The sequence below is a fragment of the Buteo buteo genome, chromosome 22 (genome assembly GCF_964188355.1).
Source record: "Buteo buteo chromosome 22, bButBut1.hap1.1, whole genome shotgun sequence".
NCBI lineage: Eukaryota > Metazoa > Chordata > Aves > Accipitriformes > Accipitridae > Buteo > Buteo buteo.
The window spans coordinates 1,876,098-1,945,026 of NC_134192.1; the positions used below are offsets into that span (position 1 = coordinate 1,876,098).

General features: G+C 47.1%; 3 protein-coding genes and 1 long non-coding RNA gene across 14 annotated transcripts in view; all 4 read left to right on the forward strand.

The window, feature by feature from the left end:
* The first annotated feature begins 4,125 nt into the window (after positions 1-4,125).
* Positions 4,126-34,566, forward strand: MTMR8 (myotubularin related protein 8). 4 transcript variants are annotated; one of them, XR_012653993.1, is made up of 15 exons: positions 4,126-4,228; positions 5,807-5,929; positions 6,351-6,513; positions 8,868-9,025; positions 10,676-10,804; positions 11,787-11,921; positions 13,863-13,995; positions 15,750-15,859; positions 16,980-17,105; positions 18,768-18,817; positions 20,913-21,113; positions 21,535-21,663; positions 22,564-22,690; positions 24,557-24,947; positions 33,819-34,566. XR_012653993.1 is itself a non-coding variant. In XM_075054280.1 (14 exons), exons 1-14 carry the CDS (start codon positions 4,205-4,207, stop codon positions 24,839-24,841), a joined length of 1,893 nt encoding a protein of 630 aa, XP_074910381.1. In that variant the 5' UTR covers positions 4,126-4,204; the 3' UTR covers positions 24,842-33,811. The 4 variants fall into 4 exon arrangements, 3 of the variants coding, with proteins under 3 accessions (XP_074910381.1, XP_074910382.1, XP_074910383.1); XM_075054280.1 differs by lacking the exon at positions 33,819-34,566 and having other exon boundaries at positions 24,557-33,811; XM_075054281.1 differs by lacking the exons at positions 10,676-10,804; positions 11,787-11,921; positions 33,819-34,566 and having other exon boundaries at positions 24,557-33,811.
* A 1,803-nt stretch (positions 34,567-36,369) lies between these two features.
* Positions 36,370-41,399, forward strand: ASB12 (ankyrin repeat and SOCS box containing 12). 3 transcript variants are annotated; one of them, XM_075054283.1, is made up of 3 exons: positions 36,370-36,550; positions 38,502-39,348; positions 40,351-41,392. In XM_075054283.1, exons 1-3 carry the CDS (start codon positions 36,527-36,529, stop codon positions 40,482-40,484), a joined length of 1,005 nt encoding a protein of 334 aa, XP_074910384.1. In that variant the 5' UTR covers positions 36,370-36,526; the 3' UTR covers positions 40,485-41,392. The 3 variants fall into 3 exon arrangements, with proteins under 3 accessions (XP_074910384.1, XP_074910386.1, XP_074910387.1); XM_075054285.1 differs by having other exon boundaries at positions 36,406-36,597; positions 40,351-41,399; XM_075054286.1 differs by lacking the exon at positions 36,370-36,550 and adding an exon at positions 37,900-38,073 and having other exon boundaries at positions 40,351-41,399.
* A 2,352-nt stretch (positions 41,400-43,751) lies between these two features.
* Positions 43,752-54,284, forward strand: AMER1 (APC membrane recruitment protein 1). Of its 6 annotated transcripts, none has more exons than XR_012653940.1 (3): positions 43,752-43,882; positions 45,775-53,242; positions 53,673-54,284. XR_012653940.1 is itself a non-coding variant. In XM_075053826.1 (2 exons), exon 2 carries the CDS (start codon positions 45,845-45,847, stop codon positions 49,196-49,198), a length of 3,354 nt encoding a protein of 1,117 aa, XP_074909927.1. In that variant the 5' UTR covers positions 43,752-43,882; positions 45,775-45,844; the 3' UTR covers positions 49,199-54,284. The 6 variants fall into 6 exon arrangements, 3 of the variants coding, with proteins under 3 accessions (XP_074909927.1, XP_074909928.1, XP_074909929.1); XR_012653939.1 differs by having other exon boundaries at positions 45,775-49,530; positions 52,750-54,284; XR_012653938.1 differs by having other exon boundaries at positions 45,775-49,329; positions 49,424-54,284.
* Positions 54,285-64,910: 10,626 nt separating this feature from the next.
* Positions 64,911-68,929, forward strand: part of LOC142043125 (uncharacterized) — a 5,682-nt gene continuing 1,663 nt past the window's right edge. The window contains exons 1-2 of the long non-coding RNA XR_012653949.1: positions 64,911-65,169; positions 66,387-66,435. This is a non-coding gene — a long non-coding RNA (uncharacterized LOC142043125). The remainder of the gene's footprint in view (positions 65,170-66,386; positions 66,436-68,929) is intronic.

The window sequence follows — 68,929 nt, forward strand, 5'->3', positions numbered from 1 at the left end:
AGGGGATGTCAGCAGAAAAATGTGTAAGAAAATGGTATGGATTCTTTCCATGAGGTATTTTCCAGACCTTTAGGGGAAACTCATTAGTTGCATAATATTGGTTCTCTTAGCAGAGGCCATAATTACAAGGATGCTGTGACTCATCATAGAAGGACCGTGACACAACCTCATGGTATCTAAATTCATTTAAAAAAAATTCTACTGAAGGGCACTTTAGAATAAGGACAGTTCCAAGTAAAGTTTGCAGGAGCCTGTACCCTGTTCTGCTTTCATGCTTCTCAGCAGCCTCATATTCCCTGAATTAAGCTACTTCTAAATTTTTCTTCTGTGGGAAGATTCTCCTGAATCTATTTGTGACAGTGAAAATTCTAAAATATGGGCAAAATCTGTGCTCCCTAAGGCTGTTTCTTGAGACAGCTATTTCTTGAGTATCATTAAAGTGAGAAAAACAAACTCTGAAGGCCAAATTCATGCCTGGTGTCATACAACTGACCTAAGGTGCACCAGCAATGGACTTGGCCATGCACATACATTATGCTGTCTGCTTACAAAATGACAGAATCCAGCATCTGGGCAGGACTGTGTGCATAATGACTGGAATGGGTTATTGAATTGTATCTAAATCCACCATCTCAATGTATTTTTGGCACCATTCTCTTTATAACACTTGTAAACAAGGTTCCCTTTTCAACAGCCCCTTCGGCACTCATATACCAGGATCTTAGCAGTGTGGGTGTCTAGTAATGCCCCCTCCCATCCTTCACTCAGTAACAACGGCATGATAAATTTTTTTTTTCTGAAATGTTTCCCAGACAAAATGTAATTTTCATCTGCGTTACACAAGTTTTCACTGTTTTGTTGATGGACATTTATTGTGGTAGACTTTAGCTGCCTGTTAAACACTTCCTAAGTGGTGAGTGACTAATAAAAATGAGATTACAGGAATTGCTTGGCGTGGGACATGCCATGTGTACAGTTTAGCTTACTTTTCCCTGCAAACTGAAGATCTTCAAACTGGGCTCCAGATTGCAAAATAATTTTAGAAAGCCAGTCTTCTATCAGTAGAAAGCCTATCAGTAACCTGACCAATTCAATGTCTGGGGGTAGCACCACCAAAAGCAAGTCTGATGGTAGCCTCCATATGAATGGCAGAATCAATGTCAATGTAAGGAACTCAGAGCAAGATCAAAAGAATTACAGGTTCCTGTTGTAGAGCGGGATTTCTTTACTAAATGTGACTTAAAATGACAGAAAAAAATCTGTACTCTGAAGATGCTGTGAGCTGTACTTAGAAGTTCAGTCAAGGCAGTGACACTGTCTCGGTGGCCTTGTACAAGACACTCACTGCTCTGTGTCAGTTTTCTTCATCCATCAAATGGGGTTTTAGCACACTTGAGTGCCTCTCGTGATCCAGTGGAGGACATTCAAAAGCCTCTGTCCAAGAAAAATATTCAGTGAAGCCACTCTTCTAATGGGTGCAGGGCTGATCTCTTTGGATGTGCCTACAGAGCGCACCAGCGCCAGAAACAGCATACTAATGTTTGGTGGGGCTCTGCCTGGCTCCGTACACATCTGAAGTACCCTGGCAGTAAATGGTGCTGCTCTAAGCCGTATGGATGTATTTACAACCAACGCTGTAAAGGAGAGGCCTTCAGGAATGCATTTTGCTCAGCTAAGATGCTGCAGCCCTTCAAGTGAACATGCTGCATTGCAGTGACACATCCTTCTTGTTCCATGTCAACACAACAACTCTGTCGGAAGCAGGAGTTATTGATGACTCCACCTCATATGTTAAAAATACTTTCCCGGTACCTGGAAAATCCAGCTGTTTCTTGCACTGTTCTGCCTCCAGTTTACCACAGCAGCCATGTTATTTCTTACTATGGAGTGAATGCTCTGATGGAGCTAATGCAGTGGAGTTTGATTTCTTTAAAGCATTCCAGCTGGTTACAGCTCTGATTAATTGCATGAAACACAGCTCAACCTTGTCTTACCAAAGAGTCTGATCAAATTGACTTTTCTAAATATCATCTTTGAAAACAAGAAAGCAGAGCAACACAGAACAAAATAAGCTGGAGTATAGGTGAAATAGCCTCTTTTAAAATCCTATTTATCATGGATCTGGTTGGTTATAAGGTCCCTTTTATATGATTTCACACTGCTCCCCAAATACACACTCAGAATTTACTTGCTAAGCTCAACTCTGTGGCCTAGTTCTCTGTAAGTTGCTTTCTTTTGATAGCTCGCTTTGCTTTACCTCCTCAGGTTCAGTAAATGCAGATTTCTGGTAGAAGGTGTGGACACAGACCTGAAGGATCCACAAAGGAACAGTGAACCTGCTCCTGCGTCAGGTGAGAGGGAGCAAGTTCTGTGTTGGACAGCATCTCCCCTCTTTACAGTGTACCTATGATAAAGGTGGGTTAGAATTGCCTTTACTTTCAAATCTCTCACAAATTAAGCTGACTTAATATGTTTTTCCACTGTGAGCATTTGCCAGCCTCTGCAGCTCAGTTTTGCTCTGTATTTTGCCCATGGCTCCATCTATTACTTGAGAAAAGCTTCCTGGAAGAAGTTGGCACCCTTTATTCCTTGTGATTCCTGCTCAAAACTGGTATCTCTGTGGCATAGTAATTATTTTGGCAGTAAGCTGTGAGGGCGATAGTGTCTGGCTGAGAAATGTACCTATTACTCCATGTCTTCTACTCCTCATCCCAACATGCTTGTTTCTTCCCTCATTTTTTATTTCATGCCTTCTGTGTGTGAACTTTCCTTCGGGAAGAGGAGAAAGAAGTGTTGTTATTGTATGTGTTCATTGTGTAGCACTGTAGAGTTCCCTTCAATGATCCCCAGCCGGTTTATTATTAACATTGTAAACTACCATCATCCTTCCGCAAACCCCAGAGAAGCAACTGGGGGAAAAAAAAAGACTTTGGATTGATGTGCAGCACAAATGCTAACGAGTGCCACCTCCACTAATTGTGGTGGAGAAGGCTGCGTGCAGGTGCTGCTTGGCACCCAGCAATTACGCCACCTGCGTGTCTCATCTAGAAGTGGTGTGGTTTTATATAAGCAGTAGAAATTAATAGAGTTGCTTACTTGTAAGAGCATTCTATAACAGGTGTAAGGACTGCAATGCTGGTGGTCAGGATCTATGCAGCGTGCCATGGCTAAGGGTCTGTCCGACCCCATACAGCTTGGGTTTCCCACCAGCTGAAGGAATATTAAGAGTATCTCTGCTATCCCCTTTTTCCTTCTCCTGTTGTCTCTAATAAACAGTATTTTAAGCAACACCTTATGGAGTCCGAGTGCCTTTCTTGCTGGGATCCGTAACGAATGCTTGACCGGTGCATTACGCTAATATCACCCATTATGTAACAATTAAAAACTGTAAATTCTCAGGCTTGATACAAGGTCATCCTCCTGAAGTGAATTTCTCAGCAAATTAAGGGTTTAGATTGCAGTGAACACCTGGGGAAACTCTGCTGCCCTTGGGTTTAGCGAGAGATCATGAATATTCATTGCAGAGCCAGCAGCAGGCGAATAGTAATTACATCAGTTCTTCAGGATCAAGCCTGGGAATCCTCGAGAGACCGCATTATGCTTTGAAATTAAAATACATGGAAAAAAAACCCCCGAGTATTATTAGTTCTGTGAAGTGCCTGTAGTAGGTATTACCGTGGTCAAACGTGTCTCCAACGCCCTTTCACGAGTGGGTAATGCTATTAGCCTGCTACCCATTGAGGGCAACGCTGATGCCGGGACTGATGGCCTTACACCTTGAGGAATAAAAGTGTGGTTTTTCTCCTGAAATATCCCCCGAGAGCTTCGTACCCGCCCGTGCCGGGAGGGCAGGGCAGGGGACCTGGAGACACCCGGGAGGCGGCGGGGCCACAGCCGGACAGGGCGGCCTCTCTGGGCCCCTCGGGCCGAGGACTGCGGAGGACGGCGAGGCTCCACGACCGGCCCAAGGGGCTCCGGGCCACCGCGAGCAGCCGCGGTAGGAGCGCGGCGACCCGACAGACCCCGATCTCCGCTCCCCCGGGGACGCCCTGCCCTCACCCAAAATGGCGGCCGCGGCGCCTCTCCCGCAGAACTCTCGCGAGGTTTGCGGCGGGGCCGGGCGCTGCCCCGTGCAAATGGCGGCGAGGAGGCCGGGCCGCGCGGGCGGGCTGAGGTGAGGCCGGGGGAGGCGGGCGGTGCTGCCATGGAGCACATCACCACCCCGAAGGTAAGAGGCCGTGCCGCCCCGGGAGCCGGCCGCCGTCCCGTCGGGGTCCCCCCGCGGCGCCTGGGGGCGGCTAGGCCGGGCCGGGGCTCGGGGCTCCGCTCGCCGCCCTGCGCCGGGCCCTCCCTGCGGGACACCTGAGGTGAAGCCCCTGCGGGGACGGCGGGCCTCGGCTGGGGCTGTTGTCAGGGCCGTGCGTTTTCAGCGATTTTTCTTTTAAGTCGCGGTTAATTTGGGTAAGCGAGCTATTTTTGCTTTCTTTCAAGGCATGCGTATCCTTGAACGTCCCTCGCGCTTCTCAAACGGGTCGCGGATAAGTCTGGAAGGCTTAAAGCTACTTGACGTGGTGTTTAGGTATTTCTTACTGTATCGCCTTGTTGGAAAGGAAATTTTTAGTAAGGGTACTGATCAAAAGGTGTTTTGGGTGCGATTCGTGTAAGCATGTATATCAAAGTGCGGAGACCCCCTCCGGCCGAATAAGTGACTCAAAATGTGCTTTTTCAGTTGAATAAAGTGAAACAGGAGCTCTGGGAATGCTGTGCTCGTGACAGCTAAAAAAAAAGTCCAGCAGTTGGGTTTTTTTGTTTGTTTGTTTTTTAAATATACCGTGAAGGTTGCTGTGTTTTGTTTTGTTTTATTGTCTAGAATATTAGTTTGGGGATGCTCCTTACCCATATTGCCTAAGGTGCTTTGCTGGACCTGCTTGTCTCTAGTGGCCTAAAAAGGGCAATATTGGTTATAATAATTATATGTGTTGAAAAACATGACATAGTAGGAAGACACAGAGCTGAGACTTCTGCTCTTCAAGTTTCTTTGCTGACATTTTCCATGATGTATCTCAGACCAGTGACCCTGTACAGAAGCTTACGTATTCAATACCCAGAACTAATTTATCTTACACTGTTAAACTGTTTGTTTTCACTGTCCTTCCAATTCCCCCCCTCATTATTTTTGTTTAATGTCGAAAGAAAAATTTCGTCTATGTTCATTAAGAAGCAAGTACGCCAGGAGAAAATCAATCAAATAACGTAAAATACTTTAAAATTAATATTTTAATATGTCTGTGCTGATGGTTTTTAAAACTGTTTTTATTAATTAGCTTAGTGTGGTTTATGAAATGCGCTTATGTGCATAGGAAGTGTGTTACAACAGGTAGCTACTAATATTTTATACTGACTGAGCAGCTGGAAGTCAGACTGGAGAGGGCTGTTTCTTTCACAGCAACATTTTGATTATACTGAACATGGACAGTCTTTTCTTTCTTAGTGTTTTGTCCTATTATTTCTGCAACCTTGCGCAGTAATAAACTGTGATCATCTTGGCTACAAATCTAGTAATCCTGTTATTCACAGTGGTGCTAAACCTTGGCTGTTTGCTTAACCTTTTTGGCTTTAATTGCTGGAGAAATAATTTGAATTTATAGTGTGAAGCTGAGTTAGTGTTGCAGGGAAGACTAATTCTTACATTTTTCTGTCTTACTTCCTGAGCTGTATATTAGAAGTTAAATGATTGCAGTTCGACAAGTATGTATTTATTTCCTCAAAGTTAAATTCATTTTTTCATACTCTTTTTATATTGCAGGTTGAAAATGTGAAATTACTAGATCGTTATACAAATAGGAAGGCAGCAAATGGGACGTTATACCTGACAGCTACCCACCTTATCTATGTAGATGCTTCTGCTGAAGTCAGAAAAGAAACATGGGTATGTTGTGATACCTGGAGTCTGTTTAAATACAAGTATAAAAATTACTTTATATCTCATATCCAAAATGAACAGGTTTGTGAGTTCCAAAGTTGTAGTGGTCTTTTATAGCATTTTCTTACCAAATGCTTAACAGAAACATCTGTTTTGGAAGAAAATTAACATAATGGTAATGTGACTTGATCGAGGTCGCTCACTGAATTAGTATTAGTTCCAGGAACATAAAAAACTTGTCTAGTTTCCCATCTCAAACTCAATATACCAAGCCACCACAACTGATTTTACAGCTTTTAGAACTACAAAATTAGCACTGAAATTAGCCTTTTTTATTAATTCTAAAGTAAAATGGGAATGACAAAATATATCACATACGGGGGTGGAGCGAAAGCAAAGTGAACCAGGTTTATTTCCTGTTTTTCAGATTCTGCATCACCATATTGCAACTGTAGAAAAAATGCCTCTGACCACGGCTGGATATCCGCTCCTTATTCACTGCAAGAACTTCCATGTGGCTCACTTTGTTATTGGGCAGGAACGTGACTGTCATGAAGTGTATACCTCATTGCTTAAACTTTCACAACCAGGTATTTAGGACGGGAGTCTGTTTTGCAAATTATTGAAATGCTTTAGGCTGGAAGGCTTGTCTTAGCAATAGAGAAAGCTTTGCCTGCCAGAGTGTTGGTTTTGCAGTGTCAGTGCAGGAGGGGAAGGATGTGAAATCAGAATCGGTTTCCACCACCAGAGACGATCTGTGTGGGTTGGCTCAGTAAGTAGAGTGCTACCCTGTGGACCAAGGCATTTGCTTCCAAACTAAACACAGGTCTTCTGTGGCAGTGGGAATGAGGTGGTCTCCCATGAGGAACTTCTGAAGACCCATGCAAAGTTCATTTGCCTGACTGAGGCTGTATGCAGCATCTCAGGCTTTTTTCTTGTAGCACTCGTGCTGAGTGTCATATCCCACACCTGGCCATTGTCAGTTAGTCATTTCCGTGACTTAGCTGTTGTCCGTGTGTAGTTCTACCCTTTCCAGTTGATCCAGATGTTCACAGAATTCTGGAATCCCACAGATAAAGCTTTTGGGATCTTTCATTTGTTTTCCAGTAGCATGTTTAGGCTACACTGCAATGTTTGTCGTCTTTCAGTTGTCAAACCCTGTGCTTCACCCTGGCTGCCCTGACTTGGAGTCACTCTTAAAAGAGTGTAAGCAAAACATCCTCAAAAGCCTATGGTCTCTTGTGGCTTCAGCTTTTTAGTCCATCGTGGATGAATTCTCAGGCTACTTGTTGTGCTTGCAGGACAGCATTCCATCGAGTTTCCTACCTGGCTTCTGTCTATGGCAGCTTCTGTTTTTTGGGGTACTCCATCAGTGAACCAGTATTTGGAGTTCAGTGTTATTACAAGGATGCCATTTGTAATTGCATTTTCAAATTACGTCACTAGTCTAAGGGAAGGGAATTGATAGCACCAGTCTGCTCCGTGCTGGCCATCACATAGGACTTGAACAGAAATACTGTAGTAGAAATGTTTTTTGCTGAGTGTGGGGGTTTTCTTTTTGATTGATATTAAGGTTTGTGGCTATTCCCAGCATCTCCTTTGTGCTCTGAGCTTTGGAGTTTTCTTAGTTTTGAAGTTCTAATTCTAATGCTGCATCTGGCAAGTTTCTGGTGGTATGTTTAAAAGCTGTCACTGTTCTTTCAGTTTTGAAAATTAGAGACTTATGTAGAGTCTTGAAGCGTGGGAGCTGTCACTGCAGGGGATTACATCAGTTTCTTTTGTCTTGTGGTTATTTGTGTAATATGCTGCAGCTCTTTCTTTTGTTCTATTTATGGATTTTAACAGTTCTCTTTTGTTGTTTTAAAATTTCTGTATGTATGCTTCCTTCATGGTTTTTTTGGCAGAGCTTATAATTATTTATGATTTGCACATGTATGATTGACAGCTATGGGTTACCTGTCTGGTAACCTGGCTACTTTATCAGACTCTGACAGGTTTCACTCTGTCTCTGGAGCGCTTGCTGCCTTGGGAATCAGCTGAATGAGTTATTGGTTGGATTTGCATTTTATGAAGAGAGGGAAGGAAATTGGGATGGTAGAGATGGAGGGAGGAAGAAATTACCATTTGTCAGACACAGCCTGAAGCTTTTGTTGGGCTGACAGTAATATTCAAGACATCTATCAAGTTTTCCGTGCGACTCAGAACTCACTGTTGAACGATGAACTTCCAGGTGTGCAAGAGCTGTTTTATGAACTCTTCACAGAAAATATATCTTTTAATACATGTTTTCATTTATGGATTAATTCTTATGATATAAATCTTGTCTAACATGCCTATTGCAGTGAATTCAGTAAGAAATAATTTGTTTGGGAAAAAATTACTACTTTGAAGTTTTAATTAATTCTAACAAAACATTTTAGTGTGCCTTCCTGCATGTGGGAACTGAGTACTGGAAATTCCTGAGGATTTCGATAGGAATTGTTGGCACTTGGTGCTACGCTGAATGAAAACCGTAAATGTGAGGTTGAGAAATTTTAAGTATCTATACTCTTCTATGTAGTACTCAATTTTTTTTTTTTTTAAGGAGTGAGAATCAGTCTATAAATTTGCTTAGAGTAGTAAAGTACACAAAGTGATAAAAGAAAACTTCATGCTTCTGACCTTTGAGGAGGCAGAAGCATAGGGAAGATAGCTGTTATTAAAATATAGCCAACTGTGCAGTACAGTGGCATAGCCCTTTGGCTTCTTCAGTAAATGATTTCTAACTCTCCTGATCTTTCTTGACTGAATAATTTTTTTCAGTCCTTGAACTGGTTGTGGTACAGCTGCAGCTTGCTGGCTTGCACAGTGTGCTTATCCAAAAGATGGCTTTTAGGAAGAAATGTTGACGTCTCTGTATGTCTTTGTATCTCTAACTAGTTAATTTTTTCTTCCTTCTTCCCAGCGAAACCTGAAGAACTTTACGCTTTCTCTTATAATCCTAAAATGTCTAAAGAGAACCGGGAGACTGGATGGAAGCTGATTGATTTAAAAGTGGATTACCAGCGTATGGGAATTCCAAATGACTATTGGGAAATAACGGATGTTAATAAAGACTATGAGGTAATTCTTGCCCGAAGTAGCCATTTAATGCAGTATCTCTTCTTTGTTATTAATGTCATACAGCAGTCCTTCTACTGCTGCATAAGTGATGCCTCTGGGGAGGAATGAGCTCAGTTGGTTTTAATCGAAGCAGCATCGTCTTGATGTGAAGTTGCAGGTAATGATGCTAAGGAAGAACAGAACAGAGCTGTGGAGTCACCTTGGTTTGCTTTGATCCCCTTGGCAAAGTACCAGATACTTGTTTTTCTAGAGAAATGTCAAACCATCTGTTATGAAAAACCTGAAGTACCCTTAGCTGCTTTTGGTATTTCCAAACCCTGTCCCACCAGGCTGGTGACAGATGTGTGGAAGAGAAATAAATGGCAGAGATATGGCTTGGTGGGGAATGAGGCAGAGTAGACAAAGGACTAGGTAAGGAAGGAAAAAACAGTAATGGAAAACAGACTTTTTTTTTTCTTGCTTGGTTGCATCTTCTGCTAAATAAGCATTCTCAATCATTTCAGTCTGAACTGGCTGCTGCTGTTGTTTTCTTCTTTCTCCCCTGTAAGGCCAGGTTGGATCTAAACAACATTAAATGAAAGCATTTTTCAGCAAGCTTACTCAAACTCCTGCTTCATATTATTTCCCTTTTTATTTCTTCTGATGCTGTGTCCAGTCAGACCTTTCTGTCTAAAAGACAAAGCAACAACTTTTAGGACTGGCACCTTCCTTGTGGGAGAAAGAGCCAGATGTTTGCATTTCGGAAAGAGGCTCTGCTGAGAACAAGCGCCATGAGATGTTCCATTTCTGGGCAAGCACAGATCCCCAGTGCTGTTGTGCCTGTGAATAGCAACTCCAAGGAAGATACCAATATATTGTCTTGAGTCCCTTCCCCCCCTGCTCTCCGCTCCCTTCCCCCACTAGTTTTCTTTACTGTTATGCTTTGCATGGGAGAAATATAAGTCTGTGCTGTCAGAATCGACTGGTAATTTTAAATGACTGTTATCTTTGTATGCCTGAGTTGAGATGCAATGCGAGAGGTGCTTTTTCCATTAGCTGATTAGGGCATTTGAATGTGGGCATCTAAAATCATTAATCACTTTGCAGCTTTACTTGCTAGTATGTAACTCCTCAAGGGCCAGTGCTTTATAATTTCCTCAGGGTTTCCAGCTTCTGTTTTAACATTGTCAAGCCTAAAGTAAAGCCAGACTTGGAGAATAGCTTATCTGTGAAGTATGTGCTGAAAAGACTGTACATTTTTGAGGGGAAAAAGATAAAGCTGGTCTCTGAGGATGCTACCTGATTGCTGGAAGCTCATTTCAAGTTGAGTAAGATTGAGGGAACTCTTTAAATATAGTTGTTCTTAATTCCTGCTTTGTCACAAAAAGAGGAACTTTCATAAAATTTATGGACTTAAAGAACTTCCTTTTAATATGTTTTGTGTACTGTGCAGTCTGTTCTTTTAGGTTCAGTTGCAAAATTGATTGTTTTATTTTTGGACCTATTCCTGTGTTACTTTTGTAAATACATCTTAACGGCTCGATACACTCTGGCAAACAATCTGTTCCTGTTGTTTATAAATGCTAGATCATAAGCTAAAGATGATTTTTTCATGAATTTTTAATTGGTAAGTAGTAATGTGTGGATTTTTTTTTCTCTTTTCTCACGTAGATTTGCAACACATATCCTCCAGAAATAGTAGTGCCTAGAGCTGCTAGTAAGGCAGTGGTGATTGGAAGCTCAAGGTTCAGAAGCAGAGGGCGGATTCCGGTGCTTTCGTACTTGTATAAGGAAAACAATGTTAGTTGTCCATTGTCTGCTGTCTTTGTGCTGTCTGCTGTCTTGTGGGGAGTAAGGGTTCTACTTCTTGTCCAGTCCCCTTTTAGTGAAGGGAAAGAATGAGATTTAACTATTAGAGTTATATTAACTTCATGTCTGAGAACTGTGTTTCTCTTAATGGCTTTAATATTAGTTTGTTCTGAGTCACAGAATAAGCTAGTTAAAGACAAACACTTCGGATGCATCCAGAGCTGTGCCAAAAGCACAAATTTGGAAATTTTGCTTTCAGCAATGCCTTGTTATGTGGGGTATTTAATCTACTGTTTAGCTATATTGAATCATGTTTTAACAAGATACATGTTAACTCAGCTAGATTTTCTTAGTATTGAAGAGGAGGAACCACCCTGAAATAAATCCCCACTAGCTCAGAATAAGTGAAGGTTTCAGGTTTTTTTTCCACTGAAGACCAGAATGTAAATTTTTAACTTTGCTGTCTCAGCAGTGTTTTAGATGCAGATGTTAGGAAAATGCTGTCACAGTCAAATTGTTGTTTTCCTGAGGAAGCGTGCCTTGACCTGAGCAACTGTATGGAGTTGTGCTGGCAGCTATTGAAATTTCCCTAAAGCATACTCAGTGCAGTTGTGAGCATGGAACAGTAACAACTGATAAGCAAAGTTGTGGAAAAGAATGGTTTGGACAATAGAAACAAAGTAGAAAACATGAGAAATGCTAATACCTGGGATACCGATCATCAGGCAGAGCATAGTGGGTTTGAGAACATAGCAATGAAGTTTGCAGCAGTGCTCCTTAGCCCCTCTACTTTCTTAAGATTCCCAGACTTCTAGCTTTGAGAGATACTCCAGTAATATTTCTGTATGTCCATTTCAGTAGCAGTTTTTCAGGGAAACAATAGGACACTTAAAACCAACAAATTAGTGGTTTGGCGGGCAGTGCAGTAGAGATGATCTGAACACAGAAGAATATGAGCTGTTGTGTGTTGCAGGCTGCCATATGTCGTTGTAGCCAGCCTCTCTCTGGGTTCAGTGCACGCTGTCTGGAGGATGAACAAATGCTGCAGGCAATCAGAGAAGCCAACCCTGGGAGCCCCTTCATGTATGTTGTAGACACAAGGCCAAAGGTATCTTCCTGGAGTTTGTGGCTACTTTTAAAGGTTGCATCTGAATTAGTAATGCTGTTTCGAGTTCACTCTTTCACAACTCTGCTAATGCTTTCTTATGCTGCATTAGGTTAAATTGTGTCATTCCTGAATCAGGAATTCAGTATCAGGCTCCTGGTTCGGTGTCTTAGTGTGATGAATACTTTTGCATAATAGAACTGCAATGTTAAGAGCTGTTAAGAATGCTTGCGCTCCTGGAGTATTCTGGGTTGAGGTTTGTGTTAAGGATGACCTGAAGCAACTGGCAGTCTTGAAGCTGGCTGAGACAGTGAAGCATTTTCCTGAAGAGAGCTAGGTCCTTACTATGTTGAGTTGGAGAGAAGCCTTAGGATTCAGTTCCATGAGCCTGAAGTGCTTTTATCAGCAGACCTGGGAAGAAGTGTGGCTGTATGGAGTCTGATAACAATTTAGAAAAGCAATTACTCCCATTTTTTTGCTTTTGTAAAAATAACACTAATGTTCTCATGATGTGCAGCTTGGAGTTTAGTACAATTCAGCTCTTCTGGTCCATAGCCGCTATCTGGGCCTGGAACTTCGTTGCTGAGTGTAAGAGGATAATAAAGAAACATTCGGAAATTGAAATCTCTAATGACTGTCATCCTGAGGAATTGAATTTAGAAACCAATTCAAGATTGTCTTGTAAGCATGTTGATTGGGAGTGTTGGTATACGCAAATTAGAATACAAGGATTTTTATAGTATGCAATTATTTAAATACAAAGACTTAAAAGTGCTCTGATTATTTTAAAATTGGGCTTTCTGAGAACCTGCTTCACTGTTCAGATATTGCAGTTATTTTATAGAAACTACAGATTTAGTTAAACTATGGCAGGAGCAAGAAGGAAAAAAGTCTTTTGGGGAAAGAAAGGAATGTTTCACCTGTTGTTCCAAGATAGAAATGTCGTATTACAAAAAGACAAAATACTAGAGATAACCTATTCTGTAATTATATGTATGCTTGTAGCAATCGCTGCATGTTCTTTTGGTACAGACAGCTTCCAGTGTTATAGATGTTCCACTAAATCTATCATTGATGGCAGTTTTGTTCTAAAGTATTTGGTGAAAAAGAGAATTTATAATTGGTCACATTTCTCCTTCTAAAACAACATGTCTTTCTCTGAATGGTAGAACTGAAGCACTAGGGTTATTTAGTTGTTCTAAAGGTGTCTATATACAGTATCTGACTCCTCCTTCTCTCCTCTCTATGGAGGCAAATCACTCCTCTTTCCAAATTAATATGCGGGGGAGTGAGGTGCTCTTTTTTGGTCACTGCTAAAGATTTCCTGGTTAGCTCTTGAACTGTTTTGGGTAATTGTTAGAGCAACTGGCTTCTTTTCTACTTCTTTTCTGCAGTTCCAGTTGGTTGCTGTATTCTTTCTGCTCAACTTTAATATTTCTATGTTTCCCTCAGGTGGCTTTATTTCATCTGTGCATGTATGTCTGTGAAAAGCTTTGGAATTCTCTTACTATTTCTATACCACCATGTATGTATGTTACTCGTAAAAATGGCTTTCCTAGTTTTTACTTTTGTGTGCTTCTGTCTGAATCTTTTTACGTAGCTTCACCGTTAAGGCAGACTCAATGTCTCTTTACCTGTTTTGATGACAGCAGTATTCTGAAATTGGGCATGGTTTTGATACTGCCTACCCTAAGAAATTCTATCCAGGGTCTTAATGAGTCTCTGCATATGACTAATGGACTGGAGACACTGGCATAATTTTAGTGAAGCAGCTGGAAGTAATGTCTGGGAGGTGGGGAAGTACGTCGGAGTAACAACTTTGTTCAGTGTGTTTTCTGGGAGATTTTATAAAAAAGGACTTGCAAAACAGACTCATTTATTTCTGCATATTGTTGTAATTTTCTGTCTTTTTCTATCCTATTCCTGTTCTCTTGAATTTGACAGTTAAATGCTATGGCCAACCGAGCTGCTGGGAAGGGTTATGAGAATGAAGATAATTATGATAACATTCGCTTTAAATTTATTGGTATAGAAAACATCCATGTGATGCGGAACAGCTTGCAGAAACTCCTGGAAGGTAGGTACCGTCCGTGCAAGTGGCCAGTCTTCATTACCCTTGGCTACTTTTGGACAGAACCTTTTGAGAATATATAAATACTACGTGCACAAGTGCATGTGGACTTGTGTATTGTAGTAGAAGCAGATAATCGAAGTCAATATCTTCCTTTGTTTGCAGTATTGAAGTGGATGAAATTGCTAATGTTGTTAAAATGCTTTCCCGCTAGACATTTTCTTTATTATTTTGCTTAGTTATATAGTGGTTCAAAAATAGCAACTAATACTAACAACATTCCTTAATTGTGCTAGTTACTTAGAATGTGAATTTCTTAAATGTGCCAAATTAAAAGAAAAAGGCTAGAGAAATATTACATTTTACTGTTAAGATAGCCTTATGGTTACTTTGTGAGCTATTGAAAGAAAATTAACATAGGTTGTTGAGGAAATACTTTTCTGGGGTTTACTATGTTTATTTTGGAGTATTTCAGTGTTAAACAGTATTTCTGGTTTGAAATAAAATGTTGGCGTGATCTTCCAAAGATCTGTAATCTCATACATACATCTTATTTTTCATTTATTTCTGATTTCTTTAACAGAACTTGGTTTCAATACATTAAAATGTATTAAATTAATGTTTTGACACATTAAAATATATTAAAATGCAGAGTAGCTCAGATATTTAAGTTACTCTGTGAGATTGTGGTCTTCGGGTAAAAATGTGAAGCAAGGCAGAAGAAATATGAGCCACTGGAGAACAAGAGGTGAATCAGGCCCATATTTTCACTAATGTAATTTTGGAGAAGTTCCATTAAAGGTGAAGGTGTGGCTTGGATCAAACCAGCATACTGTGCTAGCTGGTTTCCAGCGCTATTACCATCTTTGTGCTGACAAAGACTGCGGAACTGGGCAGAATAGATGCTGCAAATCATTCTGCTTGGTCCCTGTGTTTAGTTTTCTAAAATGTAATACAAGTGCTGTCATTCAAAATACAAGTTTTATATTTTAGTAACCAGCGTAATGGTCGTGTTGCTTCAAAACAGTTCCATAATTGATGCTACCAAGTGCCTGGCCAGGTAGCACTGCAGGATCCATAGTGACCTTGGAGAAAAATGAGGCTATTCACACAACCAAGAGATTGGCCTGATCACAAGTATAAGTCCTCAATTGCCTGTTCCTGGCAGATTTATTTTGTGGTGGAAAAAGAGGCAGAATAAATACTTGTTTACGCCCATATTCTTCTTCAACAGTGATAAAATCTGTCTCGCTGGTGCTTACGGACTATTGAACTGTATTACTATAAGTATTTTCTATGCTGGGTTTCAGTATAGTAATCTGAGTTGCCTTCAAGGTTAGACATGTTATTTCTCTCACTAAATTGGAGCTCTCCTTTCTTTGTGATGGTGACTGCACGTTAGTTGTTAGATGTGTGTGCAATGGTGATTTATAGTGAAGTAACAGGTCAGTAAGCACTTTCTATGTTGGAAAAAACTCAGCTGAAAAAATGAGTTACTCTTTAAAAAAAGAGGAGGAGGATATTTTCAGATCCTCAAGTTCTCTTATAGCTAAAAATCACTGGCTTGTGTATTTGAGTATGCAACCAGTAGTTTCTGTGTCCTTTAGACGGGATGTCGCTGCTGACACTTAAAAAGTGTGGAAACGTTAGCTTTTAGGATCTACCAAGCTCTGTTGCTGTGAAGAGATAATGAGGAGGTGGGAAAAAGGAAGAGATGTTGTTAACAGAGTGTCAGCTAATTCCTTTGTTTGTGTTCTTAGTGTGTGAAATGAAGTCCCCCTCAATGAGCGATTTCCTCACTGGGCTGGAGAACTCAGGTTGGTTACGGCACATTAAGGCTGTGATGGATGCAGGTGTCTTTCTTGCCAAGGTAAAACTGTACTCCAGCCTGCAGGTGAATTAAAAAATACATACTTGTCTGTTAGGGACTGCTCCAAGGCTGTGAAGTTGTCTCTGGACAGAAGGTGGGAAAACACTGCTATTCAGATTGGCCTCAGGTCTCAAAAACAAGCCTGCAGTTGGAGAACATTAAGGGGGTTACCCAGTGGGCTGTCTCCTAGACACTTCCCGTGACTAAATGAAATGCTGTAGGCATTGGGACATTGTCGTGTTCACTGTATTGTAATGAGCAGTTATCTGGGCTTTATTAGAACTCATGTGAAACAAAATCACAAAATATGAATAAATGACCTTTGTAAACGTCTCTAATGCATATTTAGTAGTGCAAACAACTTTTAACCTTATGCTAGTTAGTTATTGAACTGCTCTGCTTTAAATGAGGGAGTGTTTAGACCGGTTTATTTTCTCCTGGTTCTATGTGATGCGGGGACTGCTAATTTTGATTATTCAATGCAGTCTTCATTTCTCCAGAGCTTGTGGCTTTGCAGGTCAGGCAGAAGGAGAAAAGTCACTAAGGCACATGGCCCTTCAGTAATAGTAAAGGGTGTGCAGGCAACACATGGCAAGAGTAGTGACCTTCTGTAAATGTTGTCTTTTCTCACTTAAAATTTTCCCATGTAGCAAGCAAGAAGCTATTTTGTGTTTCTCTTCTGCCGCCGGTACAAGGGGAAGAAGGTGGTCCATATGGGAGGAAGCTGGGATGAGCTCTTCTAATTTTTCTTGGGAAGTTCCTAGTCCACATGTGTCCAATTATTATTCTTTACTCATCCACCAAATTTTCCTTAGAGAAGGGGACTGAGAATTCTTGGCCTTTCAGAAGACTGAGCATTTTGAGATCAGAGGGTCTTTGTTTCTTGACAGTCGGTGTTGCTGACAAGGCATGCTACAACAGTTTATTCTAGTTGGGGTTTCCTATGGGTTGATGGCTATGTGACTAGAAATGGTGCATTTCCGTGGTCCAGATGAGAAATGACAAATTTTCCTCTTGGGTTTTAGGCCAGTCAGGTAAATGCAGATAAATGGATACCATTTAATTACAGTAACCAACCTAGAAAGCTGCTAAACTGTTCTGTCTGGTCTTTCCTTCACAGGCTGTGAAAGATGAAAAAGCTAGTGTGTTAGTCCACTGCTCTGATGGGTGGGATCGCACAGCGCAGGTCTGCTCCCTGGCTAGCCTCCTCTTAGACCCATTTTATAGGACTTTTAAAGGCTTCATGGTAAGAAGACAAATGTTGGAATTTCAAAAATAAAAAGTGCTTCCTGTATTTGAAATGTAAACAGGCCCTAATTAAATGTTTTAGGCCATTTCCTGGAACAAACAGTAGGTGACCTATATAAAAACAGCTTTGATTCTATAAACAAGCTTTAATTGCTGTGAACAGCATGGGCACAAACCGGCAGTGGTTGATTTACAATTCCCAAATCTTTGTTTCCTTGAATGTCCACATGAGAGCCACTAATGAGACATTTCAGCAAGAGATGAGTGAGCAAAGGATGCAACTCTGGCAGCAATCCACAAAAAAAGCAGTGAAGAAGCTTGTCGTTTAAGACTGTTACAGTGAATGGTCTCTTCTCTGCTAGGATTTAAAATTGGGTGAACTCATTCTTGTGCATAGGGCAGCATATAACCTGTATATCACGTAAAATCTGTGCATCATTAAAGAACTTTTTTGAAGCCATTACACATGAATTTGGCCATTTGCTTCTACTCAGGCTTTTTCTTATTTGAAGCCTTCACTGCATAAATGTAGTGCAATCTGTGATGGTTTTTTTCCATTCATCTCTTTTTGCTAAGTACCTGAAAGATAGACTGCTGCTCTTTGTCAGAAGAGTTCCTTAAAAGAAACCCTGAAATCAGAATAATGCAAATTTTGCCTCCTGCAGTGTTTTGCACTGCTAGGACTGTTTCCTTGCATTCTGTGCTAATTTTTTTATTATTTATTTTGCTTCTGGATTATACTGCAATCTTTTAACAGTTAAAATTACATCAGAGTGTGAAACATCTGCCTAGGCTTTGGCTGTGCTCTGGACAATTCTGTATGAACTAAGAAATGTGATTTTGATTAGAAACAGGAGCAGTAACTCCAACAGACAAATGCTTATCTGTCCTCTGAGCAAATGGTTTATATGCACAAATCCTATGACAGTGGTTATTCCTGAATGAATGCAACAAAAGTGTAGAGAATGGAAAAATTTGAAAAGCAATATAACTTAAGTTTTCAAAGAACTCTGTTGTGAATTTCTGCCCTCCTTTTGTTGTTTAAGTCTCTGGATGATGATATCAGGAATTGATCTTTAACTATGATCCAGCAAGGCAAGTAATAATGGATTTAGCATCAGTCACTTGGTTCCTTATGAGCCGTGTGTTTAAGGAAAATACTGCTTCCTTATTTTCTTACATATTGCACAGGCATTCTCTTTAAAAGAGAAGTAGCCATGTAGTTTTCCTGATTTCATCCTGAGCTCCTCAATACACAACTGTACTTCTTATATTCCTATTTGTATGTTAAACATTTGTTGAATTCCACTTGCTGATTTATTTTGCTGAATATCATGATACTCTATTCTGAATTAAATAGTACATAGTGTAATATTAAGCTGTTAATTCTTTTAGATCAGTATGTTTATATATTATGATTTTAACAACATAGAAACTCTCTCAAGGTAGTACTGGGCTTGCTTGAAATAACTTCTGATTCTAACAGCAACATTGTACTCTAAATCACTGTTACTATTTTCATTGGCTTCTATGGATACGCTCAGTAGGGTCAGCAGGTAGCATTGATTGTAAGCTTTTTAGTTTTTAACATCAAAGGCTTCATTTTGCATTTTCTGAACAAAGTAATGGTCTTTTTTTAATCTCTGTTTTGAAACTGAAGGTTCTAATAGAAAAGGAGTGGATTGCAATGGGCCACAAATTCTCACACAGGTAAGAAGAGCATGTTATCTTGGGTGCAGTGACTGGGTGAAGACTTGGCTATGAAACTAACATAGTGTTTTCAGGTTCTTGTACTCCCATGAAACATTTTAAATGAAAATACAGGACAGAGGAGAGAAGATTTGGAAAACACTGGAGTGGGTGACATAAAGCCAGTATCTGCTGGGGTTGTTATTTCACCAATGCTTTTTTTATTACTTTACAAAATCATACTGTCTTGAACAAATTGTATTATGAGTGTTTTCTTACCTGTAAAATCACATTTGTATTGTATGAGGAGTGCTGATGTTCTGGCAAGACACATTAATTCTTCTGCAATCATCTCCTGGAAGAAAATACCAGCTAATGTTTTTCAGGACTTCTACCAAGTTGAAAGCATGAACTTGAGCCCAGTATAGTGCTAAAAACCAATTTGACCTGCATTCTCTAGGCACATTAAAAATGCTATCATTCCTGTAATTGATAGCCTGCATCTAGTAGGGATATTACCTTGAAGTACGTCTTGTTATATTTACCATACAGAAATTAAACTGAGATGGTCCAGAAGAATATGAGGAGGGAAGGGACCGGTCTGTTCAGTGGTGTTAACTTGCTAAAAATTGAAGCTTTGTTCTCGATGTGAAACTGATTCCTGTATTTAATAATAAAACAAATCTGTTTCCTTAAAGTATATCTGGGGGAAAATAAGCGATATGAACATCCTTATACTGGTATATGAGAAGCAGCAGTCAAAGATAAACTGGTCGTTATTGGCCAAGTAAATGTTCTGTGGTCATTGCTTCTGCTTCTTTACGGACTCTTTTTACCTTTCTTGCTTTAAGACCACAAAAACCCCAGAAACCAAAACCTCCTTCTGTTACAAAGGATTGTTCCAAATATGAGAACTTGGCAATGGATACAAAAAGTACTTGAGACATGAATTTCAGCATTGACTGAGAATATGAACTTTTATTCCAGTAGACAAAATCATTCCTCTCATAGTGGTGGCCGGTGCCTTACAGTTCTGACGGAAATCAGTCCTTCATGCTGCTTCTTAGGGTATTGCAGTTGGAATCACAGAACCAGGAACTGGGACTTGATCAGCTAGATTTCTGTCATAAGAAATCTTACTTCATTTCTCCACTTAAGTTTGGGGATGCTTTGTTCCTTTCTGTGGATTTCCAGGTTATATCCCTTCCTAGAAAAGGAGAATTCTTCCCCAAGCTTTTTCTCTTAGGAAAGAACAGTCATTACAGTACAATAGTGTTGGCTGCTTTCCAAAAATGCTATCATTCCTTTTCTGGTTGTTTTTTCTTTTGTGATGAGTTGTAATGAACACCAATAGATCCCTGGCTAGATTTTTATAGAACTAGTAGGGTTATTCTGAACTTCATCTAAAGCTGTAAAAATATTTTTAATTGTTGTTTGGGGATTTTCTTTGTTTGAGTTTGTTGGTGGTTTTTTTTTTTTCTGTCAGAGTAACTGCCTACCAGAATTTCACTCTTGATGTCCATGTGGAGCAAAATCAGGTTGTTCTGTTGCTGCCTGTTGTGGCTATTCCTGTACCATGAAATATTCTCATATCCATAGAAGATTGTAGAGGATGCTTTTTCCCCCCCACGCTGTTTCTTATTGTTCCTGGCAGACAGACAGAATCCCACCAATGTCAACTTTTCTCCCCCAATTAAGAGCTAGCATTAGTTTCTTATATTTGAGCAATAGATTTTTTGGGGGAGAATATTGGGGTTTTTTTCCCTTGTGCTAACGTTGTAGCATAGGCTCAGGAACTCCTATTTCACAAATATTTCTTGTGATGCTTGCAACTGTTATGTAGGCTCTTCCATTGCTAATTTTACTTTAGAGAAAGGGACATTGCACAATTCTTGTCACTTCTACCAGGCACCCTTGGAGAACAAGTAATGCTGAGGGTGGTACACCTTAACATACAGTTGCTGTAAGATAAACCATGTGGGGTTTTTCTCTGACTCTGCAGAATAATTTCTTATTCTAGTAGTGAAGAAAACTTCCCAGTTGTTTAATGGTGAGGGGATTCTTTTTTTTGTTGGGTGACACAGGGTTTAACCTTGTTTTGCTTGCATTTTTCTAGGTGTGGCCATTTGGATGGTGACCCCAAAGAAGTATCCCCTGTCTTCACTCAGTTCATTGAATGTGTCTGGCAGCTCATGCAGCAGTTCCCGTGCACATTTGAGTTCAACGAGCGTTTCCTTCTTGAAATCCATGACCACGTCTACTCCTGCCAGTTTGGCAACTTCCTTGGGATCTGTCATAAGGAGCGTGAGGATCTGAAGTGAGTTGGCAGTTTACAGAGCCAACAGTCTAGAAGTCCTTTTAAATGTCAGAAAAAGGGCAGGTAGTGTTTTGTGTGTTTTTAATGTAATTGTAGATTGGTTAAGGTTAACACTGTCTTGACAGATGCTTCTGTTCTACAGAAGTGTGAAAAAAAATTAAAGATTAATTATATCCCCGAAGACAGATGTTTCAGCTTGGCCCACAGTAATAACTTGCAGATACCCCATTTGGATTAGATAGTGTCCATTTTAAATTATTATATATTCCTCAGTGATGTTCGTTGTGTTTATGAAATTAATCAGATACTGTGTAAAAGATAATTCATAGCTCCCTTAATCTAATTCTACTCAGAACAGCTAGCGTTATTAATCCACTTGATTCTTTTTTTTTAGTGATTAGATGTTCTTTGTAATTGACAGAATCTTTGAGAAGACCCATTCTCTGTGGCCTTTCCTCTTACAGAAGAAGCAAGAATTGAGAAATCCTTTGTACAGAGGATTTACAGCATACAAAGAGCTTCAACCAAACACACTACCTTTCAGTTTCCAGTAAGTTGCTTATTTAAGAAGGGGGACATTTCTTTCATTGTAACGTAGGTTGGTAATTAAGGTTTAATAAACCAAATTTTCACTGATTAGCATGGTTTGTTTTACCTTTCCCCTCCATTCCTCATCCATAAACTGAGAGTAGTAGTGCACAGGTAATTGCTAAATAAGTGCAGGTACTGTAATTTAAAATAATATTTTTTTCTTTGGTGTTGAGAAAGAGGGTGGGGAAAGGCAAGGAAAAGAACTTCACATGTGTAGATAGACGCGCGCACACACTCTGCTTGCTCTGTCAAATTTACATGATAGGGTGGGCAATTGTTAAAGAAAGTTCCTCCTTTTCTCCTTTTTAATATATATTAAGGAAGTCTTTCAAACAGGAATTTCAGTGCCCAGTCACACCCAGGCTTATACAGTCAAGGCGGTTTTCACAAGAGGGATTTCTTGTTGCCATGTCTGTTTGCTTGCCCAGGGTGTTACAGCTGAAGTGGTTAGTTTTGCTTTGTTTCTGGCTCACTCCTGTTCTCTGCTGAGAGAGAGAGGGATGCAAATGTGTTTTTAAGTGCTATGTGTGGTTACTGACAGGCAAAGGGTTTTAATAAAAGTGGGGAGGTAGGACAAACTGAGGACTTGAAGGTGAACTACCCAAGCCTCTGCTAAGCCTGCTATAGAAAAAAAGTGTGTTTTCGTCTTATGCTAATACCTACTGCCAGTGCCTGTGGATCATAAGGCAGAAGTACTTAAATCCTCAGAAATTTTTTTTTTAACCTTATGAAAATTTGTCCATTAAAATCAATTACTAGTCTCAATTTGGTGCAAATTTTTTCCTTAAACAGTATGTAGTTTGTTGGCCAGTAGTGTGCAGTTGGCCACCTAATCCTCTTTTCTTGCCCTGTTCTTGAGGTTTTGGTGTGGGATGTATAATCGCTTTGACAAAGGAATGCATCCAAAACAGCGTGTATTGGACCATCTGCTAAGCTGCATGAGCCAAAAGATGAAACTGGAGGACAATGCATCTGAACTGGAAAATGTGAGTCCTGAATCTTAACAATATTTAAAATCACATGATGGTTTTGGCAAATATAACTGGGATTGAACATTGGCACTGAATAATCACTGAATAATTGTTTCAACATGCTGGGCAGAGCTGGGCAAAATGATGGGTTAAATGATGTTGCTGTAATAAATAGGTTTGATTACCCAAAATTCTCATCCAGTAGGTAAAAGCTGTGTTTGGTCAAGTTCTGTTGCAGACTCATGATGTTCTAATTCTCTAAACAAAGCAGGTGTTAAAATAACATCTGGGTTTCAACTTCACTTCCAGCAAACTTCAAGGGAGAGGGAGAGAAGAAAAGAATGGGCCTGCTTTCCCCCCCACATAAATAACATGAATATATAAAAATATTCTTGGTTTTGGCTTGTCCCCACATTTTGCTTTCCTGCCTTCTCATTTGCAAGCCCCATTGGAAAAACTGATGATCGACCAGGTATTAAAACAGTTGAGTTACTTAAGTGGGTTTTCATGTAATGGTCAAAATGTAGCTGGATCGTGTACGCTGAAGTATCTTCTAAAAGTGGCTACCTCGGATTTGAAGTGCTTTGCTAAAACAAGACTGGGAATCTGGCACATGTACTACTAGTGTTCTGTGGTATTGGAGAGCAGAGATCTTCTGTCCAGAATAACCAGTTTCTCTCCTTCAACCCAGAATAATAAAGTAAACAGCAACACACTTCATAGTTTGGTCAGTTCTGATCAGATTCCCCAGAGTGTTATATTTCTCTATGTGAAGATGTAGGTATCTATCTCAGCAGTGCAAGACAAGGAAAAAAAAAAAAGTAGTCTTGTTAGCTTTTGAAATGCTGTAGGTTTGTGTTTCCATATGTATTGGGGCTGGTTGAGATGGAGTTTATTTTCCCCATAGCCCTTATAGTGCTGTGCTGTGTATTGGTAGCTAGAAAGGTGTTGATCACACAGCAGTGTTTTGGCTACTACTGAGCAGTACTCACAGCATCAAGGCTGTCTCTCCAACATTCCCTCCCCTCACCCCCAAACGCCAGTAGGCTGGGGTGGGCAGGGTCTTTGAAAGGGGATGCAGCCAGGAGAGCTGAAACAAACTGTCCAAAGGGATATTCCATACCATATGACATCGGCTCAGCAATAAAAACCAAGAGGAAGGTGGGGGAGGCATTTGTTATTATGACATTTGCCTTCCGGAGCAACCACTACATGTACTGGAGCCCTACATCCTAGGAAGTGGCTGAATATCACCTGCTGATGGGAAGTAGAGAATAAATCTTTTGTTTTCCTTTGCTTCCATGCATGGCCTTTGCTTGTGCTGTATTAAACTGCCTTTACCTTGACCCATGAGGGTTTTTTTCCATCTTATTTTCTGCCCCCTGCCCCATCTTGCTGAAGAGGGGAGCGATAGAGTGGCTTAGTGTGCACCTGGCATTCAGGGTCAATCCACCACTGTCCTGTACAGCTGCCTGAAAGAAGTGTGGCTTTTCTTTATGCTCAAGGCTCTACTTGCAATATCCTTTCCATGCATATTTAAAAACAAACAAACAAACCCCAAAACCCAAGCCACAAACAAACCAAAAAAACCCTAAAAATACAGTAGCAGGAGAGTCCTCTAAAAATACACCAGGAAGAAGACCTATCAGTGTCCTTTGTTAGGTTAATGTGAATGCTGAAAACTTTAGTTTTATTAATTAAACAATGATGTTTCTATCAAACATGTAAGGGTCTATGCCTGTGTACTTTAATGCTGGATTATAGAGCTGAAAAAGAGGCACTGGCACAGGCCTATTATGTTGACAGTTGTTTTTTGTGTATCTCTGACATCTGGGAATAATAGCTTTCATTATTTTTTTTAATGTCTTTTTATTTGTGTAGAAACTTCCTTTCCTTGATGGTCCTTTGCCCAGTGAAGCTTGCTCCTTATCTAAAGTAGGACGTGCTGCTTCAAAAACACCGATGCTCAACACTCCTCAGGATTATGAAGGGGAACCACCTCCTGTGTTGAGCAATGGTGCCTCAGCAGGGGATATAGGTGTTGTGTCAGATGTGGACCAAAAGCACAAAGAGAACCTGTCTCCTCACCAGGACCTCCATGATCTTAATGACACCGTTAACATGTTAAACGCTGAAGCTAAGGATGGAAAGCCTCAGCACCATTGATCGGCTCTGAGAACTGTGTTCAGTGAAGCAGGCGCTTGTGGTGGTGAGGCATAAGGGAGCTGTGCCTCCGCGAGGGTGTAGACCACCTAACCATTTACAGCTAATTGTGAGTACGTATGTTTGCAGGGAGCTGTGCTCACTGTAGAGAAGATGGTCCCCGTTTGGTTTGGTTTGCATCGTTTTGCAGTTCAAATGATGAAGATGTGTACAGAGCTGCCCAGAAGGCTACCTTGAGTTAGTGTAAACCTTATTTTTCAGTGAAAACACAATGTGTGTTTAAGGTTTATGACTGCCTGCCAGGACTGGTATTTCAAGCTGAAAGAAATCTTGGCCAATTAACATGGGGCTTAGGAGTTGTGCAGTGTTTATAACCGGAGTAGGAAAGACGCAATCCATTTGTTCTCAGTGGTGGTGCAAGGTCATCTTAAAATGATAAAAAAATTCAGTTCAGCTTAAAATGATTAAAAAAAAAAAAAAGACCCAGACTTTTCTTAGCTGTGAATGAATCTCTGCATGGACCCTCACCTTGTGGCGGAACTGATTCATTTTTTGTTTCCTATGCATATTTGTTAAACAAAAACAAACCCCCCTGTGCCTTTTTATGGAGACCGTTTTAATGTCTAGCCACGCAACGTACTATTTTTATTATTGTAGTGTAGAGTGTAGTATTTGGTCTTCTTTGTAGTCAGTATTTTTAAACAAGGTTTTTTATCTGCTGCCGGCTTCTCCAGGATCTTTGCTGATCCCCTGAGTTTAGTAGCTTCTTTCTAAGCTGACCTTTCAAAGAATAAGCTTTTATGGACCTCATTTCCCGATTGTCAGAGTGCAGCAAGCCACAAAGACAGCCTGTAACACATGAGTTTTTGACAGAGGGAAGATTAGAAATGAGAAAAGATAGGAAAAAAATTATATGGTATTTTTCTCTTTTGTTTTGTTTTATGATCTTGGTTAAATTGAAGTAAGAGAGTAACTCTCTGTTCTAAGCTGGAATCCATGTGCTTTCCTCACATCCATCGATGAGGCAATAATTACAGATTACGTGTGTTCTGTTATTGAAATGGGGCCTAAAATGATTACTTCACATCACATGCTGAGTGATTATAATGAATGTTATCTTGGATGTTAAAATTACATGAAGCGTAGAGATGTTTTGTCTGTACTGTCAAGATGTGGTGAGATAAACAGTATCTCTCACGGCAATGAACTTTCTAATTTTGTGAAGCTGGTGGCAAAACGTAAATTGGGATGTGACCCCTTACTGGAACAAGAAGTGGACATCTTTGCTTGTGGCTGTGGCTCCAGCTTGGACTCACTCCAGTGCTTGTTAACACTACTTCGTTTCTTTAAACTGCAGTAATCTCAGCTGGAGATACTAGTTCAAAGTTGCAGGTTTAAAACAGAGATGTATATTCCATTTATACAGAAGTCTTGTGAAGAAACAAGGGCTTGTCTCCCCAGGGAAATGGATGGCCCAGGAAAGCTGTTCTACAGTACTTTTTCCAGACAAGCTTCTATAGATGTGCTTAATTGCACAGAGTCCCTTTGTGCAGCTTAATTTAAGATGCTTTTCTGCTTTCTTTTGGATCCCGTTATTTAAATTAATGCTGCCATTAGGTCTTTAAATCAGTTTTTCTCTTTTATAAAAACTTGAAACAAACTGAACATATTTTCTAAGTTAGCCCTTCCAATTTACAATAAAAAGTAGAAACATTCTATTATAGCATCGTAAAATGCAGTAGCCATTGTTCATATGCTTACAACATACGGTGGAATGACTAGGTTTAGTTTCAGTGTTCAAGATAAAGTAGAAAATGAAAAAAAAAAAACCAAAACCACAAACTCCCCTGAGTGTCTCACTTTGGGTAAGAAAATATATATTTTATTAAGCATATCAAAAGACCCAAGGAGAAGGAGCAATACCTGAGAACACAGAGTTTCTTCAATGCCTAGAATGGCAAGAGAAACTTTAAGTGTTGCAGGTATTTCAGTCTTAAAGCAAGTAATATAGTTGTTTTCAAGGCAGGAGTGAGAGAACTACAATGTGTGATTGATTTAAAAACTAAGCATATAAAATACTGAAGCAGATAGGCTTAGGTAGAAGATGGTCGAAATTTGTTGTGTGGGTGCATATAAAAATACTGCATCATCCAACAGCTATATATTTTATTTTGAAGGATGCACATTTCTGAATGCATCTTTTTTTAATCTCAAGTATCTGCTGTTGAGTCTCTTTGCTCCTAACAAGAGATCTGCTAAGCTCCTAACATTAAGTTAGTCTACCAGCCTTTTAGCTTTGCTGTATCCACGTACTCCTCAAGCAAAGAGATTGCACCCTAAGTCTTACTCTGGCTGCTCTAGTTACCCAGGGTCTGGAATCTGCTGTAGATTTCCACTGGAGGGTATTTGGGAGATTATTTCCCTTTGCGTCTTCATAGTGTAAAAGCTCAATTTCACACGTGCACTTTGCATTTTGGAGCCCATTTCATATGGACTGATAGATCAACCCTGTCTTTTCTTTGGAGGTGGTAGAAGAGTGTAGTGGATAGTATGCATGGCTTCTTAAATAGATAACTCCAAAATGGTAAATGAGACCAAGACCGGCACTTTTTAGGACCAGTTATTCTAGATATCATTGTTTCTTTTAATGTGTTCTCTAGTGAAAATTAGAGATACAGAACTGTAGACAATTTTGACTGACTACTTGAGGGATTTAGGTATGCCATTGGTTAATCATTGCATAAAACCATTTTTCAGAAGGTTTCTCTAAATGTTTACACATTGCCTTGTCCTTTGAATTACCATAGATTACCTTGAAAAAAGTATAATAATCTTTGCTTATCCCTAAAACATGATGCTGACATCCCTACAAATCCTTCTTGACTACAATATTACTACAGGTGCATATAACCGTGAAAAGATTACTTCATACACTGAAAGTATTAGTAAGCTTTTAGTAATCTTGCTGCTTTTGACTTCAGTAACAAAACAATGGATGACTTTTTACTTTGAAATGCAAAACCTAGCCAAAAAAAAAAAAAGGTAATGGTCTGTCTTTTTAAACCTCTTGGATTTAATATATACAAACCTGGTCAAAGTCTACAACATACTAAAGATCATTCATGCTGGTGCTGTAAATGTACAGAGCTGGAAAAGATTCCAGGGTTTCCGGGCTTTCCATGAGATTATTTGTTTGAAAACCGATTAGCTAGAAGCTTTGTAGTTTTGACGGAAACTCTTGGGTGTTTCAAGACCAAAAATGAAAAGCTGTTCAAAGCACTGCAGTGTGTCCTCAGGTCTCTGATCAGCTAGGATTGGCTTCCCAGAGCCTTGCAGAAAGCCTGTGTTCACTTGTTGCAGAGTGTCCTGCTGACAGTGGTGAGCGACTTGATTATATGTTCCCTAAAAGTGTTGAAGGAAATCTAAAAGCTGTTACGTCGGAATCTTCTTTTGTAAGCACTGTGTAGGTGAAAAGTTACTATAACTTATTTATTCCTAGCGAAGCATCCATGCATCGTGAAGTCACGAATGCTGGAGTTTTTTTATTTGGAGCTGTTAAGTGAGCAATGCAACTTGCTGCTTTCCGTTTGGACTCCTCTGACTGGGAGAACTGGGCTGGAGGAGGTATCCTATTTGCTGCGGATGGGCTCTGTTTGTGTAAAACTTTCTTTTCTGGAGTACCTCTTGCTTTACTAAGATACTCCATGGTATTGTGGTTTCATGCCTGTACATAGTGTCTCTCTTGCTACAAACAGGTATAGCATTGCAATGGGCAAGTGCCTGTAATATTATGCGTTAAAGCTACTACTTTGAAGTAGAAGAGGGACTCGCGTAGCTTTATTTCTTGGTTGAAAAGTCTTAATGTGAACTTCACAATGCTGGATTCTTAAATTGTATTTTGTTTTGCAGTTGTCGCCTGTGGTAGAGAAAATCCAATCGGTGCTGTTTGCTTTACAGAAAAAAAGGGAATAATTGGTTTGCCCACAGATGTTGTAGTTCTCAATTGGCCCTCTTTCATGGGAGAGAAAAAGCAGTTTGTTAAAGCCTATAGGCATAACATACCTCTAGCTGCATGTTCTGTTCCTGCTCTTAGTAAATGCCTTTCAGTTAAGTGTTAAGGAGTAAAATGCACCTGCTGTGTGGGTGTTCACTGGTACATCAAGCTACCCTGGATAGGATGGGGAAGGAGGTTTGCTTGTAGGTAGCTGGTAAGCTTCAGTTTGCTTCAGTAAGCTTCTGAAGTCCTGGTGAGAGAGATTTGCTGGGAGCTGAATGTGCGCAGAGCTTCACAGGATCTCTGCCTCGAGTTAAAGCTTGTTGGGTTACAGGTGGAAATCTCCATGTGGGTGAAGTGCCCCATGTCTGTTGTTTCCATCGCGTTTGGAGATGGTGAGCCATAATAGGTCTCAGAAAGCACCCTTGCGTCTAACAAAGCTGTAGCACCTGCAGGGAAAGCATTTAAAAGACCTCTTGTGCCAGACGCTGCTTCGGTTCACTTTCTGGCAAAACTGGTCTTTGGGTAGCTTCAGTGCCTGACAGTTGCTCCCCCAAAGGGACCAGTTCTTGGCACTGCTTAGTAATGAATATTTGCGAGTGACCAGGAGAATTCAAAATGTCTGCTGTTTTGCTCTTCTCCCCTTCCCCACCGCTCTGCGTTGAGTGCTGCGGTCATTTTTGTACGGACCTAACACGGTTATTCCTTGTTTACGCACTGTCCCTCTGGCACATATAGGCACTTAGTGTGCCTCAGAGCGGAGTGGGGGGAAGAATCTGTTCTGAATGTAGTAGTTTTGTTTTAATTAATACACAGCACTTAATTAGATGAGGAATGTCTCGAACCAGGTGATGTTAAAGTCCATGTTTTCGTAAGCATCTTTAGCACTAGGAGCAGCCAGGTCGGTGCCAATTGCAGTCGGTGTAATTTGTTAGGGCAAGTATTTTAATGTACAGTGCTGCGTCCTTTTGGCATCTCTGAACTACAAAAGCAATGCAGAAAGAGGGTAGGTTAGAATGGCTGACCTATATCTCTTCTCATATCATTTATCTATGTATATGCGTCTCTATTTATGTAGCAGCATACTACTGGAATAACTTGTAGCACTGGATCTAGTCATATGTAACTGAGCACACATGTACTTTTCCTATCGTCCACAAACTGATCTTTGTAGGAACGTACCTAAAATTGTGTGTAGTACTCGGCTGAAAAGTGTAAATGTTTTTGCTCTTTCTGTAAGTCAGTCGCTATTTTTGTCAGTGTAACTGTTGAGGGACAGTTGTATAAAATTGTGGATGATGAAATCCCATATTCTTGAATGTGCTGCGATGGCTGTATACGTGTAAGTCATTTTAGTTAATGCACTGCTTAAAAAGAAATTGTACCATGTTTAGAGGAGCACTGTGTCTTCTTTTTCTCTAAATATATTTGTTCCATGAAGTTTCACTTGTATTACAGTTTATTTTTATTCCCTACAAAAATAAATACCTTGCCTTTTTAAAGTAAATGACTAGGCTGTTTATTGGTTAATTAAACTCAAAGCAGAACTTCACCCTTTGAAATGTGAAATCAATTAAAGACTCTTAAGTAGTGAGCTTATCTTAAGGTGAGTGTGATTCCACTTTCCCTTCTTTTAAAGAATAGAAACTAGGTGACCTCATTGGTTTCAAAGGGACTGCTGAGTGCAGCACTGCTCAGTCTTTAAAAAAAAAAACAAACCAAAACCAAACACAAAGTAATAATACTAGTGAAGCTGTATTAAATCTTAGTATCTTCTGCACAGTTTGTTACTCTGATGTTTTTTTAATTAGATTTTTCTTTATGTATTAAAACAGAATACCTTTTCTGTGTTTTCTTCCTCCTGGAAAGCTGTTTAACCCTCACTTGTGGATAAGTCTGTTTACAGGTGGCTCCAGGCTGACTTAAAAAGCTTTCCGGGAAGGAGCTAGACCTTTCTTCTGGCTGGCTGTAAGGAATAGAGTCTGACCTTTATGGGTGTTGTGTGGTACCAGGTGAATAGATGTTTTTTCTGATAGCTTTGAATGAAGAATCCACAGTCCAGCTGCTGATGGTATCATTTAAAAATGCTCTTTATCCAATTCTTTTTAATTGTAACTTCAGTAGTGAGTCAAGGTGGGGGGTTTTTTTGAGTGCAAACTGAAGTGAGGTGGGAGAATGCTCAAGGACGAGGGAGATTCCAGGTGCAAAATTTGCCTCATGTTTATAACCAAGGTTGGAATTGGTGCTTTAATAACTTACAGCTGTGCAGCAACAGTCAAATACAACAATTAAATACAGGTTTGCAAAGCAGAGAGAAATTAAGTGATACATGTTAATTTTATGTTTATAAGGCTTTACAGAATGCTTCAGGATGCCATTTGGATTGGTAAATTAATGTAAATGGTTTAAATCTGGCAAGGCAAGGTAGGCTATTTTAGTAATTAATTTTAAAATAAGCATCTGGAGGTTTTTTTTAATACTCTGTGTGGGAGCTGGAGGAGCTGAGTGACAGGGATGTGACTTGCAGAAGAACATGCAGAAGGTCAGCAGGAGAGATGGAGGAGCCATTTTTCCCAGGGCACTTTAGCACCAGACTGTTCAGCCTCTGCTCCTAAATACAAAGAGCCCTGAACCATCCATCATCAGTGGGGGGGGGTCAGCCTGTGAGCAAAAGGAATAGAGCCAGGGCCAATACCTCTTACCCAGCCCCAATGAGTATTTTCTACTGCAATGTGTGTCCTAAAAATGGGTATTTCTTTTCTATTATTAAGGCAAAAAAATAAGCCTGACACTTGGGTATAGTCAGTCCCCAGATGTTTCAAAGTCTTTTTTCCTTCTTGCTAATTTTAAGTGTTCTTAATGTTGCCAGTGAAATCCTTCATTTACCTCAATTAGACTTGCCTTGCATTTAATTGGATTATTAGCATTAACACTGACTCAAATTGATAAAGCTGTAATTTACACATTTGGGGAAAACTTACTGTCTGTTTGACAGCATCTTTGCTGAGGATGATTTAAAACTTCCCTGTTGAAGCTAACTTTAGCTTTGAGGGGGCAGGTTCCATTTAGAGTCATCGTAGGAGTATTGCTAAAGACTTATGTTTTTAACAGCTCTCAGGAAATACCTTATGCTGAATAAAAATACTGATCATTAAACTTGATTGGAGGTATGTACTGAAAGATCACTGGTTTAAGGTCAAGTCTGCTGTTCTAAGTTCAGATAGAAAAAGCAGTTGAGTTAGCCTGCTTTCTTGTTGAGGTTCAGGTTCGTATGTGCCAAGGATACCTTGAAATATTGATTTGTTTTCATTCTGCATCAGTGTGTTCTTTGTTGCAGTAGAGAAATAATACTTGATTTTTTTAGTGGCAATGTAACTTTGTACTCAAGTTTTATTCGGTTCAGTTACCATCACTTAAAGATGGCAGTGATGATTTGGTAGAGATATATTGGTGTTAAGGCTTCATGCATATATGTAAAATGGACAAACTCTGCTGGTATTGAAATTTTTGGGTTGACGACTTAAAAACAAAACAACCAAAAACAACCAAACAAAAACAAACAAACAAACAAAACCAGCCAACCCAGACCAGCAGCACAAAGAGCATCTTTTAATCTGTTTACACAGGCAAGGACATGAGATACTCTCGCTGCTCTCAGTATGGTGCAGGAACAGGATTGAACCTTCACCGTAGCCATTTGCTGCTGAGGTGTCTTAATTGTAATTTCTGCTGCATGTATCAGCTTCTAAATCCAAGTGTTCTCCTGTAACTTGTATTTTCTTTCACTTGAGGGGAGTGGAGGGGGCTGGGTCAGATACAAAACCCAGTAGCCTTAAGAGTAATAACCCTTCTGTAAGTCAGCCCTGTTTCCCATGGCTCTGTTGCAGTGGTTTTGGGAAAAGAGAACACTACTTACTGAATCTTGATTCACACACCCCCAAACCCCCCCCGCCTCAACAAAGAACAGTTCTCAGAGTATGCTCAGCTGTGGGAGAGAAGCAAGGAATCCAGCGTGAGTGGGAATCAATAAAAATATATACATAAGCCCCCTTGCAAAAAAAACCCAAACACGTATGGATCTGCAGAATTAGCAGGCGCTGCTCTTGGCCGATAGCTTTGCAGGCTAGCACACCGGGAGCCACGCAGATATATGGACCAAAGGCTGAGGCTGACTGGACTCTCCAAAACTTGAGTGTTCTGTAAGTGTTCCAGTTTTTGTGCAGTATCTAAGGGCAGTCCCCTCCCTGGTGAGGCACTCAAAGGTACTTAAGCTTAACACAGACTTTTACAGCTCTTGCCTGACAAGGGAAACCAGAGAGAGGATAAAGATATGGGGACTTTTGCCATTTTAAGGAAACCTGATCCAATTCTTGTGTTTTATCCTATTCATATATCCCTTCATACAGCATTTTAGATCTTGATGCTTTCCTTTTCCTGTTTTTTTTCGTTGGGTTTTGGGGTTTTGGGTTTTTTTGGATGATCAGTAACATTTTGAAAGCAATGATTTTTGTTGTGCAGTGATCCAGTGTGTGTGTGTGGCTTGAGAAAATGTTTGGGGTAAATCTAGCAATTCATACGGATCAGAAATTCTGTTTCTGAAGGGTGGTTGTTGCAGTTTTACCTGCTGTTGGAGAATCCTTTAAGAGCAGATAGTTCTCCCATGCCTGCTCTTACTGCCTGATATTTTGAATAATCAAAAAAACCTTATTGAATATCTGGCTTGTGATCTCAGGGCAAAGATGCTTTTGGGGGTGGCATGCATCAGAGCTTAGGAATGGAAACGAGCACATTTTAGCATTGTCAAATAAAAGCAGAGAAGACCCCCTAGGTTCTCCCAGGAACAACTTCTAAGTGTTGCCAGTCCTGGAGCACACTTAGAAGAGTGTACTGGGGCAAACAGGCAGATTTATGTGAATGATAGGTGTCACGCTGGTAACTCGCGTAATGAAGAGCGGGCACGTGCTCAGTTTGGTTTCTGTATTTCAGGTCCTTAATGATCATTTTCTCGCATTGGTTCACAGCTGCTGGCTCCAGCACATCCTTGGATCTAAAAGGAAAGCAGCTCCTGGAAGGCGGTGGAAGCAGGGAGCTGTCTTGCAACACTGCCGAACTTCTGAGGCTCCGATGCTGCTGAAATCCCTCAAGGAATTAGAGCTCCTGGAGGAAAAGAAAGAGTTGCAGAATTCCTCTTTCAGTTCTAACTACATATTTTGTGTGTTAATGCACCCATTAAATTGTGAAGTGCCTAAGAAAGGGCCCTGAGAGCTGTTGTGTGGGTGCATACAGTTTAAGCAAGGGATGGTCCACAGGTATTTGTGCCTTCTCGTGGTTAATACTTGAATCACATTGCTGCTGGAGCCACCTCCAAGCTGGGTGGTGAGAAGGTGGCCAGCAGAATAGGCAGGTCTAAGCACTGGAAGGCTGCGAGCAGATGTTTTGATCAGCACGGAGGGAAATTCCCAAGTTCAAAGGCTTTGCTGTGGTTCGGCAGTGACTTAGAGTTCAAAGGCAGGAGTCAGAAGTAGCCCCATGCAATAACTGCATTTCCGACCTTGAGGACTGTTAGTAAATCCTTAATCCCTGCTAAATGATTTAGTTGGTGCTGTTTAGTGCTAAACTTTTAAATCAGAATGCTTAGCAGTGTTAAATCAGAAAGCTCATTACCTCTTTTCAGCTGTGTTAATAACTATAATCTTTTTGATGGAAGCAACTTCATTGGACAGGACTTGCCTTCCCAAAAAAACTTCTTGACTGACATTAAATATACTTCTGCCCTTTAATTATTCCCTAGTTAATGGAGGGCTGATAAAGGAGTTGCTTTGCCTGCAGCATGTGTCAGATCAGCCAGCGGTTCGGGGCAGCCCGGTTGCACTTGGAGCTCAGGCAGAAGGTGAAGGCTTCTCCCGACTCCTCAGCCTTCCCCCGTGTTTGAAGCATTGGGAAGCTTATCCAAAATGGGTCAGGCTTATCAGTCGCCTCTCCTTGGGCTCCTGTTTGGGGTTTATCTGAATCTGCTGATTTAAATATTCATGCAGGATGCTATTTAACATGTCTCTTTGGCTGTTAAGGGAGCACAATGAGTATTTCAGTTTGCATTCTTCCAGTTGAGGGTGGATTTATCAGCGAGTACTTTGTACTTTTTGCTTCATTAGTATTCGGTTTAATCTTACCAAAGAGCTGGTCTTGTTTCTCAGATTTCTTGGTTAACAACTAAACAGCAGCAGCAACAACAAAAGAATATGCAGTTTATCATTAAATTTTCCATTCAAGGATTTTCCTTTCATCTCTAAGTTCCCTTACAGTTTCCTACATTTCTTATTTTCTAATGTGTATTCATTTCGTTGTCTGTATCCCCTTTTTTCCCTTTATAATACACTGTCTTTTTAATTGCTGCTTTTATTTCTGCATTTTGTTGAAGGGGTTTCCAGTCAGGCTTGGCTTTTCTGACTGCAGTATCCCCATTGTGGTTGCAGCTTCTTGGTGCTTAATAAACCCTAACTCCCCACTTTTGCTCCCATGTTTATCCACGTTCCTCCTACTTGATAATTCCATTCATAGTGCTGACTTTGGGAGACTGACCTTTTTGACGTCACAATCTATTTTTGAGTGAATTTGGAGAGACTGAAACTATGAGGAAGCCAGAAGTCTAAAACCTATCAATACTGAATGCTTGCCTGCTCTCCGTGCTTTTCAGTGTGACTACAAACTGTGAGTGCTGTGGTGAAGGCAGGGACATCATAAATGTTTTGCAGAGCCCCCTGATTTTACTTCTTGCAGCCGTGGAGATTTTTCTGCTGGATAATTCGGTTCCCTTCTCGTTATCTAGTACAGCTGATAACGTTGCCTCAAACTGTCAGACCATTCTTGCTCCACTGCTGAAAAGTTTGGAAAAGCTTTAAAGGGAACTGGATAAAATACGATTACACTTACCAGCTGACAGCTTTTGATAAGACAGCCCAAACACTGCTTCCCACTTGTTTTGTTTGCCCCTGTAAAGTTTTCTGCCTTGCTATGTGCTGCTTAATTTTATGAAACCGAAGAAGTGGTTTGTTCTGGCAGGTGTAGCTGGGAGGGAAGCCTAAGGAGCAGCTCCGGCGAGAAATCTGGACCATCTTCGGTGCCTTTTGTCCTTCTTGTGTTTATTAAACAGCTCTGGATGTTGCAAATGGTCATCTGTATTGCTCTGAAAGTGGAAAAGGCGGTCGGGAGAGGGGTTAAGAGGGAATCCGTTTGGGTGATTGGCAGCAACCAAAGTAAGGTAGAGGCCAGCGCTGCCGCAGGGAACGCACTGCCCTGGCAGGGGACTCAAGCCGCCTGATGCCCTGCAATTTCTTCAAGGAAACGGTGAAACAAATGTTTTGTGTCTGCTTGGATGGGTCAAGCCGCCTCCAGCACCTGTCCCAGCCTCCCCCCACCTCGCTGCCCCTCTCTATATTTACCCAGGGGGAACTTTCCAAGAATGGAAGTGGTAAGATAAAACCCTTGAGGGGCTAAAATTAGCCCCAGCGCCCTGGCCCTTCTCCCCCTGGTGGCATTTCAGCTGTGAGCTTGACAGCCTGTGTCGTTCCGGTCACACAGAGCGGACGTCCATCCCCGATGCAGCAAGATCCTCTTTCTCTCCTGTTTGTTTTTTTGTTTGTTTAAACCAAGGGAGAACTCACCATGGGACCGTCGCTGCCTTACATGCCCTGGCCATGAGCATCACCTGCCTCCTAAAGGTAAGGCAGCAGCATAATGACGCCTGGGCAGCATCTGGCAATTGAAGGTAACTTGGGAACCAGTTGTAAAAGCGTGAGTGTATTCTCTGTCCCCTTGAGCTCCAGTCATAACCTCTTTTTGGGGGGGGGGTCTGCAGATGCATGGACAGCTTCCTTCAGTTCAAGAGGTGACAACTCTGGTTTGGGCTTTTCTGGTTGAGGAACATCTGTGAGCTCCCCACGCGAGTGCTTACACCGTCAAATAACGTCCCTTTGGAGATGCTTATTTGTGTGTTCAGGGAATGCTACAGCTAGGTTTTGGGGTTTTTTTTACTTTTCCAGACCATTTCCCTTGGGAATATAACTGGGCCATCTTTTTGAATCAAATCTGCAATAAACCCCCTGCTCGGTGAGCCACATGGGTGGGTTTCCAAAGCTCCAGAGCTCGTTATCAGCATGTCTAATGAATAACAGTAATGTTATAATTCCACATATTTCTATATAAATTGCCTGGGTTAGTGTAACAGGTGGGAGCGCAGCAAAGCTTTGCTGTCACTCGCTGCCATCAAACTCGCTCTGCTTAACCAAGATGCGAAGCTGCGCAGGTGACCTTGCACGGGGGATTCCTCTGAGCTTGCACGACTTGCCACCGCAGGTGGATGTGGGACGCGCCTCCTGTGACTGCCTCGTTACTGCCAGGCTCGTTTGCAGAAAGAGGCTAATTGCTCGGTGCAGCTCCTTGCCTCCTCCAAGGGAGGATCAGAGGAGCCGCTTGGGGAGACCGAGCTCTGCCACTGCCACCTCTCCCCGAGGAAATACGAGATGCTGCGGGGCTGCGACATGGCGAGACATTCCTCTGCCCTTCCCGGCGGGCGGCATTTCCCAGCTGCTCAGGTGCCGTCCGGGACATCGCATTCCTCTCCCCTGCTGCCGTTCGGCTACGGCAAGGCCAGATCCTGCACCAAGCGCCTGGCAAACGTGTTGGGGTTCAGTCCCAGCTCTGGTGTGATCAGCTTGGCATCCCCTCACCTTCCTCCCACCACTCCATACCCCCCACTATAAAAATCCCAGACACTTCTTGCAGCCGTGCTCCTCGGGCTCGAGTAGGCAGCAGCGAGGAGAGGGTTTCCTGAATTCAAACGTCGACGTCGTCTCGGGAAGGGCGATGCTGGAGGTCCTTAATCAAACCGGCCACCTTCACGTTCACTTCATCTCCTGTTTTGAAATCCAATCTCTTTCAAAAGTGGCAGGGTGTAAAAACCTTGCCATGCTGCCAGCTTCTAAATCAAAATTCCTCAGAGTTTTCCGTGCGTTCCAACGTACTTGGAAGTGCAGGTGCCGGTGAGGCTTCCAGCCTTGGCCGATAGGTAGCAGAGTTGATTCTCGCTATTTTCCAACGTGCTCTTCACTCAGCAGCTCCCACAGAGAACAGCTGGATGGGGTGATTTCTGAGGATCTTGGGAAAATGGGTGGTTTCATCCACCGGTGGGGTGCAGAGTCCTTGGAAGAGCCTGTGGCCACCCAGGAGCCATCCTGAGCTCAAGGTCTGAGTATCCCATGAGTAGTCTCATACCCTTTACTGCCTCAGGGGCTAGCAGTACAGCATTAAATCATTAAAAAAAAAGAAAAAGTAAAAGCCTGTGAGCTCCCCATGCAGCATTTGAACTCCAACACCCAATTCAATTATCCCAGTGTGTTCTCAATCACAACATTTTAAGGGGAGGTGGCCCACGTACATGCTACAGCAACGACCTCTGTCTTTGCCTTAGCCCTTCACCAGTGGATTTCCTCACCCGTGGTGGCAGGGTGATAAGCATGTCAGCAGCATCATTTGTCTTTGTATTTATATATGTGTATTTGTCTTTTTTTTGAGAATCTTCCTTAAGTTGTGTATAAAAATAATAAAAAGATAGTGTTGGTGGCAGGAGGCTGGTTCTAACGCAGCAGTGCTGCTGGTTTTGTTGTCCCGTAGATCTTTGGCTTTACCTTTTATGATGAAAGCGGTACATGGGAGACAGACCAAAAAAAAATGAGCCTAATGGATATCACTAAAATGTTCTCCATGCTCCAGCCCAGAGAAGACGAAGACGACAACGGAGAAAGCGAGGAGCTGAACCGAGCGGTATCTGAGGACAATTACCAAACCCTTGATAACCTCTTGTCCCAAGACAGGTACAAGAGGTTCATCAACCGCCGGAGCGGCTGGGGTGTACCCAGCACCCCCCTGCGCCTGGCCGCCACGTGGGGCCGCGTCAGGAGCATGAAGGTCCTCTTGGCCCACGGAGCGGAGGTGGACAGCCTGGACGTGAAGGCTCAAACCCCGCTCTTCATGGCGGTCAGCAACGGCCACCGGGAATGCGTGAAGGTCCTCCTGGACGCAGGGGCCAACCCCGTCGGCAGCATCTACAACAACTGCTCGCCGCTGCTCATCGCCGCGAGGGATGGGAACGTGGACATCCTGCGGCAGCTCCTGGACCACGGCGCGGAAACCAACGTTCAAGCGAGGTTGCCCGAGTGGGCCGCCAACTCGGTGGCTTGTTCTGGTCCCCTCTACCTCGCCGCCGCCTACGGGCACCTGGAGTGTTTCAAAATGCTGTTGCTTTACGGTGCCGATCCCGACTATAACTGCACCGAGGAGAGGGTGATCGCCCAGATCAAGGAGCCCAAGACTCTGCTGGAAACCTGCCTGAGGCACGGCTGCAGGAGCGAGTTCATCGAGCTGCTTATTGACTTTGGAGCCAACGTGTACTTGCCCAACGTCACGGTAGATGAGACAGCACCCCGCAGCGAGGGCCTGGAGCTGCTGCTGCAGGCGAGAGGTAATCTGCATGCGTGGCCCCGGGGCTGGAAATGAGCGCTAATTTTGCTCATTTGGGTGCAAGCTGCTTCAGATTCCCCTTCCCTTTACCTCTGCTTCCCAAGAGCCTTACCCAGGCTTTCCTATGAGCTTTGACTCCCTTTGCAGTATCGCTTGAATGCATGGGTGTCTCTAGTCTTGAGTATCATCACTATTTTACTCTGAACTCTTATTCCTCCCTCTCCCCAATGATTGCTGTGTTCAGGCCAAAAAACCCAAGTCTCCAATACCAAACACAGCCAGAGAAGGACATCACAAGGTTATGGAGAATAGTTCTGCCACTGGTGATTAAATCTGATGGTTTGGATACACACAGTACTGCAGGAAACTCCTAAAACAAATTGCTGGGATTTGGGGGACTGTCACGGGAGGGCTTCTTTCTAATAAATATCCACCAAACATCCCTGATTTCCACTGCTGGCTGTGGCTGGAGGCAGGCTACCTTGTTTTGGGTCTGGGGGGTGACTCAGTGCAGCCACCACATACGTTTACGTGGTTATCTTCCCCCTTAGACTTACCGCAGCATCTGCTTTTCATGAATCTTTTAGATGCTTGCTAAAGAAACCGCTTTCAGTGAGGGCCCTTGCTGCGGTCTGTGCTGCTCCGGAGCACGTAGGGACTTCCACAGCCTGTTTTTTTCCACTTAATATAAATCTGTTGGGTTAAAGGCTGCTTTTTGCCATTCCTCTCCTTTCTGCTGCTCAACTTTGGCTCTCCTGTACTGCTTATGTCCAGAAAAACTGCACTTATTTCCATAGGATGGTGGAAGATTTCATTTCTGGATGCCCAGCTCCCGTGAGACGCATGCTGCAAAGCTGAATGCGCGGTGTAACAAGCCATAGCAAAGACATTTTGTTTTGGTCTATTGATGTCCCTTTGCTCAGGATAATGCCTGGGTTGGAGGGGAGCGGGGTTGCATGTCTTGAAGGTGACCATCTCATTTTTCCTCCCTCTCCTTACGCAGCTCATCCCAAGTCCTTGATGTCCCAGTCCAGGCTGGCGATGAGACGTCTCCTGAAGCAGGCTGGCCACCCGCACGCCCTCGGTGAGCTGGACGTCCCGACAGTCCTGGCGAACTACCTCCGACACCAGCCGTGACGCACAGCCCGCCACGAGAGACGCCTACCCCCTGCGTGTGCCCAGCACCCCAATTAAAAGCCGCTCTGACATCTGCGCAGTGTGAAACCGCCCTGAATTTGTGGTCGCAAAGTAATTTTGCTTACGAGGTGCCTCCAAAAAGCAGCGTCCGTGTGAAAAGATGGTAAGGGAAGGGGGGGGGAGAAAACAGAGGAGGTGATGGGTGATGGTAGAGCAGGATCTGATTTAGCTGGGTTTGGCTTTCAACCCTCTTCATTGAAGGATTTTACACCTTTAATTGATACTGGTTGGAGAAGGAGCTGGGGAAAAGGCATGGAGGGCAGAGGGAAAGGAGCAAAGGCTGCTTTTACCTCCTCCCCTCCTGGGGAAGAGCGGGAAGGGGGGAGGCACGACCGGGCTTCGTGCCTGTGCGTTTCCCCCGCAGCATGGACTCAGCTGCCTCTGAACCCCCTTTCCCAGAGAGGTTTCCAAGTGCCTCCTCCGTTCGGCAGCCCAGCGAGGGCAGAAGGGAGGCTGGACCTGGCCGTGTGTGTCCAGCCCATCACCGTGCCCAGGGTGCTCCGGGCCCCAAGGACACGTCAGTGCGAAGCCCAGCACTCCCAGGTGGCTGGGATAAGTATCCAGAAGCCAGAGTTCCCAGACTCCCCGACTCTTGTCTCTCCGCCCCAGCTCTGTGCTTAAATGTTGTTTTACTTGCCTCAAAAGTGGTTCATGTTATGGCCAAGGGGTCTGTTGTGATTGGACAGGTTTGGGGGTTTTTTGGATTTTTTTTTTTTTAAATTAAAATGACGCTACTATTCTTAGTAAACTATCGTGACCCTTTTGGTGAAATATCCTTTAATCAGACGAGCGCGGCAGCCCAGCCGGCATCGTTTGGAAGGGATGCAGGGAAACGCTGCAGCCGGGGAATTTCAGGCTGAGCCTGGAGCGGGGCATCCCGGCAGCAGTGCTGCCCGTCGGTCGCTCCTGCCTTTGGCGCGTCTCTCCATCCCTCCGGCTCTCGTGACCAGCGATGGGGACAACACGCGCCAGCCTTGGACTTTGGGCATCACCCTTGCCGGTGGCAGCCAGAGGAGCCTTGCTGGCTCTTCCCGCAGCCAGGAGCTGATGGATAAACCACACTGCTCCTCGGCAGCTCGGCGCACGCCTGCCGGTGATGCTCTGGACCGCTTTTGGGATGCAGCAGAATACGTCCCCTACGGTTTAGTCCACCCTACCCTACTTGCATCTCAAAGGCAAGTGCTGCCGGGGAGCTTTGAGGATTGCTCTTTGTGGAACACAGGTGCGTTTCTGCTTTATTTATTGGCTTGTTTCAAATGTTGTGGAATCTATTAATCAGCATCTATTAATTAAGCTGAGGGGCACCTCTTGAGGGGACCATTAGGGCTTTAAATTAGCCTGGACAAAGCATTGGGAATTACTCTGTGGGGAACGATGGCACTGTGGCTGGGAAATGAGGCCGGTGGATCTAACAGGTCTCGCTCTTCAGCCCACCCAAAGCAGCCCCTTCTCCGGGGGGAGGTGGATTAAAGGCACAAGGAATCAGGGCAGCAGGAGGGTGGATGCCCTCAACCTCCACAGCAGCAATTCCGTAGCTGTCTTCTGCTGGGGAGTGCTGGTGGAGCTGTGTCGGGGCACTACACCAGTGCTAGAAACTTGATGATTTCTATCTGAAATGCTCTGTCACGCTGGGAAGCTTAATTTTCTGGGGGCTTTATAAAGCAATGACAAACGCAGACTATCTAGCCCACCAGAGAAGCACAAGGTCTTCCTCCAAAGCACCTGAGGTTGGCTCGTGCTCTGGTTCGTGCTGGCATCTCCCCAAAATCATCCCTCCAACCTGGAGCCCCCCTGGCTGGGGGTGGCGATGGGGCTGGGAGCACCCTGCCTGGGAAGGGATGAAAAAAAATCTCACTTTGGGAGGAACGACCCTAAACGAGTCCTCCATTGTTTCCCCTGTTTTAAGGCGTTTCCTTGAATTTCTGGCTCGCATCGGGGGGATGCTTTACCTACATGCAGTCACTGGAGGCTGCGCCTGGTGCGAGCGGCCAGGAGCGATGCTCGGCTCCTCGGCTGCACGTTTCGTTAAACCCCCGAACGTCACCGCCTCGGCTCGCCCGTCGGAGCACGGACCCGAGATGTGACCAGGGAGCCGCCGGCCAGCCCAGCTCTCACCCTGACCAGCATGTTTCTAATCCTGCGTGGCAGATCCTTAAAAACCCAACGCGCTGTGACATATTGGCTGCCGCTTGTCCTTAGGTGCTACCAAAAAGCGCGGCAAGGGCGGGACGTGCGGGGGCCCCGTGTTAACGCCTGGCCCCGAAGCGCAGGCTGGATGTCCCTCTTGAAGTTCACCAAGCAGAAGCGCTGGGTCCAGTTCTGGGCTTTGACCCGCAGAAAAGAGACACGGACATACTGGAGAGGGTCTGTGAAGATGAAGAAGGGTCTGGAGCATCTCTCCGGGAGGAAGGGCTGGGATGGTGCAGCGGGGAAGGCTCAGGGAGATCTCATCAGTGTCTACAAGTACGTGGTGGGGGAAGAAGATGGAGCCAAGCTCTTCCCAGTGGTGCCCAGCCCCAGGACTGGAGGCAATGGGTGCAGGCTCAACCCCAGGCGTTTCCCTCTGAACGTGGGGAACCGCTGTTGGACTGTGAGGGTGACCGAGCACAGGTGCTCCGGGGGGACGGTGGTGGGGTCTCCGTCCTCGGAGATGCTCCGAAGTTGCCCGGACACGGTGCTGGGCGACCGGCTCGAGGTGGGGCTGGTTGGGCAGGGCTCGGACCCGGCCATCTCCAGCCGTCCCTTCCCACCCCAACCGGTCTGCGGTCCGGCCACGTGGTGGGACGGCGCTGGTGCCGGTCCCAGTACCGGGGTTTGTCTCCCGGTCCGGTGCTGGTCAGCCAAAGGGAGGGGGTGGGGGAGGGGGGGGCTCCCCCTGCAGTGACATTTTGACGTCACCGGTGTGGATTTCCAGGAGCCCAGGGCCGTGGGTGCTCAGCCGGGGGTGGGTGGGTGACCCACGGTGCCCGTGACACCCTCGTGGCAGCGGCAGCGTCACGGCGCCGCGCTACCGCGCTGCGCTCTCGCTATCACGGGGGGGGGGGGGGCGCACACGTCACGGCAGCGTCACCCCCCTCCGTCACAGACACCCGCGCCACGCCCCACCCGCGGCTGCGCTGCGTCACGCCCCCGCCCCGCCCACCCCGCGGAGGCCACGCCCCCTCCCCGTTCCGTCACGCAGGCCCCGCCCCTCCTCGCCGCGCCGGGCGGACCCGCTGACCCGGCGGCCACTCGCCGGCGGCGGCCTGGGCTGGCCCGGGCCGGGCCGCGCCGCACCGCGCACCCCCACGGACACACGGACACACGGACGCGGGGGCTGCCGCCGCCCCGCGCAGCCGGTGAGTACCGGCGGGGCGGAGGGGGCCGGTGCGCGCCTTCCCCGCGGCCGGCGAGCGGGCCCCGGCCCCGGCGGAGCCGCCGCCTTTGCTCGGCGGTCGAGGCGCCTTCGGTGCGGCGTTCCCCGGGCTTCGGCTGAGGGCTGGGGCCTTCCCCCCCCTCCCCCTCCTCCTCCTCCCCGTCCTCGTCCTCCGTCCCCCGTGGCGAGGCTGAGGCGGCCGGGCGGGCGTTCTTCGCGGGGGGAGCCGGTGTGAGGGGAGAGCTCTGCCCTCCGCCGCCTTCACCCGCCCCGCGGGGACAACGGCGGCTTCCAGGGAGCCGGGCCGGGCCGGGGGGGTCTCCTGAGAGGGCCGGCAGCTCCCCGCTGTCTCCTCCGGGCCGGCCCCACCGGTGCCCGGTTCGAGGGCCGGCGGGAGGATCCGTCCCTTTCCCGGAGGAGACCTCGACCCCCCCGTGGGGCTGAGCACGGAGGGAACCCGGCCCGGCCGGTCTCCGGGGGATAAAACCCCGCTTTTCCTAACTTACCGACGGCGGCGTTGGCCCTCGGTGGCGTTATTTTTCCAGCCGCGGCGGTGTCCGTCGGGGCCAGTGCTGACGTGGAGCCAGAGCGAAATGATTTTCAAATTGAATTTTTGAAATCTCGTTTGCGTTTCATCTCGCACACACACACACCCCCCTCTACTTTTTTGAGCCGTCTGTGCGGACAGATGCACGCGTCTGATTTTCTTCCAGGCCTATCTAACCGGATCTCTGCAGAGAGGCTCCGGAGAATGCCCAGCGGTGCTCCGGAGAGGCTTCGGAGACATCCAGGACTCTGGAAGGGCTCTTGGGCAGACCTGGAAAAGCCCTGTCTGTTGGTGGGAAGGAGGGTTTGCCTGCCAGCTACGCCCCAGCCGCTGATCCGAGCGGGGCAGGTGAACGCCAGGGGTTATCAAAACAAGACTGTGATGTTCCCCAGACTTGAGGGGGGGAAAAAAAAAAGTCTTAAATTGTAGGTTTGCTGTCAGGTTGCAGGAGCTACAGGCCATCATTTGGGTGTGTTTTTAATTCAGGATCTGTGGCTAAACACTACAGAAAGCTTCACCAGCCTCACACCAGTAAGAGCTAAGCGTGGGGCATTACAGCCTAGCAACACGTTACAATTTTTATCGCGTTTACTTTCTCCAACCTCACCTTCGCAAAAGAAACATTATTATTTTAGTTCTCCTGTTACTGACATTGATCCGGGATCAAATATAAAACCTACCTCCCTGCTTCTGAGATAATCTGATCAGGGTGGTTTATAGCGGATGTTTTTAATGCAATTCTTTCTCTCTGGACAGACGATTTTAAAAACAACTGAAATCTCCTTAAAAAAAAAAAAAAAAAAAAAAGGTACAGTAAGCAGCTTTCTTCCTGAATACGTGCTTAGTACAAGCGCTGTGTCCTGGTTTGGCTCTCCGTCAAAATGCTCTCTGTAGCTTAGCGCTAGGTCTGGGCGAGCTGGAAGTGGGGTTTGGCAAGTGTCAGTCCCTCTCCCCGCCGGGGCAGCCCGTGTTTCCCCACTCAAAGGTGGCTGGTAACCGAACCTGATCGCCCCGGTGGCAAAAAGGCCGGGAAGCCGAAGGGGTTGCTGCGAGGTGGCTCAGGGGTCAGACCTGCCTGTCCCTGTGCAGCGGGGATGCTGCTGAGTGGAGACACGCGTTTTTCCTGCGCTTGCAAACTGGTAAATGTAAGCATCGTGACATTTTTGTGCCTGGCTTTAAGGAGTGGAGGGAGTCGAGCGGCTGTCGGAGGCTTTTGCAGCTCCAGTTCCAGCTAGCGACGAAGCTCTTCGCCTCATGACACCTATGCCTCTGGCTTTGCAGCATCCGCTGCCGTCTCCTCACCTCTCTCCTCTTTCTTTTTGCTTTAGATCAGCTGTCATGCTTCGATCTCTGCACCCAGAAGAGGACTTCCCTACCAAAGTCATCGTTTCCAGCTAGATGCACCCGAACCGACCAGCTGCCATGGAAACGGGCTGCACGGAGGAGCCTGCCCGGACCAGGTCGCCGTCGGTGATCTGCGGGCAGCAGGAGGGAAGCGACCAGCGGCGGGAGGAGAACGGGGACCGGCTGCCCGAGCAGGGCAATGCCTCCATCGCGGCTGCGGAGCCGCAGCAGCCTCAGCCGCCCCCCGGCAAGCTGAAGAAAACAGCTTTCAAACTGTTCGGAGGGAAGAGGAGCATCTGTACGCTGCCCAGTTTCTTCGGGGGCAGAAGCAAAGGCCAGGGGAAAGCAGCCTCTAAAAAGGGCCTCAGTAAGTGTAAGACCCACGACGGGCTCAGCGGTGCTGCATACGACAAGGGCGACGGGGCGCAGCTGGAAAGCCCTTCAGAGGGGAGCAGGGACTCGCATCCTTGCCCTTTGCCGAGCTCCCAAAGCGCTCACTTGGCCATAGACACCAGCGCCAAGTTTGATTTCGGCCAGCAGGACAGCTCTCCACCCGGGAGCATTGAGGGCTCTGAGAAAAAGCCCAACGGAGAGAAGTCCTCCTTTCCCAGACCCAAAAAAGGCCTGAAAGGGTTTTTTAACAGCATCCGGCGTCACCGCAAGAGCAAGGTTGCTGAGTGTGAGAAAGCAGAGCTCCCTGAGTGGACCGGGGATTCGGAGGAGGCCAGCAAAGCTCCTGGTGTGGCAGCAGAGAGCCGAGGGGCCGCGGAGGGAAGGGGACTGGGACCTGTCCCTCTTGCCGCAGCCTGCCCGGGGAGCTCGGAGGATGACCGCTCGGTAGGCACAGCTGCCAACTGTGGTGAGGCTGCCGAGCCCGGCTGTCTCGTGGCTGATGAAGGCAACTCTGAGGGCGACGCGGTGGCGATACCAGGGAAGAGGGACGTTCTGGATACGAAATCAGAGGCTGACGCTGTTGTCTGCACAGAGTTTGACCATGGCAATCTGCTGCTGGCCTTTCATCCGGACTTCATGGACAACGACCCTCCCTGCCTACACTCTGGGGACCTCTTAAGCCTCATCCTAGGAGACGTCACATCCCTGAAGAGCTTCGATTCCTTGACGGGGTGCGGAGATGACATTGCTGAGCCCGACATCGCTGAGAGCACTATCTCTGTGGAGCGCAGCAGAGATGCTGCTAAACGGAGCTCCTGCCTGGTGACCTACCAGGGCGGTGGGGAGGAGATGGCCATACCCGAGGAGGCAGAGGAGTACCTCCACCAGATATGGAACGGCAACGCGGCAGGGGACAGGAGCTATGGAGCCCAGGTGTCGAGCAGCAGTTTAGAGACACATGCCTCGCACGAGGTGGAAGCCCACCCCTACATGGGGGACGCGATGGACGGCGTTGACCTCCTGACGCCGCAGAGTGACCAGCAAGAGTCCGCCCCTAATAGCGACGAGGGTTATTATGACTCCACCACGCCAGGGCCAGAGGACGAAGCCGGAGATGGGCTCAGTGAGATCAAGAAGGACCGGCTTCCCAGGGACAGTTACAGCGGTGATGCACTTTATGAGTTTGATGCGCTGATGAGTCCCTCTCACGGGGAGGAATCCCTGTTTGAGAGCAAAGTCTCACGCCCAGGGATCTTCAGCTACTTCTTGGACTTCTGCCTCCCTGCTGAGAAGAGCCTGATCCAGATGATGGATCAGAAAAGAGGGCTGATGGAAACGGAAGAAGAGCGGCTAGCAGCCATTCAGAAAGAGCTGCTGTACTGGGAGCTGCAGAGGGAACCAGTCTTGAAACGACTTGAAGTTCCCAGCAAGGAGAAGTGTCCCCGGGAAAAGCAGTGTGTTGAATGTAAAACCAGAGCAGCCAACTCAGTCGGCAAGAATCAGAGTGGCCTTGGCAGTGAGCAGGTGGCCTCGCACGCCCCGAACAGGGGTGTGAATAGTGGGGTTTCAGTGGCTAGAGCTGAAAATCCAGAGTGGAAAGATTTTCCGGGAACTCTGTGTCCAGAAAACTGTTACAACAGCCAAAAAGCCCAAGGAAGTTGCCTTATTCAGCTCACGAAGAACAACCCAGGGTTCGATTCGGACCTGGATCGTGGGTTGTTTGGGGGCTCTACCCATGGCGGCGTAGCCCCAGCCAAAGCAGGGATGTTCCCTGGCTACAGACTCCCAGAGCACGAGCGTGGCGGCGGAGCGGAGACCACCGCCGGCAAGCCCCAGGTGGGCAGCGAACGTGAGCCCGAGCATGCTGTGAGCTTCTCGCAAGCGCTGGTGGAGTTCGCCAGCAGCGGGACCCTCTTCTCCAGCCTCTCCGAAAGCCTGGGGAGCTCTGCCTCTGGCTCTTCCTTCACCCAGAACCTCCCTGCCCTCCCCACCATGGTCACCTTCGACGTCGTCGACGTGGAGCAAGAAGGAGAAGGGGAGTGCGAGCGGCATCCCGAGATGAACGCCGGCGAGGACATTGCCGAGGCCTTTGACGACGGCTACGGACGGAAAGAGTCGTTGGCAGAATGTGACGAAAGAATGTCCCCGGGGTACCCCCCGGGCTCCTTCCAGAGCTGCAATTGGGGTGTCGCCAGCCTGCCCCGCCACCTGCGCCTCCACGGGCTGAGCCCCTCCATGCCCGCGCCGCTCTCCGTCGACCGGAGGAGCCGGTCGCTTGACACGGAGAGCCTGGAGTTTGAGCTTGCCGACTCGCAGGTCGCCAAGAGCGGCCCTCAGCCCTGCCGGCTCTGGTCAAAGTGGGAGGGTGGCAAAAAGGACTCGGGCGGAGCGAGGAGGAGCAGGAGCAAGGAGGAGGGCGAGCTGTCGGCTCCTGACGGCGGGTTGAGCTGGCCGGGCTTGCAGCACCTCCGGCACGACACCGACACGGCTGCCGGGGGGATGAAGCACTGGGGTTTCGCTCCGGCCACCGCAACGGAGAGTGCCTGGGAGCCGTCGGAGCAGCCGGGCACCGTGTCCCCTTTCCTGTCTCTTTCCCGGAGCGTCGCCGGAGAGGCTCCGGACAGGCGGCCCCAAGAGCCGGAGCTGAACAGGCACCCGCTCAGGCCCTCCAATTTACCTCTGCAGACCGACGCGAGGCGGTCCCGGGAGGCGGCCGGTTCCTACAGGTCCCACGGAGAAGCCACCGCCAAAAAGCTGGCCCGGTTGTTACCCTTGGGAGAAACGGAGCCCGAGCTGCCCCCGAGCAGCTTTAGTTTCGCTTGCTCCCCGGAGAAACGTGCCAAGTGCAAGCCCGTCGGCATCGCCCAGGGCATGCCTCAGCATCCCGACGGCAGCACCGACACCGTAAAAAGCCCGGAGCGCTGCGGAGAGCCCCTGAAAGGCAGAGCCACCCCCGGCCACGCGCTGCCTGCCGGCTGCCGGAGCGCTGCAGTGAACGTCACCGAAGCCGAATAGCTGCTCCGGGGAGGGAGTGGAAAGGGTTGGCGAAGGGCAGGGAGGGAGAAAAGGAACGTTAACGAGCAATTTGTGAGTGACTTGAATTTAGACCTGGGCTGATAAGGATGAGCTCCTCTCCCGCAGCCGTGGTACGTGGTCTTGCCGCTGCGGGTGCTTCGGCCGGGGCTCAGAGCTGCCTCTGGGATTCGTACGTTAACGCTGAGGCACTTTCTTGTTTTCCAGCACCAGCCACCACGCTCTCGAATGCCAAGTGCAGTAGCAGCCCCCGGCACGCACTCACGTTGCTGCTAGAATAAAAGCTGGGAACGGACCCGTTGCTAGCGTGGCAGGTTTGGGGTTTTTTTTTCTGCAGGACTGGAGCTGGGGGAGCAAGCCTTGGGGAAACTTGAGAGAAACCAGGTTTTTTCTTCCTCTTCTCGGTGAAATGTTTTGGTTCAGACTCACTTTGAATGTCTTCCATCTCGGTCTCGATTTGGGGAGGCTGGGAGGAAGGACACTGGTTATTTCCAGGGCAAGCACGGGAGGTGAGTCAGCTGAAAGGGGAACTTTGCAGTAACATTTTTATTTATTATTTTTTTTTCCCTTGCCTCAAAGGAAAGCAGGAGCTTTTGTGTGCGTGCTGATAACGTTTTCTAGGTCTAGTTTTAATTTGCTCAAAGATAACGCGCTCGGAGAGATGTGCTGTCGATGGTGTCCCTTTAAAGAACAAAGTGTTGGTCCCTTCTTTGTCGTGGTCTGTCTTCACAGTGTGTAATTCCCTGTTGAAATGTTTCCTGTGCTTTGTCCCACGTCCCTCGCCTCTCCCGGGCCATGGGCACATGGACGAGGTCTTTGAAATAAGCTAAATTTGCATCGTGCCTGTAGCTGCGAAGTTGCAGATGCTGTAACTTTCTTCAAAAGGAAGTTTTGTGGGTTTTTTTATTATTATTTTACAGTTGTTTTTTTTGCATAAACTCCTATGAGGAAAGTATTCTGCTAATTAGAATACAGGATGTAAGGCAGCCTAAATTAGGCTTCACGACTTCTTCCTCCTAACTGGAGGGAACAAAAAAGCTGGAGGTTGCTGCAGGTTTTGGATTTCTTTTTCCTCTTTGAAGGAGCGTGGAGGAGGGACACGAGCTAAGGAGACACTTTGTCCGAGGAGGTCGTACGAGCTCCTGGAAACATCTATTTCAGGCCGTTGGTCCTCGAGGCGTCTCCCACATCCTCCGTGATCTCAAACATGCTTGTCTCTGAACCAAACCTCCCTGTCCGTGACTTACAAAGCTTCTTCCTCCTTCTGTCCAAGCTCTATATTATGATTTTAATTCAGTTACCGACGATGATTTTTGTGTCCCCCCCGACCCTGAGTTGCCCCTTTTCTGCTTTTCTTTGCAGCAGAGTCTGTAGCATTAAAAAAAAAAAAATAAAAAAAAAAAATCGTGAACTGGAAATAGAGTTTTCTCCCATGTCCAGAGCAAAGTGTGGGGCGAGGGGCAGCTCTGCCCAGCCCTAACCTGATTTTCCTGCCAATTCCTGCTCGTGGCAGGTAACCCCCCCGCTGCTCTCTCAACCCGCAGCCCCGTACGGACGTGGCTCCGGTTGGAAACATCAGCAGCTCCCTGCCTCGCTGTATTTTACAGGCACAAGCAGCTGGTTTGGGTTTGTTTTTTTTTTCCCCCCAAGCAAAATGAGGTCCCCATACTTCTTTTTGAGAAGACACTCCTTACTGCCCTGTCCTTGTATATCTGTGAAGGGGCAGGGAGAGGCAAAGCCAGGCTTCGCTTGCCCACCGTTTGACTTATGTATGTGGTTTTTTTCTTTCCTGAACAGACTGCTGAGGCTAGAGTAGACCCATCTGTGTATCCATGGGCTTAAACCTTAATTTTTCAGTATTTTCCTACCAGTACTGCTGCAGGGAGTTACTGGAGGAACGTGCCGTGCCACGTTTGTTTTTTCTCCCATCCCTCCGTGCAAACAGAGAGGATTTTGTGGGACAAACCCAGCTCATGATGCTGCTCCTGCTCCACATCCCCCACCTGAAGAGGAGAACACAGTCGGCCAGCGAAAGGTCCCATCCACCTCCGAGTTTGTGAGTCTTCCGAGTCTTCCCTCGTTAGCACGGTGCGCAAGCGTCTGCTAACGAATATTGCCTAATTGGAACAGGCTTTGGTCTTGCTTGGAGTAAGGACAGGGTCAGGTCTCGGCACTGCACATCTCACCGCCACTCACAAAGTAAAAACCACAAGCAAATACTTATGGTGACACCGGAGATGTTGTCACGCAGACAGGCGTTCACAGTAATTGCTTGGCCTGAGCAGCAGCCCCTTACTGGGTTTTTTTATTTACTATTTTATTTTAGCGTGTCACCAAAGGCATCTTGCGGGTTAAGGGGGTTTTGCGTAGCGCTTCATTTAGACATGGTGCAGCCTTTGCCAAAGTCTTGGTGAGGTGTGAAAGCGTCTCGGTGCTAAAATGAATGTTCAGTTGCAAATGCATGTCTCTAGGAATAATTCTTTTGGTTGTAGGTACGTAATGGAAGGGCTTAGTGAAAACAGCTTCTAGACTTGAATGTGTGAAAGCAATACAGCCAAGACTTGATAATCTGACTTTATACCAAAGGTTTCTCCTCTTAATCTGATGTGAACTAAATGAAGCAGATATCTCTTGATTTTAAAATCAGTTTTCTAAAAGCATTTCTGGAGCTAATTTGCTGGATTTTTGGTGTATTCTGCCCCATTAACACAAAGAAATAAGAATTTTCAGCACACTAACCCCACCTGTAAATTATCACTTCTGTAGAGAGATTGGATTTCACTGCCTAATGTATTGCTCTTCCTAAAATACCTGTCTGCCCCGGGATAAATAGGAACAGATCTTCTGGTCTTGATCAGGATCAAGCTGTTAGTCAAATACTGCCTTACCCGAGGAACTCAAATTCGAGAGTGGTAATTGAGGCTTTTTGTGAAAAAGGGCTTCCCAACCAGAAATAGGTCATAAAAGTCAGGAATAGCAGATTGTCTTGCCAAGACATTAAAGAAAAACTCCCCTCGAGGAACTCGCCGGAATACGTCCCTTCTAGGGAAGGTCTTGCCTCCAAGTAATGAATTCTGGCTGTTAACTTGTGATGAAACCACAGATGTTCGGGTCAGTCTACCAAGTAATTCTGTATTGCATTTTGGGGACTTCGGGGTTTTTTTTTTATACACATAAGAAAATGGTTAATTTTATCTATTTTTGTATAGTTTTGCATTTTATATTCATGGGGAAATTTTATGGACTGTTCTTTCACTTGTGTGCGTTGTCCTTTAAAGTGGTGTGGTTTACCGCTCTGATGGAGAAAAGGCAATTATTGCTGCTGCTGCCACTGCCCGTGCAATGCAAAGAAACCACCTCGCTCCTCGTATCCTCCCGTAACGTGCTGTTCCACTTTATATACAGGGCCAGCTCTGAAACCCAGCAGCCGGTCCGTTACCAATACACACGTTCTCTCTTTGCACACACCGCTGAGACATCTTTGTTTTAATACTGCTTTGTCACACTTGTCAACTGTTATTTCTGTTTTTTAGGCTTCGTTTTTAATCTGAATTTGTGGACTTCGGTGATTTCTCCCTGAAAGTATTGTTGACTGTCTTTTAAACTAGAAAACCACAGATTTCAGTTGGGGCTTTTCCTTCTGTATGCTTAAATTATTTTATCCAAAACTGGGGCTTTTCTTAAATCCCCGTGAAGGAGATGCTGTTGGTTGGTGCGTGGTGATGCTCTTGAAACCGGTGACAAATTTCCTCTCCCCTTGGTGCTCCCTGGCCGGGCTGGGAGCTCGGCTTTCGCCCTTGCGCAGGCAGCGTCGCCTGTTCCATGTCTGAAAATTGCTCTTTAGATAATCCTGGGGTCCCTATGGGATTAGCAGGACTTTCCGCCTTCTCCTCCTCTCCTGCCGCGCGAGGCTGGAGCCTGGGGAGCTCCAGCCCTGTGCCGCCTGCGTTGCCAACATCAGTAAAGCATCTTCCTGGAATAATACTGCCTTGAATTTTGGGATCAGAAATGCAAGGAGACCTTCTGGTAAGCTAAGACCCAACACTAGTTAATGTGGCTCTTCTTGCTTTTGTTTTTCATTTAGTTGAATGAATATGCTGCTTTGTTTGCTTGGCTCTGTAGGAGTTGTGCCCCTGCAGAGTTTGCAACCCTGCGCGGGGTGTAAGGGCTGAAATAACTTCTATGCAGAAGGCCACGGTGATTAATTGAGCAGACAAGAACAATGTCAAGCAGTGACATGCAAAAAGAAAATTAAATGCCGAAAAGCTAAAAGATTCCAGCCAAAAGCAAATTTTTTCCCCTTCTTTCTCCCCTGCCAATGCCAGCAGAGATGGCAATTGCCGCTGAGACATTTGGCTCTGCATAGATTTTTGTGTCTTTTAATTAAATAGCTCTTCACCTAATGGTGCTTTTTTTTTGATTTTCTTAAATGGGTTTGCCCCTGTTCCCGCCACAGGGCCTGGATGGGCAGATCGCTCGGCAAACATTCCTGGGGTGCTTGGACCCGCGCCACATTTCACATTCCCTCTGCCCCTTAATTTTGCGGCTCACTCCTCTCCAGCTGTGGCTACCTGCTCTTCTCACTGGTATTGAGTCATCCTAGAAGCTACGCTTGGGTGAAGTGATAAAAGCCTCTTGGTTCTAAAAAAAAAAAAACAGTAGCCCTTGTCCCAGGTCGCCCCATGCTTCCCCTCTGCCGTCCCACTGCGGGCAGGCGGCGGAGCTGGGCTGCAGGCGCCCTGGGAGTGGAGGCAGCTCCTCACAGGTGACTGACTTGTCTGAATTTTTGGGCTTTTTTCTTTTTCTTTCTGGTCTCATCGCTTACTAGTCCTTTAAACTTTTTAATGTATTGATTGTGTTTTAAAATGAATGTTCCTTTCACTGAATTCTGATGAATAAACTTCAGATTTTTAGAGAACATTGGATTTTACTTGTGCTTTGGTTTTTTTTCCTTGCTTATTTTACGCTTGATTTGATCTTTTTCTTTTCCCTCACCTCCTATCTCTTGATTATTTGCCAGTGAAGTGGCTTTTTCAATGGGAGAAGGCAACAGAAGTGATGCTTTAGAGAGCACAGCACGCTGCTGGTCTGTAACACTCACTCGGCCAAACTCCCTGCCATTAAATGAACCCTGCAAAATATCCATCATTGACTCCAGCCCTCGGAGTCAAATTTTCCCCTCTTCATTTCTTGTCCTCTGCTGTCACTGGACTCGAGCAGTGGCCAGGGCTGACGTGGGTGGCGGGGAGCAGAGATGGCATTGCTCCGAGTTAACGAAGCGTCGCTGGTGGGTTCTGTCCTCCCAAAGTGCCGGGGGCCGCAGGTGAGCCAGCACACAGCAGTGAGCCAGGCTGGGGCTCGCCGGGCTCCTTCCTTTTCAGCAAAATTTATTATAATGGAGGAATTTCAGTGGCATCCACAGGAGCAGGAAAACCAGCGACCGCTTCACCTCCCCACCCTGCCCTGCGCTACCCAACCAGTAGGTTCCTTAGTATAGAAGAGAAGGGGTTGAAGGCATGGTTTTAATTTGGGGTTTTATTGTGCAATAAGCATTTCTAAGGGAACTTATTGGCATTATTATTTAGTAGTATTAGCTTCCTGGTCTATGAGTTTCTCTGGGTTGTCTCTGCTGCAGCCCTGTATGCCGCTTCCCAGGGCTTTGGGCGAAGGCGTGTGCTCATGGGCACCGCTGAGAGCTGCATCTCCCCCCAGCTAACAGCTGATAAATGGCTTATCCCTCCGATCGGTTTTAATTAATGGCCTCTCCAGCATCGCTTTGGGTGATGAGGCACTCAAAAGCGCGTGGCCGAGTGAGGGATGGGGCAGGGTGGGATGCGAGCCGAAGCATCTGCTCTTCCCTGCGCTCCCGTGGCTCTTTGAAAGAAGCCCATCTTTCTGCTTTGCTCCTGCTTCACCTTCCTCTTCTTCAGTGCTGAGCCAGGGTGATTCCATTGCTGAATTTCAGAAGGAAAGCTGAAATAAGATTTGCTAAAACTCCCTGAGCCAAGCGATAGCTCTGAGTGAATAGAAATGATGACCCAGGAGCGATGGGGATGTGTCACCTCATGTTTGTGTGGGGGTACGGGACCTTTCCTGCTGTTAATGGGGCAGCGAAGAGGCTCACAGCAGACACAATGCACCACAAACGGGCTTTTTTCTGAAAATCTGCAAAGCCCGAGGTGCAATGAGGTGCAGACCAGAGGCAGGGTGAGGGGCAGGCAGCAATGCAAGAGGCTGGCTTGGCGCTCAGCGGCCTTCAAAGCAGCTTACACGAGGCAGCTGGGGGGAGACGACGCTTTTGCCCTGGCCAAACACTTTTATTTACGATGGCACCTTTTCCGTTTGCCGTGTGTTTGCCGCGGTCCTGCTGCAGCATTGCCGGGGTGGTGATGGTGGGTATCTCCATAAGGCTGCTGCAGGTACCAGGAGCATCCTTCCCACCCAGCCTGCTCCGAGCACCACCGGAGAGCTGACCTTCGAGCCCAGCAGCAGCTTGGATGCTGCTTTACGCATTCCTCGGGTACCTCCCAAGGTTTCAAACTGCATTGAAAGGCCCAGAAGAAGAGTCCTGCTTCCCCTTCCCCCCCTTTCTCGGGCAAAAACTGAATTTGTAAAAAGCTGTAATTATCTGTAGTGCCTGCTACGTTAATGAATCTGGAGCGGCTGCGGAGGGAGCCTCGGATGCAAGGTAGATGTCCTTTCTGACTCCATCCATCAGAGATTCCCGGCCATCCATCACGCTGGAGGGAAGAGCAAACCTCTGCTTTGGGGTTTGTGAGCAACCAGGAGTGCGCATCACCTCTTCACCTCTCCTCCTCCTTGCGCTGCCCCAAACCTCCTTAGACGGGAGCATCCTCTCTGAAAATTGTGACTCTTCTTCTAACGCTCCGCTCAAAGCTCCCTTTCTGCTGCTTGTGCTTTCCCCAATGTTGCACCATGGAGGACTTTCCCGTACCAAGCCTGAATCCTTCAGTGTTTTACTTTTAGATGCAAACAGGCCGTATCGTGGCCACTAATTTTGCTTGTGGACCACCAGATGCGGCTGAGCATCAGCTATCGGGGAAACTGCTCCGTGCCAGGCTCGGCACAGCCACCATCCGCCATCTCACCTCGCCGTAGTCACCTGTAGCTGATGAAAAGCTTCAGGGCACCTCACCACCAGCCCATGCACAGCTTTACACGGGTCACCCGTATTTACACTTGCTGCCTCTAATGGGAGGCAGCTGGAAACTAGCAGGTGATGGGTAGGTGTTAAAACCCACGGTTTATTGTAATAAAGGTGTAGAAAAGGTGGCGGAGAGGCTCTTGAGGAGGTAGCTAGAGCTCAGGTATCTAAAGAGCTTTCTTAACAGACAAGAGCAAATATCTTCTTGCTTTGGGTACAGCAGAGATGGCTCGGGGCTGCCCCCCTCGTGCTGTGAACACATCTATGCCGCACACAGTCCACAGCAAAGGGCAGATTTTAATGGAATTAATATGTTTTCCTACTCAAAGCTTTTTTTTTTTTTCCCCAAGCCTGCCAGAGAGAGGGAAATATGTGCTCAAGGGCTGTTTGCTGTCGGACTTGGAGGAGATGCTGGGGGCCGTCGCAGAGATCAGCTGGGCAGGGAAGGACCGTGGGCTCCACTCATAGCTTTTTTTCTGGCTAGCTGCTGCATTTCAGCTGGGAATACCCCCCAGCCTGCAGGGAAAGGCTTTCCCCAGGTCGGATGGAGCCGGAGAGCAGCCTCCGGCAGCGCCTGAAGCCACGGTGCAGCGGGGTGAGGCAGCACCTTGTTTGGGCTTAAACAAGGGCCTTTTGGTTGCTTTGCTCCAGGGAGGAGGCTGGACCACGTCACCAGGGAAGGTTGAGGTCGGTTGCAGCTTTGGTGGGTTTTGCCCAAAATAGGAGCTGGGGGAGAAGGTGAAGGGGGGAGTTTGAGCCGGGCGTACGGGCGGCTCCATCCCCGAGAGCCATCCCACGGGACCGCACACTCGTGTGACCTCCCCATCGTGGGGACGGTGAGGGACAGAGGGAGCAGCTGAGGCCACCTCTGACAACGAGCAGAGCGGGACCGTCACAACGGAGAGGCCACCAGCCCAACACTTCTCCGGGGGAGAAGCTCCTGATCATCCCTGTCGTGGTTTAACTCCAGCCGGCAACTAAGCACTGCGCAGCCACTCACTCGCTTCCCCCCACCCAGTGGGATGGGGGAGAGAATCGGGAAGAAAAAGTAAAACTCGTGGGTTGAGTTAAGAACAGTTTATTAGGACAGAAAGGAAGAAAATAATAATGACAATAATAATAATTTTAAAAGGATAATAATAATAATAATAAAAGAATTGGAATACACAAAACAAATGATGCACAATGCAATTTCTCACCACTCACTGACCGATGCCCAGTTAGTTCCCAAGCAGCGATTCACCCCCCCAGGCCAACTCCTCCCAGTTTACATACTGGACATGACGTCACATGGTATGGAATACCCCTTTGGCCAGTTTGGGTCAGCTGTCCTGCCTGTGTCCCCTCCCAACTTCTTGTGCCCCTCCAGCCTTCTTGCTGGCTGGGCATCAGAAGCTGAAAAATCCTTGACTTAGTCTAAACACTACTTAGCAACAACTGAAAACATCAGTGTGTTATCAACTTTCTTATCACACTAAATCCAAACCATAACACTATACCAGCTACTAGAAAGAAAATTAACTCTATCCCAGCCGAAACCAGGACAATCTCTAATTGAATTTAGGGAGGGAAAAAAAAATACACAGGCAGGGGAAAGGGCGGAGGGCAGGCGCTGACTGCCACTGATTGATGAGCTCCAATTATTTTCCTTCATTTTAAACACGGGCAGAGGTCTGGAAGGCAATCAGCTGGGAAAAATGAAATGTGGAGCTGGGTCAGTGCTGCCAAGGGCTCTCCCCTGCTGAGGATGGAAACCTCATCCAGAAAGGAAAAAAAACCCGCTGTTGAAAGCATGGGCAGGGGCGAGGGTTGTGTGCCTGGTGGTACTTGATGGTTCCTGGGTCATGAACTCAAATCTCATCTTAGTCTTCAAATTCTCCCTCTGGAGTTGGGATCCTGTCTAACCTCTTTGCAGCCCGCCGGGCTGTTATTCCAAGCATCCTTCCTGCACCCTACACGCCTCTTGGCTTAAAATTCATTCCCCAAAGCACTCAGGTTGCCTTTCCAGACCCCATTTCTGAGGTCTGAGACTGCTAAAGCTGCGTTTCCTCCCGAGGGCAATGGCAAAGCTTGTTGCGCTGGCTGGGTGTCCCTGGCAGGGGCTGGGGTTATCTGGGGGACTGCTGGCAGCACTCATGCCTGCAAGTGTTTAATACCACATTGCCGGTGGTGCCTGGGGTGTATTCCCCTTGGCTTCACCCACAGTGAGTAACAGCTTACTGGCAGGCGATGGATACAGGTGACCAGGTACCGGAGGGGATGCTAGAAGCCACCAGGGCACAGACGGCAGATGGATGCTGCAGGAGATGGTTTTCACCTTGTCCCTGTGTTGCTTTCTCCTTCTCCCACCACTCTCCTTCTGCACACGTGGCAGGAGAAGCGTTTGACCGTGGCAGCGGAGCGTTGCTGATGAGGACGGTGCGACTGGCGCTTGGGGTGGCCCATCCCACCAGGGATGCTTCAAACCTTCAGCTTTAATTGCCTGCTAGTAAATACAAATCGACTTGTTCACTGCAAAAAAGGCCCTGCTGAAAAAACACACTGGAAGTCAGTTGTCATCATGCAAACATATTTCACACTTTGAAGTGTTTCTTTTTTTTTCCCTTTTTTCTCCAAAGTAATTTTAAAAGCCCTGACACAACAACATCGCTCCACGAAGGAAGACACAGGCATCTGTGATACTTGCAGGCTTCCTCATGACTCCTGTTTCCCAGAGGCTGGAGCAAAACGGCTCTTTCTGGGGCTGAACCTGCCTCTGATGTAGTCTCAGCTGAAGATATTAATTAAAAAAAAAAAAACCAAACAAAAAAGAGATTGTGAGCTTTACCTTGGAGGAGGAAGGGGTGGGATATGTATGGCAGCTGTGGGGCTCCAGGGCTTTGAGCTCAGGGACGCAGCTCAGCAGTAACGTGAGTGCTGGGGGGACCCGTGGGGACGTAGCAGTGCCGAGGAGCTCCCCAGGGTCTGGAATCCCTGGATCCTGCTGAGATCCCAGCTAGGACCATGCAAAGTACAGCCTGGCCCTGTTTCTTAAGCCAGGTGTGATAATCAGCAGTCAGCCCATTAATCAAGGCAGTTGTTGGGGATTTGTGGCCATGAAGCTCTTCTGACTCTGCTTCTGCTGTGCAACCTGGTCCGGCAAGCTTCACTGTATATTTAATTTAATCTTTATTTCTCTAAATCCTCACTTTAAGCAGAAGTCTCTCCTCTTGGGGGTGTGAGATCACGGACGAGCACTGGTCGAGGTAAATCCCTTTTCAAAGGCGTACAAAGCTGGTGGGGTCAGGCAGAGGAGGGATCCGTGGCTCAGCCAGGACCTACTTAATGTGATTAGTACCACAGGAGAAAATATTTCAGGCAGGAAAAACCCTTTGTGCCCCCCTGAAGTCTGCAGAGATGGAAAAAAATAATTGAAAATAATATTTTGCCTCGGAAACAGGCAATGCCAAAGAGAAGCGGGGCTGGGCGCTTCGGGAAATTTCAGGCTCGTTGCAGGGAATGAGTGGTTGCTGTTTAATTGCCATCTTATCGTGGAGGGCTGGATCGCATCCCCAAGCACCGCTTGGCATGGTATAGAGCTGCTCTGCACATCACTCCCTTCGACCAGGCTTTTCTCCCTGGAACTGCCCCAGTTTGGAAAGGCACCGGGCAGAGCGGCTGACCCAAGCCTGGATCCGAGGGCTGGGACAGGTCCCGAGTCTCCGACCGGCTCTTATCTCCCTCAAGAGATCCTAAGGCCGAGCTTTTGCTCTCTGCCAGCCTGGATGAGCATCCACTCCTCTGACATCCCGACAGGATAATCTGGTCCTTAACTCCCGCCTGGGCTGAGCAGTGGGCAGCAGCATCATGTTCACTTTCTTTTTAAATTCCCTTCCCGGGTGACGGGCGCTGCCAAGTGAGGGATCCGAAAATGAGCTGCCAAACCCTCCAAACCACCAGTGCTCTGTGTGTTTTGTTGGGGGTTTTTTGTTGGTGTTTTTTTTTTTTTTAAATGAGCGAAAAAGTGGGGTGTTTTTAATTACTTTCTATTGGCACCTCTTTTAGATTACCCTCATTTTGCATTTTCAGGCTTTACTTGAATTCCCATAAGCAAGAAAAAGGGGGGACAAGCTGTGGGTGGGCCGGAGGGACGTGGCACCGTTTGCCACGGGCAGAAGGGCCACGGCGTGGGGCTGCCAGTGTGGGGCTGCGAATGCCCCCAGAAAGCCTGAAGCAGTTCCTTGCAGCATCCCACGAGTGACACAGCGATGCTCCCCATCCCTCTGGTCCGAAAAGGAGTGGTGGGGTGGCCTTCGTGTCACCCACAGCTCGGTGGCAGCACCCGTCTCCATCTTCTGCTCCACCTAAGGTCCTGCAGGTGGTTTGCTATCATCCCTGGGACACCTGATTTAATTTCTTCCCTATGCCCATGGGCTCTTCCCCCATCCAGCTCAAGTGGAGCTTATCGGATCCCATCCTGTCCTGCCTGATATTGCAGAGCCAGCGGTCCCCAGCCGGTGTGTCCTGCTGGGTCAGCACAGCCAGGGACAGTCCCGGGGTACCTGTCCTGGGTACAGAGCGATGCTCCAGCATTGCCACAGCAACCAGGTTTGGGGGTTCTGGCATCGCCACGGGGCTCTGGGTCCCCCCGTGGCTCAGCCCCGAGGTCCTGCTGCCATTTCCAGGGCGGCTGCTGACCCTGGGTGCCGCTTGCTAGCAGGGGCTCCTTGCCGTAGGTTTATTTATAATCTCTCTATTTTTAGTACAAAGCTGAAATCTGTTTTATGCTGGAGGGATTGGGGGAAAGAAAAAGAAGAAAAAAAAGAGTTATTTTCTTTCTGACACATGAGCTGTCAGTGAAGGCTTTTTTTTGGGGTGGGGAGGGTATTTTTTTTGAGTTATATTTGTCTGTTAGAAAGGAGAAGATGGGAAGGGGGGAATTAAGCCAAAAGAAAAGGCTGGCAGGTGGGTGTCCTGGCCACTTTGGGCACAGAAAACATCACAGCAGCAGAAGCCAGACCAGCCTCCGGTCCTCCTGTTCCCCAAAAACCATCCCCTGGAGCCGGGCAGACCTTCCCCTAGCAGCGAGTTCCCCCCGACCAGGGTAGACACGGGGTTCAGAGGAGCCAGCGCGTGGGAAGGGGCCAGAGCGCGGGTGGGAGAGCTTGACTTTTGGGAATACTCTTCGGCACCAGCGAGGCGAGGGGCTGCTGCTGTTGGGGACCATCCCCTGCCCTCCCTGAACAGCCTTTTTAACCAAATTCCCGCTCTTTTGGGGAATTGCATCCTCTGTGGGGATTTTTGGACCAGTTTTGATGCTGGGCTGACCTCTAAGGGAGAGCTCAGTTATTGCAGTTATTGGCCCGGAGCGATGCTGAGCCAGGCCTCCCCCAAAATCCTCCCGAAAGCCGCAAAGGCAGCTCAGGGGCTTGGAGCGCTTTCTGGGGACGCAGCGGGGGAAAACGTGGAGAAGAGCAGGAGCTTTTCGCTTCTGTGGGTTTGTCCTCCCTCGGTCCCCTGAGCCTTCAGCATCAGCAGCTCCGAGCCGGGCTCCATCGCGCTGGAAGAACACAAACGTGCCGGCTTTGCGGCGCTGTCGGCTGGATGCCCACCTCTGCGCGGGTCTGTTCCACCCCACCTGGGCTTCCTGGTGGGTTTCTCCATTTTTCCCTATTTTTCGCAACCCTGTTTTTCCACCCAGTGAGCAGATGAGAGAGCAGGGAGGTTTCTGGGCACCGAGATACCTGGTTTAGATCACGAGCGCTGCTCTCGTGGGGACGCGGCGGTGGCCGGGTGGGATGAACGCACCAGCGGCACGGGCTGCTGGTGAAAAGCTGTTTTCATCCCAAAGCCACATGTGTTGGCATTTTCACTGTCCCTCATCAAAACCACAAAAAAAGAGAAGGAAAAAATAAAAAACCAAGCAAGGGCCCTAGGAGCTTCTTGGCTGTTTATGCCTTGTTTTACAGAAGGGCTGGGGAGGAGACCGGGGACCGCAGAGGGGTTTGGTGGCTTTGGTGCCATCCGAATTTGCGGGATGACTGTGAGAGGTGGCTTACAGGCACTGGGTGCAGCAGAGGGTTTGCATGGTCATACCACCCACTGTGCGGGGGCCCTGGGTGCCAAATCTTGGTGGCTTCGCAGCTGAGCAGGACCCAGGTGGGCAAAGCCACCATCGCGGTGTGCTCAGGCACCAGAGGGCATCAGGGACCCGCTCAGCCCAGTGCCACCAGTGAGACCAGTGGGTTCTGCCCCTGGGACCGAGTAGGTGGCAGCTTTCGGTCATCGCCTTTGTTCAGAGAGCCTGAAAACCTGTCCTGTTTTTAAAAGCCAGCTTTGTGTCAGCAAGATGTACACAATATTATTATTTTAGCTATCTGTCCCGTATAACAGTTGGTTTGGTTTTTTTCTTTTTTTCTTTTTTTGAGTTTTACACTCAAGGTTAGAAGCGAAGGACCTCCTATGCGCTGCACTCGGTGGAGCTGGTCGCATCGCCCGCCAGCGAGCGCAGGGTCCAAGGACGCGGGATGCCGTCCCTCTCTGCTCTGACCCCCCCGTCCAGGTGTGTGCAGGACACTGCTCTGCAAACTGCCTCCCCGGCCGCGCTTTCAGAGGGTAGGTATGAATAAGGGCTTCGTCGAGACCATAAGGTGAAGCCTGAAGGATCGTGTTATATTATAAATCCAATTATCACCTTGTTTCACTCGCTGGGAGCTGCCAGTGCCAAGAGCTGGATTTCCTCCCTCCCTGCATCCTTCTCCTTCCTAGGAGGTTTTTTTTGGCTGAGGGACTGACAAGCCCAAGCCCTGCCACAGCTCTGGGGGACCGGCTCCAGCCTCGCTGAACCCCCTTTCCCTCCTGCCAGTCCCACCAGCTTGTAACTGGGAGGGGGTGTGTGTGTGTACGTGGAAATAAAACAACTTTTACCCGGGAGCGTTTGGTTTCCCCGGCTGAGCCTGGATAGCCTGGGGAGCGGGAGACACCGGGGCGGCTGGCTGCTGGGATGCCTTTCCCGCAGGAGCTGCAGGGAGATGCCACTGGCAAGCGGAGCGGAAGGAGGACAGAGGTTGCCGTCTCCCAGGCACCAACTTTTCATCTATTTCCTCCTGTTTCCGTGTTGCCAAAAAAAAAAAAAAAAAAAAGCTGTACCTTCCGAAGCAGGGAGGGCTGGGACGCAAATGGACATGGTGTCATCACTGCTGACCTCAAACGTCCCTAAAGGGTGCTCTGGGGCCAAGAAGAGCTGCCGTGTTTCGAGGAGGGGTGTCAAAAGGGCAGGATGCCAGAGACCCGCCAACATATAAATAAACCGATCCTGTACAAAGCCACACGAGGCTGGCTGTGTTTGTTCTCACGCCAAGAGCTGCCTGAGGAAGACTCCCTTCTCTTCCTCCTGCTTCGGAAATGCACGGGAAGGTTTCCAGGGCATTACTTAGCATCTCCAAAGGGTGGGGGGGTGCAGACGGGGGAGTGAGGCTGTGCTGCTTCAACCGGACCTGCAAAGAAGGTTTCTCCTGTTGCTGGGGGCTGGTGGTGAGCTCGGCTCCACCTTGACCATGGGGGCTGCGTGCTACCCCACCGTGTAATGCAGCCCGGGCAGGCTCCAGCTCAGGGCACTGCAGGTTCTGCTCTATCTTCTGCTTGCACCTTTGGTTAATTCCCTTCCAGCGATGCAAGAAGTGGGGATTTGCTGCTTCCCTTTGCCTGCTCGCCTCTGTTCCCTGGGCGATTCCTCCTTCATTCAATTTTCATGTGCTTGGCTCCACCCTGATTTTTTTTCTTTCCTCGAGAATATCCCACCCAGCACAATGGGGCTTTGGAATAACATCTCCTCCTGCCAGCCTTGGTAGATGCTTTTCCAGCCCCGCCGGGCGCTGCGCCCTGCCTTCCTCCCGGGGCGAATCCTGCCTGCGTGTCCGTGCAGAGGGCTCGGCGGTGGGAAGAAATGGTGCTTTCTTGCACAAGGCCAGGCGAGAGAAGGCAGGAACTCACACGTCGGTGCCCGCATGCGTTTCCAGAGTGTCTGAGGACCTTCCTCCTCCGCCCTGGGTCGCTGCCGTTGAACGGCAACACGCAAAGTCGTGTTGGCTTTGATCGGGAGGTTTGCTCTGTTTGATCTGATCTGTTTGATCTGATCTCCTGCCTCCCTCTTGCGCTCTGCTACCTTTTTCCCTGTGTTTTTTTGCAACGGGGGGAAGTCAAATTCCATGTGCGTATTAACATCGCGCCAAAGATGTGCTGTTATCTTCTACAGGCTCCTATTCCTTTTTGGATAAATAATTGGTTTGCAATAATAAAGTGTCTCTTGGTGTGAAACTAGGGGAAAAAAAGTGAAATCTGGAACTGAGCCAGATCAAGAGAGGGAGGAGTGCTGTTTTCTGCTATTGTTTCTTCCAAAAAAACCCCACCAACCAGTCTAAAAAAGAAAACTCCCTGGCGTGTGCCTATAGATAGTTCATTAGCATGACATTACCGGCTGCGGGGAAACGCCAAGGTTCGAGTGCCAGGAGCGAAGCCAGGTCTTGCTGCTCCTATTCTACAGGCAAAATGTCTCTCCTGGCCTCGCAGCATGTTATTTTTGCTCGGTGACTGCTTGCTCGGTCGCTTCGGGGAGGGTGGCACAGCATGGTTCCTCCAGGCTTCCACCCGTCGCAGCTCGGCGTCTCCTTCGGGGATGTGGTTGTTCTGTTTTGCTGTGCTCTGTTTTAGAAAATCCCCCAATATTGACCCAAAGCAGCGTAAGCTCAGGTGCTTCTTGACGTTGGAGCAAGCTGCTGGTCTGCAGGCCATCTCCCTTTGGTGACGAGCGGTGAGTAACGATGCATTAGGGAGCAGGGGGGGTTCGGGCACTGTGCACTTGGTGTTTTATGGTGATCCATCAACTGTCAGCCCTTACTTAGGGGCTTTTTTTCCTCTTCTTGAATTCTCTAACATTGACCCCCCTGGGAATATTTTTGGTTGCCACACAGCATCCTCAGCTCCTTGTTTTGGGGGTTTTGAGGCTAATGAGAGACCTGTGCCAAGAAGGGGGGATGCAATGAGACCCCCCAGAATCCGGTAGATTCGTTAGCTCAGGCTCACCCAGGGGGAGGTTCACCTCTTTTTCCATTAAACAGAACAAAGCCAGTCCTCCAATCTTCCAGTATCTAGGAAAGATTCTGGCATCTGGATCTAGGAGAGATGCCTAGCTCCTCAAAGTAGGAGACCTGCGGTGACCAAGGCACCACGTAACAGAGGCAAAACTGGCCATGAACAGTCATTTTTGGGGACTGGCTTTAAACCTGGGATAAAGTGACCTCAGCATGTGTACCATGGCCACAGCGTCGCACACTTGACAGCCCACCCCAGAGGGGCCTGTGCGAAGCCATTGCTTTTTCCCCACAGAGGAATCGGCAGAGAATTTTTTTCCAGTTGAAACCACCGAAGCTGCTTCTGGTTTCGGCGCAGCCGCTGGCGGAGCTGTTTCTCACCCAGGGCTGAGCCGACTTTGTCAGTGCCGTGCGGATGCGCAGGGATGCTGGTCTGCGGCAGCCGCTCCAGCCATCGCCCGACCTCCCCCAGAAAGGAGCACGATCTGGTTGCTGGTGCAATCAGGTGTACAGACGAATTGTTTAAATTTTTTAAAAAAGCAAATAATAGTGATTTTATCAGAGGCAATGGGTTTAGCAGCCGAGCAGGAGCCTGTAGGAAACGGAGCTGGCTGAGTGCTTCTGCGGTGGGACAGGTAAATTAATACAATCCGACAAATAAATCACCAACTTTCGGCCCCAGAATTAATGCTTGTTTGAAGTGAGGCTGATACCATTGCATATGACTTGCCTGGTTACACATGCAGCTTTTCAGAGTCAACAGCCAGCTGGTTTTGGGCTACGATGGTCTCCGGCTGACTGGGGAGGAGGGCAGTGCTCTCGCCCCGAGCCAGCCCCGGGAGCTGTAATGACATTTTACTGACCCTCCTGCAACCGTGAATTCAAGTCCTGGTTTTCCAGGACAAGGACTAACAGCCCTGGCGCACTTTTCCTGCAGGATCCTTCGCTGGCTACTCTCCCTGCATAAGCACTTGCCTGCAACCAAGGTACGTTTTAGCCTTTGCTGGGACGACTCCACCGCTCTGCATGTCTTTCTCTCGTTGCAAGGCTGGCTCTCCACACCTTGGCTTTCCCCAGCCCCTCTCTTCTGAACTCCTTTCCCAACAGGGTGATCAGGAGGGCAATGGTGCCACTAATGATGCATAATATCATCTCCCTGCCTGTGCCATCCCAGCCAGGAGCACGGCACCCATGGGAGCTCCTTGCAAGGGCTGCAAACAGCCCGCTGGGATCAAACCTGCCTGCACCTCCTATGCCAAGGATAAAAAGTAATTTCTTTTTCTGTTTTCTGGTGCAAAATGCATTCAGGCACACATACTTTCACGTTATTGTTGGTGGTTTTGCTTAGGTACCTGAAGCCAGGGCAAACCCAAATGTTGGTCTGAACAGCAAGGGATGGCAGCGGTGGCTTTGAAAGGCTGTCAGGGTAAGGCATGGCTGGGCGAGCACCGGAGCAAGGTGTTTGAAAAGACTGATCAGCTTTGATATTGAAAGCTCTGTTACGAACAGCCAGGAACAAGGGCTTTCAATCGGCTCAAAATACACCCCAGCATATGCAGGTGGGGGGACAACACACTGGGGTTTATTTACAGAAGTGTGTAACTAGACAAATATACATAAATAACAAAACATAAGCCAAAATAATACTTTTTTTTTTTTCACCCACTGAGCTATGCTGGCAGCAGACCCCCATGCTTATACGCTGCCTGTCATTTTAATCCTGTATTGATCTGTCCCACACATTCCTCCTCCCTATCTACTATCAGAAATTACACCAAAGCGGCAAATCATGAAGCCGACGTTTCCGAGGGTGTTATTTGTGTCACAGCAGCCGGAGCGCATTAGTCACCGAAGCTCCACACTGGAGGTTCTGGATATCCCCTCTGGCTGGGGTTTGGGAGAGGAGCTGGAGGGATGGGACGGCAGAAACCATCTCGCTGTGACGCTGCATCAGCATTCGGCCGGCAGTGCTGGGTGAAGGAGCGCCCGTCCGTCTCGTCCAGGGGCAGCTCAGCAGTTTGCTTCCTTAACAAGCCTTCCCCGGGGAACGCCGGCTCCGTCTTCACATCCCAGGAGGAGCTGGCAGGTCTCCAGAAAACCCTTCTGAGACCCATCTGAGCTGGGGGGGGGGTCGCGCTGCCACTGTGGTAGTATTCAACCATTAAATGCTGGTTTGTAGAAACGAGCGGGGATGCGATGTCAGGGGAGGCCAGCACCATATACGATGTAGACGAGGTGGTGGAGTCGGTGCTGGGGTCCGAGCGGTTGGGTTTAGGATCCTCCCGTGTTCAAAAGCATGCTCCGGGGAGAGACGGGGCTGGAAGCTGCGGGTCGGTAACCTCCCACAAAACAGGAGGTCTGGGATTTTCAGAGGGTATCTGGCAGCTGGGGGAACTTTGCAAGGCAGGTGGGGAACTCTCCATTGCTCTGAAGGCTTTTGTTTCAAATGAGATGTTTTCTGCAATGTGGATTTTCCCTCCAGCAACTTCTCCAGGTCAGCAGCTTGGGGCAGGCTGGGTGGATAAAACTATTTCTTCCAGGCTTAAAATCAATCGCAGTATTTTGCCCTGGCGCTGGGGCCCTCCATTCTCCTCCACTTGCGCTTGTTCACATTTCCCAGCTGAAGCAGCAATACTGCAGAGCCTACCAAGCAGATGGGTCCTTGGGGGTTATTTCTGGAGAATCCGGAGATGAAAAGGCATCTCTGCCAGCACTCCCCCATTTTCTACCTCTTCTGCAGCTTCGCTGAAGCTTGGCCATGCCCTTGCCCCAAGCCCACCGGCGGGACCGCTGCCGAGCAGGACCCGGGGCAGGCTGGCGGCTCTGCTGGGCTCCAGCCCCTCTGAGCTGCAGGTGGCTTTGCCGGCGTCCCCGAGCAGCTCCGGGGCCGGGCGAGCGTGAGTCACGCTGCAGAAATCTCCCCGGGGCTGCTCCTGGCTTCTGCGTTTGGAGATCATGCCCATCTCCAGCATGCACGTTTGGACTGGTTCAAGCAGAGCTGCTTAACTGGGTTAGTGGCTTGGCATCCCCGGGATGGGGGGAGCCAGGCTGGGGCAAAAGCATCGCTCCTCTCCCCGGGGAGAGACCCGGAGGTTCCTGCCAGCCTCCCCCCTGCCCGCTCGGGCTCTCCCTCCTGGTTTCGTCTCTAATCCCCAGCATGGGTGAAGGTGGTGGTCTCACAAACGCCTTCCCCCTCGCTGGAGGTGCCTGGCTGTGGGCTGAGCGTCGGGAGCAGGGGGAGGATGCTGCTGAAGAAATGTCTCTTTGCGGGCCATGGCAACGGGAACAGCAAAGGACGGACGACAAGGCGGTTTGGCCGGGAGCTGGTGGGGAAACAGGGCTTTCGGTCCCAGTCATGTTGCCGAGGGGTCCCCCCTCCCCTTGTCAGCACATCCTGGGCAGCACGTCAAGGCAGATCGATCCCAAAGGCGCTGCCGGGGCGAAGCACCCGTGAGACAGGACCCAAAACCTCCCTGCCTG

Bases quoted from the DNA above. Each gene is read 5' to 3' on its own strand.
- MTMR8 (XM_075054280.1), top strand. From the start codon at position 4,205: ATGGAGCACATCACCACCCCGAAG. The intron at 15,860-16,979 runs GTAAAACTGTAC...TTTCCTTCACAG, and splicing joins CAGGTGTCTTTCTTGCCAAG to GCTGTGAAAGATGAAAAAGC. The intron at 18,818-20,912 runs GTAAGAAGAGCA...GCATTTTTCTAG, and splicing joins GGCCACAAATTCTCACACAG to GTGTGGCCATTTGGATGGTG.
- ASB12 (XM_075054283.1), top strand. From the start codon at position 36,527: ATGAGCATCACCTGCCTCCTAAAG. The intron at 36,551-38,501 runs GTAAGGCAGCAG...GTTGTCCCGTAG, and splicing joins GCATCACCTGCCTCCTAAAG to ATCTTTGGCTTTACCTTTTA. The intron at 39,349-40,350 runs GTAATCTGCATG...CTCCTTACGCAG, and splicing joins GCTGCTGCTGCAGGCGAGAG to CTCATCCCAAGTCCTTGATG.
- AMER1 (XM_075053826.1), top strand. From the start codon at position 45,845: ATGCACCCGAACCGACCAGCTGCCATGGAAACGGGCTGCACGGAGGAG.